This window comes from Micropterus salmoides, unplaced genomic scaffold, assembly GCF_014851395.1.
Source record: "Micropterus salmoides isolate LMB-PRFRI ecotype aquatic unplaced genomic scaffold, ASM1485139v1 Ms_hic_scaffold_12, whole genome shotgun sequence".
Taxonomy (NCBI): domain Eukaryota; kingdom Metazoa; phylum Chordata; class Actinopteri; order Centrarchiformes; family Centrarchidae; genus Micropterus; species Micropterus salmoides.
The window spans coordinates 9,466,954-9,539,042 of NW_024040263.1; the positions used below are offsets into that span (position 1 = coordinate 9,466,954).

General features: G+C 40.7%; 2 protein-coding genes and 1 pseudogene across 2 annotated transcripts; 2 read left to right on the forward strand and 1 right to left on the reverse strand.

The window, feature by feature from the left end:
* The first annotated feature begins 754 nt into the window (after positions 1–754).
* Positions 755–13,493, forward strand: LOC119898911 (caspase-6-like). The gene is made up of 9 exons (XM_038713236.1): positions 755–821; positions 1,076–1,117; positions 2,086–2,128; positions 2,243–2,392; positions 2,557–2,633; positions 2,724–2,899; positions 2,986–3,136; positions 4,370–4,628; positions 11,580–13,493. The coding sequence occupies exons 1-8, from the start codon at positions 785–787 to the stop codon at positions 4,603–4,605; spliced, it is 912 nt and encodes a 303-aa protein (XP_038569164.1). The 5' UTR covers positions 755–784; the 3' UTR covers positions 4,606–4,628; positions 11,580–13,493.
* On the forward strand, positions 8,561–13,489 carry LOC119898914 (annotated as a pseudogene).
* A 70-nt stretch (positions 13,494–13,563) lies between the features above and the next one.
* Positions 13,564–34,181, reverse strand: LOC119898910 (calcium uniporter protein, mitochondrial-like). The gene is given in 9 exon segments (XM_038713235.1): positions 13,564–13,854; positions 14,947–15,063; positions 15,786–15,989; positions 16,159–16,319; positions 16,486–16,590; positions 16,911–16,976; positions 16,979–17,077; positions 17,274–17,343; positions 33,772–34,181. Coding segments are annotated over 9 exon segments (1,008 nt in total). The 5' UTR covers positions 33,880–34,181; the 3' UTR covers positions 13,564–13,776.
* Positions 34,182–72,089: the final 37,908 nt, after the last annotated feature.

Genomic DNA, 72,089 nt, shown 5'->3' on the forward strand with positions numbered 1-72,089 from the left:
TTGTCCATGGTTGTCAACAGGTAGTTGCATTATTCTTTATGCATATCAATAAGTTATCTATTTAAATTAATCACTCTTATTTCCCTTTTATGGCTGTGCTGGGCTGCTAATTTATTTTGCTTGGCTGTTTCTCCTTTTCATTCTCCCTCAGTTGTTTTCTTATGTCTGCTGTTTATTGCTATAGTTTCGACTGGTTGTCTCCTGTTGACCCCCACCTCTTTCCTCCCAGAGCCCCCACCCTGTTCTTTTGCAGGTGTCTTCGCCTTCTGCAATTTGTGTTTTCCTCTGTTGTTTCCTGTTGTCCTTATCCCCATTCTCTTGCAGGGGCTGTCCTTTCTCTGTGGTGTCTGTTTGTGTGATGTTAGTGCCCTCCATCCCCATTTCTGCCCCCCTGTCCAGCCCACTGACAAATTAATACATAATTAAATACAGTAAATAATCAAGAAGACAAAGGAGTATATTAAAAACTCTCTTTTTAAAGCAAAATCTATCTGGCACAACATGGTATTTAGCTTCTCATACTGGTCACCAGGCTGCTGGGCGGGACAGGTAAAAAAAAACACAAACCCAGGTGTGGGAGAAATTCAGGGAGGAAGGGGAATTAGGGAGCTTGTCTCAGGCTGTGATCAGCAGAACTGCTGACCCTGTCAGGGAAAGACTCCCCAACATGGAAAGTTGTCATACTCAGCCACGTGTTTGAGGGGGAGGAGCTAAATACTTAGCTGTGTTGGATTGACAAAGCAAATTCATTTGTCAGTGGTGTCAGTTTGAGTGAAGACAACCTATGAACATGTGGACTACAGCAGAAGACAGCTGTGGAGGTAACAACTTTTTTACCTGTGTCATTTTAAACGTTGGAAAAATAAATGCAATGACTTTAAATTTCCAATGTAAATTCAGTTTCATCAGGAAAGCTGTTTATTTTTGTTTACTATGTTCTTATAAGTGCTGTCAAGCCTTTACTGTAAGTCTTCTTTCTCTTGAGTTAGTCACCAATTTAGCTTAGGCAGGTTTTTATTGTCATTAAACCATTCTCAATGTCAGGACTTAACTTCTCTTTGTCTCACCTTCCCAGGAAGTGTTGCTAAAGACAGCAGAACAACAACAGACAGGGCTGGTGAGTGCTTAACACTAAGTATACAAAGTACTATTATAACATGTTAAAATAGGAGAGGAGAAAATATTTGCTTTTACCAAATCAAAAGTGAAACAAACAGGGTAAAGTTATATGGAAATTTGCTTTTATTAGTCAAAGTACAGCCAACTCAAATAAGGTGAGATTAATTATTAACTCAAACTTCCTTGATAATTACTGTATGACATAATTTGTCCATATTGCCTGTTATCCGTTGTCACTTAGAAATTGATCATTATGGATCTATGAAGGTGCTTTTTTTGATGGAGTGATAACTCAGAGGTATTAATGGTCAAAGATGTGACAGCTAGCCAACTAAATTGTTTTGTCTTGATTCAGTATACGGTACATCATTAATTACTGTAGCCTACATTCATCACACGTTAACCTTCATGAAAGGATTTAACACCTCAGCACCTCTGTAAAAAAGAAAAAAGAAAACAAAAACGGAACATTGTAACCTCAGTGAAAGGAGTTTTTTAAATTGCAGCACTGTCTTATTTAAATGCATTCGATTTTATCTATACCTAATACACACGATAAATGTGTATTAGAACAAGACAAAACAATTTAGCTTCTAGGCTGTCCCAACTTTAAAGTGCCTTTAAAGTTCCATGCTGATCAGTTTCTCAATTACAAATAATTACAGAGACAATTATATCTCTAAACAATATAATCAAGGTAGTTTTAGTTGATGATTAATCTCACCAGATTTGAGTTGGCTGTACTTTTGCTTTAGCAATAGCAATAAATAACATAGCATCCAAAATGATTATTAAGTTGAATTTACACCTCTATTAAACTGTTTAAAATCAAACTGATCGTTATGACCTTCATTAAAATAGGATTTACTGCATGTTTGATATTGAAAAAGCTGTACCAGATTTTCAGTGCATTATTGTTTGTATTGTAGTAATTGTTGCGTGGGTTATTCGTGTTGTATTTTATAGCATGCACGGAGAATCTAACACAGAGCGATGCCTTCATCAGAAGGTAAACTGTTTCTTCTTGTTTGTGTTGTTGCATCAGCTGAAAATTCTCACTTCTCTCTAGTCCAGCACGGCACATAATATTGTCTTTCTTCCTGTGCTCTTTTTCGTTATACAGCTCTTTACCTTTGGATCCTGCAGAGGAGTACAAGATGGACAACAAACGACGAGGCCTTGCACTCATCTTTAACCAGGAGCGCTTCTTCTGGCGCCTGGGGTTACCTGAAAGAGATGGAACCAATGCTGACCGCTACAACTTGGAGAAAAGGTATCACGTCCTAGCCAGCTGCTGGAGTGGGAACCCAGTATTTCGCATGCTTAAGAACTTGTCTGTGCTTGTTCAGCAAATTGTCTGTACCTGTAGTAACATTTTATTGAAGAATTTCCTGTGTATTTCATATCATACTAAACTTATTATCACGTCTCTCTTAGACTGAATGAGCTTAACTTCGAAGTGAAGGCTTATGATAACTACAAACAGGTGGAAGTCTTAGATAAAATCAGTGAAGGTAAGCACATGTAGGATCACTTCTGGCTGTAGTACAGGCCACTTTTACTTGTTCAGTAGCAAGTTTAACAAATACCTGATGTCCCATCAGCCGCAGAGGCGGACCATTCAGACTCAGACTGCTTTTTGCTCGTCTTCCTGAGCCACGGCAAGGATGATCACGTCTACGCCTACGATGACAAGATCAGCATTCAGGATATCACATCCCTGTTCAAAGGAAACAAGTGTAGGAGCCTTGTGGGAAAGCCAAAGATCTTCATATTACAGGTAGATACAAACAAACGCCAAAGCTCAATCAAACCCATCAGAATATGGGAACGTGCAGAATTAGCTGTTTTTGTGTCCGTCACTAGGCGTGCCGCGGAGACAAACATGATGATCCAGTGACTGCCTGTGATGCCGTGGACAGTGAGTTGAAGACAAATGAGGTGGTGGTTGACGCTAGCGCCGTACACACCCTCCCTGCTGGGGCCGATTTCATCATGTGCTACTCTGTGGCTGAAGGTGAGCCGGCAGAAATAAAACATTAAACAAGATAAAATAAGTACAACAAATATCATGAAAAAGCCATGATAAAAGTGAGTTTTAAGAACAGATTCAAAAGAGGTCACTGAGTGTCTCTGTCTCAGATACTCAGGCAGGAAGGTCCACAGCTGAGGGGCCCAGACAGCAGAAATGTGATTGTTGTTCATAAAATAAATCAATTGAGTGGAGGCAGTTTTTTTCTAAAATCTTCAATAAAAATGGCAGTTTAGTGATTCAGAGTTCAGAAGGGCAGGTGGATGATGTTGAACTGACAGAAAGGTTTCACCGAAGTGGGTTAATGTTGAAGGTGGGTGAGAGGAATAACATCAGTCTCTCTGAATTCTGTGTTAATGTGCTGCCAAATAGCCACTATTTTGGTATAAAAGTAATTAAGAAATTCATCACTTCTCTCTGGGGAGGATTCAGCTGGCTGGCAAAGCGGGGAACCAATCATAGATTTTATGGTTTTAAAGAGTTTAGAAAAACACGAGTTTCTTGCTTCTTTGATTGAACACTTATAAGTGAACATCTGATCTCTAAGAGAAGCAGGTGAGACACTGTGCTTCTTTTTTAAGACTTTTTATATCTGACTGGAGCTGCAGAGAAAGAGCCATTAGCAATGCTGACAGACTCCTCTACATTGAGGACCCGGTATTCATTTATACTAAAAATGTGTTTGATGCAGTAAAAGCTTGACAGAAACGAGGAACAGAGAATTAATGTAGTGCGCTGTAGTGAATCAGTGTGGGGGGTTTGGGGTCATGAGAGAGGAGCAATGCCTTATGATCAGAGACAGCGAAATCCACCACATTCACATCTTCCGCACAGAAACCATAGGAGAGTACAAGGTCAAGTGTGTGTCCTTTGTAAAGGTCTAAATGTTTAACATGTTGGGTAAGATTAAAGTAAAAGTTTGAGAAAATCAGACGTAAACAAGGAGGAAAAAGGGCAACAAACATGGATATTAAAATCAGAGGGAATAAGAACTCGGTCATATTGTAATGACTGATAAGAGGTCTGAAAATTCCTGAATGAAACCAGAACTAACTTGGAAGAAGTAATTTTAACTGTAAAGAGATTGTTTCTGTGTGGAGTGTGAGTAGATTTTCGTCTATTATTGAATTACCGAGGGAAGCAAATTTAAAAACAATATGTCGTTTTTGCCGTTCAGTCAATAACTATCGTGCCCTGTCCCCTTTGTTGTTTGTTAAGGTTACTATTCCCACCGGGAGACCGTCAACGGCTCCTGGTATGTCCAGGATCTGTGCGAGCTGCTTAAAATGTATGGGGACTCCCTTGAATTCACAGAATTACTCACACTGGTCAACAGGAAAGTGTCGATGAGGAGTGTTGGGAACTGTCTTGACCGGAATGCCATTGGGAAGAAGCAAGTACCTTGCTTTGCTTCAATGCTCACCAAGAAGCTCTACTTCCGACCAATAAAGTAACAGTTTCAGACCTGAGTCATGAAATGAGCTGGTTTTCTTGACTGTAACATAAGTTGCATGTCTACAACCCAAACAAACTCTTTACAATTTATTGTACCTTGCTAATGATTCTGTTCACATCAGAGTTTAATACTTAATTATCTCTCTGTATCTCCTTATTAGCACCAATGATATATATGATATATATAATGATAATGAATATCTCAAATAACAGATTATCCAGGCAACACATAAACATGCTGTTTGTCTTCAAACTTTCTCCATCAAAAAAGGAGTTGACATTTGTGCTGTTCTTTGTGTTGTAGTAACTCAGCACAATAAACTAACTAAATTAACAGTCTCAGAACTTGAGCTTTATTTGCATATATGCATGTAGTGATAATCATAGATCGTAATAGAAATGAAGATAAGGATTGAGTATTAATTTGAAAAATGTGTTGCAGAATGTTACTTTTACATTGGGTTGTTATTCATCATATTTTGCATGTTATACTAATCAGTATATTATCTTTTATTAGACAGCATATATTTGCTATATGTAGTCATTATATTCATATAATCTTTGCTATATTGAAACATGGAAAGTGTGCCTGTAACTTGCTATGGTCCAGCTAAGGCCTACTGGGCATGGAGATCCCCTTCCTCCCCCACCTGTTTCTCTTTGAGAGGCACCGACCGGTTTGTAGACTATTACGTGTGAAGAGAGGTCAGCACAGAAAAAGCTAGGCGAAGGGTGATGTCATTAACACTAAAATACTGTAGAGGCGTTAGTAAATTCCAAGATCAAGAACATGATTGTACAAGGATTATAACGTTAAAGCCATTTGTGGGGAAAGGGTATAAAAGCTGGGTTGTAGCAAGTTCAGTAAGTTCTGTATTTTTTTAACCTGTTTGGTGCAAACTCATTTGTCACTGATTAAAGACAATCTGAGGAACCGAAAGTCTGACTGCCTCCATTGTTGTTTGGATCTTCAGTGCTGATTTCTTTCTATTTTTCATCCATCGTCAACCGCTCATCCTGTGTTCAGGGTCACGGGGGGCTGGAGCCAATCCCAGCTGACATGGGGCAAAAGGCGGGGTACACCCTGGACAGGTCAAAAGTCCATCGCAGGGCCACACATAGACAAACAACCACTCACACCTAAGGACAATTTAGGGTCACCAATCAACCTAGGACGCACGTCTTTGGACGGTGGGAGGAAGCTGGAGCACCCGGAGAGAACCCACACAGAAAGGCCGGGGTAACCAAGCTTTATTATTTGATCCCACAAGGGAATAGCGTTCCTGCTCAGATTATTATAGGGGAAATCACTTACAGCGGTTTTAAAGTTTCTAAAGTGTGTTCACGAAACAAACATCCTTTACTGTGCTTGAACATACCACAAATACAGGTAAATTTTAAAACATTTTGCACCGGTTTACTGTGGTTTCCTGGTTGGACGACATATTTCCTCGACAGTGGTGGACAGTAATTAAGTACATTTACTCAAGTTCTGTTAAATACAAATTTGAGGTACTTGTTTTTTACTTGAGTATTTTCTTTACATGCATCTACTTCTCCACTATATCTTAGACAGCAATAATGTACTTTTTACTTATCTGACAGCTTTAGTTAATACTTACTTTATAAATTAAGATTTATATGCACAAATCATGTGAAGCCTTAAAATATGTTTTGTTATATAATAATAATATAAAATTATCCCATATTTTATACAAGTACAGTTTGTTGTTTAAGACATTTTTCAAAGATGAAACTCATCTGTGCAGCTATTTGCTCCTGCAACAGATGAACTGGTTCACTCGCCTGTCACAAAATAGGCTTGGCCTAAACATTTTTGTTTACCCTCTCCTTCACACAAATGGCATGTGAAAGATGTTTCTCCATATTGAAGTTTATCAAGCATCGCCGGAGGAGCAGAATGTCACAGGAAAATCTGAAAGCCCTCATGCTGATGGCCACGGAAAAAAGGGACCTAATGAACCCAGATTCTGATGATGTAATTGACAAGATTGCGGAGAAAAGCAAACTCCTCCGTAGCTTGTTAACTAGGCCTAAATGATTGCAAAAATTATGGTTTTATTTATCATTTAGCTGCTGTATTATTTTGTGCTTTCACATTGAGCCTTTGTATTTGTGCTGAATGGGCCTTTAGTGGAGCATATTAGGTTGTAGCACCCATAGCTCTGCATATGTCACTGTCTGTAGCAATAGTACATGTCGTTTAGGTGTTTGTTCTGTGTTGCAAATTTATGCATTCTAGTCTATCTGTATGGTTTTATGCTTTTTATGTCAACATTTAGGTGGGGTTGTTGTTGGGTTTGAAGAAAGGGCTGGTGTGTTGGGCTGCTTTTTGATCCCGTCACTGCTTACAGGATCTTTTTTTTTTTCATCATAGTGGTGGCAAAGGGCTTCCATACACCCTATATGCCCTTATTATTTACACATGTGACCAATCATTTGGTATCAGATTGGTTACATTACATTTGGAATGATTCCTCCTAAAGTGTTTCATCTCCACTGCTGCCAGTGGCCTGTCAGCTGCTATGGAGGCAGAGGCGTGTCACATTAGATTAACATGGAAGAGGAAGTCAAATCAAATGTTTGGAGACACTTCGGATTTTTCAAGAGAGACGAGACACATGCAATTTGCAAAACATGCCGTGCCGCTATAAAGTACACAGGCAGCACAACTAATCTAAAAATTAACCTACTTGAAGGGGCAACATGGTGTGTGAGTGTGGAGATGTCTCCCTCCCCCTTTGGATTCAGTTCTAGCCAGCCACAGTGGTACTACCAGGCGCCAGCAAGACTGAAGAGCAAAGTATTGCAACTTCCTAAAATTTTTTAACTGTTAAATGTGTGAGGGGTTATGAAAGTGTAACTGGAGGCAGAGAACAGGGAAGAAGGACTGGTTTAAGGCAAGGTCCAGGCCTGGTGTTATTTTATCTTTTGTCAGATAAATATTTTAGAAGTTAAAAAGAAACTGAGTAAATGACATGCCTACAGAGTTTAAGTAGGCTACTAGAGAAACAAATAAGTGAAGTAATTTATGATGTATTTAATTTATGATTAGCCTACTACAATCCAAATTGAATGCTCTGTACCATATTAAATTGCATATCTTATGATTATTCATATGCATGGAGCCTATCGCATCGGGTTGAATAAAATCGTGTTGAATCGCAATTTGGGGTGAATCTTATCATACCACATTTGTAATTGCTTCATATGTATCTTTAATGTATCAGATCAATGGCAATCCGCCTCAGTGATAGAGATGCATTTCCATATTGACGATTCATGAGTTTATTGTTGGACAGGAGAAGAGAATGATGAATATCGCTACATGTGACAATAAAGTATCTTTACCTTTACCTGAGAGCAGAGCAGGAGAGAAGACAGGATAAGAGCAGCAGAGCAGAAAATAGTAGCCTAAAACACGCTTTTAGAAGCTGAGTAAACAGCCTCGTCAAGTCTTTCATCAAGAAAATAATTACTAAGTTACATGTCGGCAATATTTGTAATTTTATGTAACTTTAGTAAGATATTTTTTTATGAAGGCCTAGACCAAGTATATGGTCCCCCGACTAAAACGTGTGGTGAGTGTAGAGACCGCCGAGGAGACTAACACTGAGCTCCCATCCAACAGTTCAAACAGTTTTTCTATCACATATTTTAAGTTGATGTTGATAGAAAATTCCAGTGAAACAACATAAAAAGTACATATTTAGCTGTCACAACCTTCCATTCAGCACAAATACAAAGGCTGCACCAACCATAATCTCACTTTAATCGTTTAGGATTTATTGAAACCCTGTACTTGAACGTTTCATGTGGGAAACACGGAAGTTCCAGGTCTTGTCCTAGCTGTTGATATTTGTCTGACAGACGCGAGAGCCAATCGGGTTCTCTGGTTGTCACAAGCAGCCAGTAAGATTGAGGGGGGCGGGGGATCTAAATCGTGGGTCCTCAATGTTGGATTGACTAAGCAAATTCATTTTAGCGGTGTCAGTCGGAGTAAAGACAGCTCGTGAACATGTCGAATACGGAAGAAGACAGCTGTGGAGGTAACTGTTTTTAAATAAAAGTAGATATAAGTTGTGGACTCCTGCGTGTGGCATTTTAAACGTAAGAAAAATAAATGCAATGACTTCAAATTCCCGGTGTAACTTCACTGAAGCTATTTACTATTGTTTACTATATTTTACATACAAGCTGACACGTCTTTACTGCAAGTCTTCTTTCTCTTCAGTCAGTCACCAAGTTTGTTGGCTATACATTGTAAGCAAGGTTTTTAATGTCATTAAACCATTCTCAATGTCAGTACTTAATTGCTCTTTGTCTCACCTTTCCCAGGAAGTGTTGCTAAAGGCAGCAGAACAGCAACAGACAGGGCTGGTGAGTGCTTAACACTAAGTTACGTGCAATTTTTTCCTCCCTTTTTTTTAAGTTTATATACTTTTTATAAAAGTTTCTTGTGAAAATTAGAGCGGAGGAAACGTCTACTTAACGTGTACTGTTTGTGTACTTTTATCAAAATAAAAGTGAAACAAACAGGGAAAGTTGTAAAGAAATCCGGTTCTGTTGCCAGTGAAGCCAAAGTGCAATAGGTTTAATCATTATCTCAAACATATTTCCCCATATTTCCTGTCATCGTTTGTAAATTAGAAACTCATCAGCAAGAAATTTTAAAGGTGCTTTTGTGGGTGCAGTGACAACTCCGGTAATGAAACTATGACAGCCCAGCTTGCTAACTTGTCTTGTCTTGATCCAATGCACATTCCTGCATGTTTATTAGATATGCCCCGGGTATGCCTAGCTAAAACAAATGCAGCTTAATACAACAGATAAACAACTGTTTATCCAGTTTACAGCAATGAAGGTACATGAAATATTAGAAACACCTCTCATTGTACTCAATGATGATGAAAATGTTTAAAAAGAAGCTGAATATTATAACTTATATGAAAGTAGGATTTATTGCAGGACTGTAATATACTGGCAGTGTATAAACAAGAAAATGCCGCACAAGCAAAGATATATATGTATTTACTTAGATTCCTTTTTGTCAGTCAGATGATACTTTCCAAGTTGTCAAACACCCCTGAGCTGTTGCCTGTAGCACACAAAAGTCTAACCTGCATATCTGTAGGGTGTGGAGACACTTTTGGCATCTGTTCTTTTAGCAGCCGTTGCCATCTTTCTCCACCTGTCACCCAGCTATTGAAGACCACGAGGACTCTAAGCTGGTAGCACAATGGCTGCTTGACCCCATACTAGCAGCAGTGGAGCATTTTGTGCACCTGCAGTTGTACTGCTTAACAAAGAAGCATAATCCTGAAAAGCTCAATCCCCCAATGTATTTTTGCCAACTTCAAACATATATTCAGAGTATTTCTGATATTTAACAAATTAGCAAAGCCTGACTTCTCAGTGCATTACTGTTTATTAATGATATTCTCTATTGTTGCATTGTTTATTCATGTATGTGTTGTTTTTTTATAGCATGCACAGACCACCTAACAGAGACGGATGCCTACATCAGACGGTACAGAACTGTTTCTTCTTGTTCAGCTGAAAATTCTCACTTCTCTCTAGTCCAGCACGGCACATAATATTGTCTTTCTTCCTGTGCTCTTTTTCGTTATACAGCTCTTTACCTTTGGATCCTGCAGAGGAGTACAAGATGAACAACAAACGACGAGGCCTTGCACTCATCTTTAACCAGGAGCGCTTCTTCTGGCGCCTGGGGTTACCTGAAAGAAATGGAACCAATGCTGACCGCTACAACTTGGAGAAAAGGTATCACGTCCTAGCCAGCTGCTGGAGTGGGAACCCAGTATTTCGCATGCTTAAGAACTTGTCTGTGCTTGTTCAGCAAATTGTCTGTACCTGTAGTAACATCTTATTGAAGAATTTCCTGTATTTCATATCATACTAAACTTATTATCACGTCTCTTTTAGACTGAATGAGCTTAACTTCGAAGTGAAGGCTTATGATAACTACAAACAGGTGGAAGTCTTAGATAAAATCAGTGAAGGTAAGCACATGTAGGATCACTTCTGGCTGTAGTACAGGCCACTTTTACTTGTTCAGTAGCAAGTTTAACAAATACCTGATGTCCCATCAGCCGCAGAGGCGGACCATTCAGACTCAGACTGCTTTTTGCTCGTCTTCCTGAGCCACGGCGAGGATGATCACGTCTACACCTACGATGGCAAGATCAGCATTCAGGATATCACATCCCTGTTCAAAGGAAACAAGTGTAGGAGCCTTGTGGGAAAGCCAAAGATCTTCATATTACAGGTAGATGCAAACAAACGCCAAAGCTCAATCAAACCATCAGAATATGGGAACGTGCAGAATTAGCTGTTTTTGTGTCCGTCACTAGGCGTGCCGCGGAGACAAACATGATGATCCAGTGACTGCCTGTGATGCCGTGGACAGTGAGTTGAAGACAAATGAGGTGGTGGTTGACGCTAGCGCCGTACACACCCTCCCTGCTGGGGCCGATTTCATCATGTGCTACTCTGTGGCTGAAGGTGAGCCGGCAGGGGATGTTTAAAACTCTTCATCTGCCTTGAAGATGTAGCAGGAATTCTACTTGGACACTAGAGTGAATTATTTTAGAAAAAGAAGTCACTGTAAATGTCCTTTTATTTTTGCTGTTCAGTCAATAACTATCCTACCCTGTCCCCCGTGTTTGTTAAGGTTACTATTCCCACCGGGAGACCGTCAACGGTCCTGGTATGTCCAGGATCTGTGCGAGCTGCTTAAAATGTATGGGGACTCCCTTGAATTCACAGAATTACTCACGCTGGTCAACAGGAAAGTGTCGATGAGGAGTGTTGGGAACTGTCTTGACCGGAATGCCATTGGGAAGAAGCAAGTACCTTGCTTTGCTTCAATGCTCACCAAGAAGCTCTACTTCCGACCAACAAAGTAACAGTTTCAGACCTCAGTCATAAAATGAGCCGGGTGGGAAACAGGATCTCCTCTGGGAAATTTTAAAGAGATGTTTGTTTTTTCTAGTCCTCTACTGTATGTTAATCATAAACACTATTATTCACATTTGCATTTAACTATAATTAGAAACCTTAAAATTCAGTTGTTGTATATTAACAGGAACAACAACATGCTCTGAAGAATTATGAATATTCTTTTCCTTATGCTATTCAAAATTGTGGTTTCATTTATGATGCAAAGTTTCTCTTCTGGAAAAAAACAGATTTCTTGGCAGATTTATAAAAGGGTTTTAAGGTTTTTGCATTTGCATGACAGAGAACCAAGATAGGCAAAGTATCCGTGGCAGCAGATGGTAGAGGAGAAATCATATTGCTGACCAGCTGTTAGTAAACACGGTACTGTGTGATTTACTGGTTTGTCTGAATTTACAGCAAACATTATAATGCAATCTTATCCAACAGCCCTGAAGTAATTCAAAGTTAGACCAGCACAATGGCGGGTCAATATGGGCTTATTACAGCTACATGTATACACTGACATAAGGGGTGAAAAAGGTAAAAACAGTTATCTTAGAAACAGTGCCAAATATTGTCTATGTCCAGCAAGCTCAATGTTTATATCAGCACAGCAGATTACTATATCTCACAGTGGATCAGATCATTGAGCAGTGGTAAAAGGCAATTTAGTAATTTTCCCAACTCTGATAACCAAATGTGAGGGATCCCTGCAAAAGCAACCACAGCAGATGTGGTTCAGAACCTTATAAAACTTCATCTCTCAATTAAAGTGTATATACTTTACTAGAAATATAACATAAATCTTGGACCAGCAAATGTTATATTTGATAAGGCTGCCCCTTGCTGACTAAACTGATCATGAGGTGAGATGCATTAGGGATCTGTGTGGCTTTTACCACAACAAACACTTTTCTGGGGAAGACCTGAATGCTTAATTACAATCATTATTTTACTTCCCTGATGACCAATTTAGTTTCCAGTGTCAGGGTGACTTCATATCCAATACTGACTTATAAGACTATGACATTTATTTTTTGCTTCAGACAGAACACAAATCAGTGTTGTGAGTTTATCATTTATGGTCTTCTATTGGATTGCTTTATGTTTTCAAGGTGTTCCTCTTATTTTGTCCAGCTCTACGATATAGATCAGATTTTGTGCTTTCAGAAATTATTATGGACCCATATTCTTTGTTAGTTGCCTTTCGTCACATTTTTAACTTGCTTGTTTAATCAAATTTAAACTGCTGTGGTACTAGACAAATGCTGACTTTATCCTGCAGGTGACTTTTGTTTAACATTCTACAAGATTGCCTTGCAAAGGGAAGCTTTCCTCAGACTTAACATTGTTTCTGAGGAAGATGGAAATGACAGGCAAGTCAGGATTCCTTAAATACAGTCTGGCAGGTCCACAAGCCAGACAAAAACTTTCCAACTATACTGCATCTTGCGAGGCATGTGACATAACAGCATGAGAACCATGTACTTCTAATGATTTTGTTTACTTCAGGGTTTAACACTTATCTTTCTAATTACAAATTATGTAGTAATATGTCTTATAGTAGGTTTATCCAGGCACTACATAAACATGCTGTTTGTCTTCAAACTCGCTCCATCAAAAAGGGAATTCATGGTTGTGCTGCTGTTTGTTGTAGTAGTAAACTGTATTCAATTTAATAATGCGTATTTGCACTCAAAAAGGCAACAAATACCAGTGTGGGAAGAACCTCAGGCAGGAGGGGTGTTTTTAAAGCTGTACTCTGGACATAAAACACTTGTAGCTGTGTCACATGATCTATGACTCAGGAAAATCAAAAGCTACCAGCATACAATGATCCTGTATTTTTGTGGTGTTATTGTTGTGAGTTTTTGTATAAAAACTGTCTGTTGTATAAAATCTGTGTGACATTTTTGTTGCTTTTTTGCTCCCCATAGAGTGATTGTTTTATAAAACAAGACATCAGGCAGACAGGAGATTCTCCCAATGTTAGGGAAATACTTTTTACTTCAATAGTCCTCAGTGTTTATACTTTTCTGAAAGATATAATTGGCATCATTATCAAGACTAAACAAAACACAGAATGACATGGATTCCTGGTAAAAAGGCACCATTATTAAAATAAAGCAGAAAATTTGTTTTTGCTCCGGCGTGAATAAGTGCCATGAGTCACGGCTTGGCTTCATTCATGGCTTTGGTTGGATCTGTTCCAGTGGTAGCTGAAGTTGAGTTGGATCTCTCAGACGTCTCAGGTCCTCCTCCACCTGACACACAGAACAGTCACACAGTCTTATTACTAATGATTAGTTCAGTGGGATTTCCAGAAGGCATAACTGTTATAGTGTCTAATAACAATGAATGGATGAGAGTGCAATTATCTTAAATAATTTTTATCTAATTATAACTTTTTAGCCACACTGGCGGCGTGGCTTTGATGATCCTTTGGTTTAGATTAAAATATCAACAATTATTGGTTGGACTGCCATGAACTTCCTCATGGTGAATTATAATAGGTTCGTTCGAAATGACTGCGGCTAACTTTCGCAGGGGCGGGGTATAATACGGCGCCGTGAAGTCGGACACATCCAACCTGCTTCAGCTTGGTGTGAGCTGAGATCAATGAAAGCATCTGCACAGAAAAATGCCGCGAGATCAGGCAAAAGTGTGGTTCCAACTTTGTGCAGCCGGAGAAAAGCAACTGCGGCCACCGGACTCTGCGCCTACAGCCGCCTTGCTCCCGGTTTAAATGTCATGTGACATGGTGACGTTTTGCAGCGCCGGTGTTTTGACGATCTATGCTGCCTTGTCGAAAAATGCTACCGTTGCGCAAATCGACAGCAGAGTCTATCTAGTCGCTCTGCCCTATCGAAAAATGCCACCTTATGTGTTCCCTTTTCCAATCCCATAGTTATAACTCTCACAGTATTATGATTTGATTATATTATAACATTTCAGCGGTAGTGTATTCTGACTAATATCCCCTATCAAATAATGCTCCGATTCCAGAATCATTTTATATTGCACCACTACTCACTCCATGTGTCAGTCTCAGCAGAACTTTGTGTTTAGTGCTAATTAGCAGATGTCAGCATGCCATATGCTACGTTACGATAACTAACATGGATAACATGGCTGCCAAATCAGCATGTTATTATTGTCAGCAAGTGTGTTATTTGATTTAAATGGTGGATAGTGGTACACTGGAATTTCAGAAATTCTATCTTTCATTTTTGATCTTACACTTTAAGAATGTTAATAGTTCAATTATAGCAGGTGTGCAGTTTACTTGTTAGTGAGGTAGATTGTGACTAGTGCTATGGATTTGGCTAATGTAAAAAGTGAATCAAACAACCAACCTGATTCAGTTCATCCTTCAGTTCGTTGTATTTATTCACGTCAAATTTCTTCCTGCTGGCCCCTTTATAGAAGTAATTCAGGAACTGTCTGTCTTTAACTTCTGGGTATACATAATCCTGAGGGAAAGAATAAAGTAGGATTGTTATTAATGTGGGGAGGAAAAAACATATCTGCATGATTTTGTACAACTGAGCTTCATGTTTAATTAACCATATGTTAAAAAAAATTGTATGTCGTCTTAGGAAATGTGCTAATTTGCTTTTTTGCAGAGAGTTAGATGAGAAGACTGATATCACTGTTGTACCTCTGTTAAATATTAAACCAGCGCTAGCTAGCAGTTAGCTTAGCATAAAGACTGGGGAATGGGGAAACCGTTATCCTGGCTTTGTCTGTATGTAACATTATCCACCTATCAACACCTAATTAACACATACTATCTAGTTTAATCCATACAATGACCGAAGAAATGACAATTTATGGTTTTATGGTCTGTGGTTATGTGCCTAAGTACCTCTTGGCCTGGCGCAGTGACTTCCTGGAGTCTTGTTGTGAAGTCACTGCAGCCGGCCAATGAATAGGTCCAGCACTAAATCTCATATAAAAACTACAATTTGTTTGGTAGACAGATTTTATTACGTTCAGACAGAGCCAGTCTAAACTAACTGCTGCTGCCTTTAGTTTTCCTATTTAATGGACAGACATGCATTGTATTGAGCTTCTCATCTAACTCTAAAGCGAATAAACACATTTCCCAAAATGTCAAGCTATTCCTTTACATTAAAATCAGTTAAAGTCCACAACAAAAGTGACATTTTTGTTTTATGTCCCTGAGACTTGCCTGTTTGGTAAGGACATAATAGCTGAAGGCTCCAATGCTGGTGGCGTATGTGATGAAGTAAGTGACGGGCTCCATGACGTCCCATGAATAGACCCACCAGGTGAGCCAGGCCAGAGCGCCACCCTGGACAGATAACAGGGCCATGCCGGTCCAGAGAACCCTGGAGGTATGGAACGCCGCTCTATGAGTCAGCTGTGCCTTTATCTGTTAGGCAGTAATAAAAATGAGAGATGGGTTACCAGCCAATTTGTAGAAACCTGTCCAACCAAACAGGAAAGATATGTCACTTTCAACACAGTGCTAAAAATAGACTCAAGGGGCTGGAACGAGGGAGAGGTTTAATGGCATACAGATGTTGAAACGCATCCACTACCTTCTCCAGGGGTGACAGCTCCTGTTTGAGGTTGTCCAGTCTCTTCAGCAGCTGCCTCTCTTTAAGCAGGTGGTGTTGAGGCAGGTGGAGCGCTGTGTGCAGCAGATGCACAACATGCTTCATGTCCTCTAGCTCCACGGCACGTTCACTGGATGTACACACTGCAACAGAGGGTACGACAAAAAAATGGACGGGGAGGAGAAGAAGAGATGAAATGTACGATAAGTCATGCCTGGAGACAATAGCTATTTATCAGCAGGCCTAAGTTGTAATTGTGAAGCAGACAAAATGAGGACCATTTATGCCCAAAGACAAGTGTGTTTGTACCATTTTCAGGAGAGCAGACGTTATAAACTGCACCATTGATGACGAGCTGGAAATCCTTGCCCAGTAGAGCGTCTATCAGTGTGTTGTTGGCTACACGCTCTCCATCTGTCAGAAGAGGACAAATGTCCAACTCAGTATTCTCAGCAGTCATTTAACTTCATTCAGAGCTGACTGACTTTTTCAAGCATTTAGGGCGGGTGTTTAATCCAATTTAATAACAGTGGAAAAACGGGTTAATGACTTGTGCCATAATATCCTGGAGGCTACGAGCCAAACTACTGTAGCCTACATAAACAAAAAACTACTCTTGCTTTCACTCCTACCAACCTGTCAATCCAGGTTGCAACAAAAATGGTTAAACCCCACTGACTAAACCTCAAGAATGTCATCGGTCTGGTTTGTGTCGCTAACACGTCGCGTCCTACCCGCGGACAGAACGGAGGCAGTGGCCCCAGGGTCCTCTCTCTGCAGATCTGTGATCAGGTCACCACACTCATCAGCATGGGTCGGAGGAAGAACAGACACTTCTCCTTCCTGGACGGCAATGGGACCTCCAGAGCCAAACGGCCATATTTGTACTTCAAAGACACATCTGCAACACATTGGAGGGGAAAATCTGCCATCAGAAGGGTTGAGCTTGCATTTGTTGTATGCTATATATCTTGAGCACAGATCATCAAGTCATCCTGTGCCATTAAATTATCAGGAGAGATTGTAAAGTCACAAACGAGGCAGCTATGCAACATACTGCAATTTATTATCATGTGGATGTAGTAACTGTATATTACCACTGGAGGGAGGGAGTGTACTGTAGAAAAGAGTGTGACAACTTCCATGTAGAGGCAGCCTCTGTTGAACCTGAAAGAAAGAGAGAGCATTACCAGTTTATTCTCTTTGTTCTTTGGACTCAAAAGGTGCATCCCTTCCTTGGTAAACTGCCACATCAGCTGACACTGGAGTGTAAACATCCTCCTCATCCTGAAAAGAAGGACCTGAAATAAAGATCTGCTCAACAGCAGCCTGACAACAACCACAACAATTGAGTTTTCTGTGAATTTGGCTTTGCTCTGAGAGTGCTTTTACGCTAATATGATTTTCTTCTCTGACAATCGCTGGCTTTTGAACTGCTTTTCTAAATTGTGTGTAATCTGACCGGCTGATAGGACAGATTGTTCGGATTCCAGCTCCTTTTTGCTGATGCATGACTTTTCATTAAGTTAATTAAATCTTAGGCTGCAGCCTTTAATGCTTAATGAAGTGCCAGTGTGTCTTTCAATAAACAAGTACCATCACAGCAGAAGGTTTTAGTCCCTCCCACACTCCTGACAATACAGAGGGAATCCATAGGAAACAGCTCAATGTCCTAGCCAGCTGGAGTACTTCTCTGTCCTGTACTTTACATTCTGTGGGCGAAGTCCTTTTAGTTTACATGCAAACTTATATTTCTACTCAATATTTAAAGCCTTTAGGACGTGCCACAAAGCAGCAATTTTAGCATGAAGCCACAAACTTTACTGTGGACAGTTATCTCAAAATCTCCATGCGATTAAAAATATCAAAACCAAACCAACACAGACGTATTAAAAGGAATCGTAACAACAACATTAATAACTATTATATGTTCATAATAATAATGGATTCATGATATTATGTCCTCCTCCTACTAGGACTATTTCTTACTAAAAGCTCAACACTTCACAACAACAACAACAGAATCCCATCGATAGTATTTCCATTTGGCTGAGAGTCCGACGGGCCCCAAAAAATATATCTTTCTCCAACTGCCATCTAGGGATGTGGCCCCCACTCTGTCCCACCCTTTTGTCCTCCAGTATGTTCAATCAATATCACAAGAGGACACCCACACTCCACTGGATAGGAGATCACTCTTTAACAGGAAAAACATTCATATACATGCAGTAACTGTAGAGTAAATGTCCACATGACCAGAGACTTTTGTATGTGGTAACATGAACCATGTTACTGGACTACAGTGGCTAAAACAAGAGGCTGAAACAGAAAGAAACATTATAAAGCAGCTCGAAAAAGCTTATTATCTGGAGGTTACATACACATTTGTACTACAAGTGTTTGTTAGCTTGCTGATGAAGTGGTATGCCACAATGTGATGGAAAAACTGATTTTATAAATACTCTATGTCCCAAAAAGAGCCAAACAAAGTGATCCCAATGAGACAAGATTTAGCTGTTCAGCTTGTGTGCAATCTCCAGATGTTATTATACAGTTGAAAGCTGTCACAGAGCTTTACCACCTACGCATCTGCATACCAGCTCTCCATGGACAATGGGAAAAAGTATTTTTAGGGAATATATTCTTTAATACCAGTGAAACGTGCCATCCAAATGGATCTAGTCACACAAGCATGGCGACATCCAAAACCATAAAAGTTAACTTGAAAGAAGCATAGGGTTAACAAGGGCTAATGAAATTTCTCTGTTTTTGAAGGTAACGTGGATGAAATCCTCCATCCCTATGTATGTATAATTTTATATTTTGATATAGCAAATCTTCTGGAAAATCAAATAAGAAACTGTTTATGAAGTGTTCATGGCTAATAGAGCAATTTAAATTTTAAATAAAAAAAACAACAAAAAAACATACCATATACTTATTGATTTGCAACATTCGCTACAATGGCCTTACTCAGTGTATCCCAAATTGGTGGTCAGGTGGTCTCAAATCTGAGAGGTCACAGGATGATTAAACACATTTTTTCATTTTCTTATCGCATATTAGGCTATACACAACATTATGTAATTGTATCTTAAAATAACAGCTTAAAAATCCTTTTGATGGGACACTGACTTGTAACAGGGAGAATGGTGTCACTGCCACTCCGGCCCGGAGCACCGGGTACTGCACAGTTAGTACAGGACTCTTCAGCAAGCTAGTTATAAGAAGAAGCTAGCTCGGTATTCTTCTCAGTACGGATTTCATGGCAGAGGCTGCGAAGAGACCGAAGAAGACAATGTTGGAGGATACGAGGAAGAGAAAAAAAGCGAGTGTGACTGAGCAAGAAATTAATCGTTGTCATAAGCTAAAAGAGCTGATGCAAGGCAGATGCTGATCTGGCCTTCTTGCTGTTGGAGTAGTAAGTAATAACTTATTTAGCTGGCTTGCTATGTCTTGTGTTGTTGCGCTTGGTTGATGTTTGGCCACTGACCACTGTTGTAGGTGAAACCTACGCACATTTTGAACAAAAACAGCAGGGAGATGTCACATTGGCGCCTGTGAAGGCACTGCAGTAGTATTTATTAATTAAGAACGTGTTGCGTGTTCAAATTGCATCAAACACAACACTGCGCTACCTTTGGTCTACAGCAACACACCCGCCACGTTTGAAGTCAATTGGATGAATAGTTACTGACATAATCGAAATACACACACACACACACACACACACACACGTGCGCGCACACACACAGTCCCGTCTTTATTAGAGATATGTAATGATAATGAATGCATGTGTATAGCTGTCCTTATTTACAAATGCAACAGGGGCGCCAAACATATAATGTTCCTTTAAGGCCTCTAAAAATCTTTTAAATGTAAGAATCTGAGAATGAAAAATCTCTCTTTGGTTGAACAGCTCACAACTCATGTTCACACTCAGTATCCACACTAACGTGTAACAAAGGGTTACAAGTAGATATTGCTTTGTTTTAAGGGGCCACCAGCCAAAAAAGGTTGGGAACATCGGCCTAATAAAACCAGAGAAATTAAAGGGATAGTTGCCACAATATAACTAGTATAGATAAATCCCTGACGTCTACAAATTTGTAATATCTCACGGTGATCACAATACTCAGTACAGCTATGCATAACCATGCTGTCCCTGAAACCTGAAAGAGTCTAGTTATTCTGTGACTCCTCATAGCTAACCTCAGACAGCAAACACATTACCAGTATGTTAAACAGCCTGAAACCACATTTCATAAACCACCCCTCTTGCCGCAGCCATAGCGCTTCATTAAACTGAGTGGTGCAGGTGCTGACTGCCAAAACATACAGCAGGTGCATGTCAATAAAATGCCTATAACCATGTCAGTCAACACTTCATGTCAACATATTTTAAACAGGGGAGTGAGTTTGTGCTCACATCGCACATTTGTGCCCTGCTAATGTGAAAACAGCAAATCTGGATGTAAGTATCAAGGGCAAGGGTGGACCATTTGTCTCTTAGCAGAATGGTAACGCCTGCGTATGTGTGTGTGAGAGATCATTGACCAGAGTCAATTCCGCAGCTGACTGACTCCAGGCAGTTTAAATGGTATGTGCACACACATTCCCCTCCCATTCTAAATCAACTGAACGCATCTACTGTGGCTGAAAATGGATCTTGGTGAGCTATGTGATGAAAAATAGCCCATTTCCAAAGCCATGCTCCTCACCCTGTATTGTTACAGTCTGTGGCCTCACCTACATGTGGCAGTACAAATGCTCTCACACAGCAGACAATAACTTAAACAACAATTGGCAACAATATGTTATATATTTATAGTAAACAATCTATATACATTTAAGTTGAAGAGTATTATGAGACAAATGACCCCTAACGTTGAGTTTTTGTAATGGAGTATTAAAAAAAAACAGCGAACGAGCCCCACGGCTTCATTACACTCAGTGACAGACACATAATGAGCGACTCCAATAATGCTTTTTATGTGCCTTGTGGGGATAATCTGACTTCTGCTGTTAATGCCTAGAACACCATTGGCAAACAATACAGCGACAGAAATATGATTACATAGAAGTAATTTATCCCGAGGGAAATTGTTGTGCAGCAGCAGCAGTAAAGTAAAAAAGACCATAAATATAAAGAATTCAAATAATCATAAACAAATATCCAAAATCCACAAAATCTTAAATATACACAATGGCAAAAATATAAACAAGGTCAAGGCTAAGGGTCATAAGTTGCTCATATATCAAGTTGCTTCTTGGTTGCATATACAGCCAGGTCACAAATTAAATGAGTGAAGAAACCTAACGAATGCACGTTTCCACACGGGTGCACAGCATGGTACAATAAAGCAAATATCATCCAATCAAGATGGCAAGAGGAAAGGTGGTAAAAAGGGGGTTCATTGTTGGTGTACAGATGGCAGGAGCATCGTCACAAAGACTGCTCAGCTGGCTCGTGTTTCAACAGCGACTGAAGTGTCATCTGCATTTAGATATATGGGAAAGGCAAAGTAAATAGGGTAATTTGATGAACGTGATGCCCGTGCATTAGTGCGATCTATAAGGAAAAACAGAGTGTCAATGCAGGATGTGCTCAGACTGTCAGCAAGTCCGTCAAACATTATTGAGATGAATAGAGAGGAGGTCATACAGTAGGGTTACAGTGCATAAACACATATAACCATGCACATTTGAGAGTTTTAGTTAGGGCTGGAAAAGAAAACAATTATCGCAATATAATTTTTTTCAATAACAATATAACAAATGTTCAATAAATATTCAATAAATGTTTGATTTTATTCACTTGAATCATACACGAATTAAGACTTAATTTTTCTTATTAAGATGTTTATTCTATGGAGTAAAAAGGAATGAAAATAGGTTTTACTTAATTTTACTTAAAGATATTTGTTGACAAAGATTTTATCATAAATATTTTGAATGTTCTATCTCAGATTTGTGATGTGATCCACTGTTTGGCATCAAGTGTTGACCATAAAGAAAAGTTTAAACCACAATTAACCATCAGGTTTCTTCAACTTTTACTCAGGAGCAAAAATCGGTTGAAAAAAAACTTGAAAGAAAAAAACTATTTGATACTTATTGTAGTAATCATCGATATCGAAAGATATGAAACTTTTTATCGTGATAACATTTTTGGCCATATCGTCCAGCCCTAGTTTTAGTGGTGCAAAGACAATATGAACTGGTCTTCAGAGATGTGGAAAAAAGTAATGTAGTCAGATGAGTCATCCATCACCACATTCTCAACAAGTGGACGAACGCATGTGTGGCGTACACCAAGAGAACGGTGCAGCAGTGGCTTTGTTATGCTGTGGTGGGTATTTTGCTAGCATGGTTTGGGTTCACTTGTCCCCTTAGAGGTAAGGGTCACTGCAAATCAATACAAAATTGTTCTGAGTCATCACCTTTCTCCTATGATGAAACCTTTCTATGCTGATGGGAGTGGTCTCTTTCAGGACAATGCCCCCATCCATAGGGCATGAGCGGTCACTGAATGGTTTCAGTATGAAAATGATGTAAACATGTGTTGCAGCGCTCTCTAACACCATCATCAAAACACCAAAGGAGGAAATATCTTTTGGAAGAATGGTGTCCATCCCTCCAATTGAGTTCTAGAGACTTGTAGAATCAATGCCAATGCACACTGAAGCTGTTCTGGCAGCATATGGTGCCCCAACACCTTACCAATTTTACACTTTATGTAGGCTTTTCCTTTGTCACCTGTCCGTATGTGTGCGAGAAGTGGCATATGTATGCACAATATCAGATCTCTAAGTACAAAGTGTATATGGTTAATTCAAAATATTAAATAACTATGTCCATGATATTGCACATAATGTCCCATTATTGTACAAAATAAAAAAAAATAAAGGGAACACTTGTCATGTAACTCCAATTCAATCACACTCCTGTGAAATCAAACTGTCCACTTAGGAAGCAACACTGATTGACAATCAATTTCAGATGCTGTTGTGCAAATGGAATAGACAACAGGTGGAAATTATAGGCAATTAGCAAGACACCCCCAATAAAGGAGTGGTTCTGCAGGTGGTGACCACAGAACACTTCTCAGTTCCTATGCTTCCTGGCTGATGTTTTGGTCACTTTTGAATGCTGGCGGTGCTTTCACTCTAGTGGTAGCATGAGACGGAGTCTACAACCCACACAAGTGGCTCAGGTAGTGCAGCTCATCCAGGATGGCACATCAATGCGAGCTGTGGCAAGAAGGTTTGCTGTGTCTGTCAGCGTAGTGTCCAGAGCATGGAGGCGCTACCAGGAGACAGGCCAGTACATCAGGAGACGTGGAGGAGGCCGTAGGACGGCAACAACCCAGCAGCAGGACCGCTACCTCCGCCTTTGTGCAAGGAGGAGCAGGAGGAGTACTGCCAGAGCCCTGCAAAATGACCTCCAGCAGGCCACAAATGTGCATGTGTCTGCTCAAACGGTCAGAAACAGACTCCATGAGGGTGGTATGAGCCCGACGTCCGCAGGTGGGGGTTGTGCTTACAGCCCAACACTGTGCAGGACGTTTGGCATTTGCCAGAGAACACCAAGATTGGCACTGGCGCCCTGTGCTCTTCACAGATGAAAGCAGGTTCACACTGAGCACATGTGACAGACGTGACAGTCTGGAGACGCCGTGGAGAACGTTCTGCTGCCTGCAACATCCTCCAGCATGACCTGTTTGGCGGTGGGTCAGTAATGGTGTGGGGTGGCATTTCTTTGGGGGGCCGCAGAGCCCTCCATGTGCTCGCCAGAGGTAGCCTGACTGCCATTAGGTACCGAAATGAGATCCTCAGACCCCTTGTGAGACCATATGCTGGTGCGGTGCTAGACCTCATGTGGCTGGAGTGTGTCAGCAGTTCCTGCAAGAGGAAGACATTGGTGCTATGGACTGGCCCGCCCGTTCCCCAGACCTGAATCCAATTGAGCACATCTGGGACATCATGTCTCGTTCCATCCACCAACGCCACGTTGCACCACAGACTGTCCAGGAGTCGGCGGATGCTTTAGTCCAGGTCTGGGAGGAGATCCCTCAGGAGACCATCCGCCACCTCATCAGGAGCATGCCCAGGCGTTGTAGGGAGGTCATGCAGGCACGTGGAGGCCACAAACACTACTGAGCCTCATTTTGACTTGTTTTAAGGACATTACATCAAAGTTGGATCGGCCTGTAGTGTGGTTTTCCACTTTGATTTTGAGTGTGACTCCAAATCCAGACCTCCATGGGTTGATAAATTTGATTTCCATTGATAATTTTTGTGCGATTTTGTTGTCAGCACATTTAATTATGTAAAGAAAGGAGTATTTAATGAGATTATTTCATTCATTCAGATCCAGGATGTGTTATTTTAGTGTTCCTTTTATTTTTTTGAGCAGTGTATATTACCAAGAGTGTCTACAGCCATGCTATGCTATGCCATGCAAGATAATGTTTAAAGTGTTAACCATTTTTGCACGTTAGCATGCTAACAATTGCTAAATTGCATTAAACACAATGTACAGCTAAACAGACCGGTTTTGCAGGTATTTCTTCATAAACCAAAGTACTAGACAAATTTAAATGTTTACCTACTGATGGCACTAGTAAAATGTTCTACGAATCTCCAAACCACCAAACTTGTGTCAATTTCTCCTCTTGACACACTGAACGTCTGTTCCTAATTTCATGGCAATCCATCCAATAGTTGTTGAGATTTTTCACTCAAAATCAAAAATGTCAAACTCATGGTGGTGCTAGAGGAAAAGTTAGGGGACCACATACATTGTAAGGCTTAATTCTCTGTGGGCCAACAGAGTCTGTACAGAAATTCATGGCCATCCGTCCAGTATTTATTGAAACATTTCAGTCTGGACTAAGGTGCTGGACTGACCAAAAGCCCTGCTGCTATTGTGGCTAGAAATAGCATAGAGATACACGGGCCTTTATACATGAAGGCTAATGTCATCATTGGCTTCTCAATTGTACATTTGTCTGCTTATCAGAAACAAAACACTTCCCAGTTACACAACTAATCAATATTTAGAGTGCAGGTAGTCACAGTTTATCCATTGTCCTTCACACATTTCGGGAGTCAAATTGGAGCTGCAGGGAAAAATGCTGCACACCTGCTCCTCATTACCAAATCATTTTCTCCAACTGTTCTTCCTCTAAACAATCAACTCATGGTATATTTACCCTTTGAGCTATGCATTTCTTATTTATGCTGCGCCAACAGGGTGAAGACGGGTAATGAAAACCATGCAATATGGTGAGAAACTGCCATGTCCCTCCTCTGCAGTGAAGCAGGCTAGGCTCGAGCAATGAACAGGGCTATCACGGTGACAAGCAGCATCATTTTCCCTGCAGTCTCCCAGCAGGCCGCTCCATTATGAATCCTGTCACAAGTGAGTTATGGCCTGTTGCATCTAGACCTCCTAAAGGTATCTCCTCCCACCCTCATCAAGGGTTTGATACCACTAAACAAAGGGATAGTGACTTCTCCGCATACACACTCACATGTGTGTATGATCACATTCATAATGTGATGACTTGCAGGCATGACTTAAAGCAGGAAAAAAAGGAAACTGTGAGTGATAAACGGCCTAAAAAAAGAAGGCTACTAAGACTAGAAATTGAATTACTCCCTGTTGCCATTACGACTAAGAACACCCAGCACCGTACCATGAAAATGATTTGCATTAAAGCATTTTTCTTCAGTTATTGAGTTAATGATCCAGTCAGGTTAGAAGAACGAAGAGGAAATACAGTGGGATGAAGATGAAGCTGCAATACAATGGCATGTAGGCCAAGGTAGTGGAAAGACAAGGTTTATGTTTGTATAGTTCTGTCTGGTAACAGTAAAAATCAAAGTAAAAAATAATAATGCACTGAGAGATTAAAAACATGGAAACCATGGATATTACTTCAAATCAAAAGCCACATTTAAAGCATGCTGCAAATGTGACGATGGCCTTTAGTCAAGCAGGTCCAACAAGCAGAGCCTTGACAGCTTTCCAAATAGTTGTTCTGCCTTGAGAAGACGGTAACTGTCCATACTTATAAGAGTAGAACTTTTGTTCTCACAGGTCAGCCCAAATGGCTAGGCTATATTTATTTTATGACACACTAAGATACTCCAAACTTAAACCAGCAAACAACTCTTTACCCTACAGCAGGGGTTGGCATCGGGCCAAAGTTTTTTCAAGTCATTAGACGGTGGGCCAGAACATCATGAATTTATCATTTCTAATCCTTAATTTACTCTGTGCCTGTTAAGCTCAGCCAGTACACAGGACTCCTGTTTGTAGGGTTGAGTGTTCAATCCCCACTTCCTGCAGCTATTATTTTTCTCTCTTTCCCACAAATTGATTATGCAGAGATCATTTTACATGTGTGTTTTAGTGTGTGCCTCCCGGTGATTGGTCCACATCAACCTATGGACGCTTATTTTCATTTCCTCAGTATCTCCAGACAGAGGAAATTCCTGTGTTTCTCATTCAGGGGATTCCGATCTCACGTTCTCTGACAGCTTTTTCTGAGGTGTGTCAAGCAAGCCAGAGACTCTTAATTGAGAGCTTTTACTTTAGAATCTCCTTCAGAACTTTTCAAAGACGTTCTCGCACTTTTATTTTGTAGGCACAATCACTTAAGAGGAAGTGATTATGTGAGTAACTTTTGCTGACATGATCTGTTTCAGCACCTGCTGCTATAACGTTTGATTTTTTTGCCGCTATCAAAGTAATCTGGCCACAGGCCAGATATTATTGCTGGCAGGCCAGCTTTGGCCTGCGGGCCGCCTATTGCCGACCACTGCCCTACAGGCTGGCATAACACAATGGAGGAGTTAAATATTGAAACGAAGGGGACAAAAAGGAGGGTGCTGATTTAGAAATTTGTGTGGTGTTTGCAAAGGTACGGAACAGCCAGATAGGGCAAATTCAAAAAGAAGCAATAACAACTCTTTCAAAGGTTAGGATTGATACATTTAGACTTGAAGGATTCAAAGACACCTTATTGATCTCAGCATGTGTTGTTGACAAGACAAACCCTTATTTATGTATCTATTTTAACCATAAGGATCATACACTGAATGTTATTCTCTAAGCGCATTTCTACAAGGAATCAATAATGACTTGGCTCAAAAAAAAATTGTAAGTCTAAGCTTTATAGCCTGTGCCAGGCAAAAGATATTCAAAATGTTTTCTGTGTGAGTGTTGCAAAATATATCACTGTCATTTTGAGGTTTTGAGAAAGAATGAATGAATGAATGAATTTTACACTTGGTATTAACTTGTGTTATGTATCTAGATACAAGAAGAGTTACACCAAAAAAGGCCAGAGGCATATTTTCAAGCTTTCAGTTTTACTTTAAAACCCGTTACCAGGAGCAGGTAGATGTTTCAGGAATCAACAACTAATAAATACTATATGTGCCAGCTGATTTCTGAGTTGCATCAGTTAAGCTGATGATGTCACAGGCCTCAACAGTTCGTAAGACAGAACATCAACGAATATAAAACATCCAATGTCAACATGGTCTCCCTTAAACATCAGTGAATCTCTTAATAGTTAGTTAAGTTACATTATCCATTTAATGATACCTAATCAGAGGCCATTGCATTTGTTTCTTGTACTAATATGGTTCTTGTTATCTCAATATGCAAATTAGGTAGATGGGGCTGGTTGAGTCATTAACAAACACTAAGTGTCCCAGGTCAAGGGAAGAAATGCTGCTCTACTGACCCTACTTATTTTTCATTTGCAGAAGAAGCGCTTGTTTCTAGCTTTTTGCCAGTCCTGCTTGAACCAGGAGACACACAGATAGCTCCACCTTGCATCCCTTAGTCAGATTAGATATCCAGAGAGTATGTTTTTTTTAAATCATTACTGGACAGTTGATTGTAGAGAAGCAGACAGGAAACTAGGGGGAAGGAAGGGGTGCGACATGATTTTGTTACATGTGACATCCCAACATTTACATTTACTTATTTGGCAGACGCTAATCCAAAGCAACTTATATTTGAGGAACAACATACAGGCTCAATACTGCATCAAAAGAGCATCAATAAAATACCCACAAGTGACAATAGATACAGTACTAGTAAGAGCAGCAATAAATACTACTAAGAGCTATTAGCGCGTACAGCATCAATGGGGTACATACTTAGGGAAAGAAGTAAAGCTGATGATACTTTGCAACTCTCTATGCAAGCATTAGGGAATATGATTTGGGAAGCCACGGGTAGCCAGTGGAGGTCGCTGAGTAATGGAGTGAGTGATATGAGTCCTTTTGGGTTGATCAAAACCAGATGCGCTGCTGTGTTCTGAACTATTTGTAGGGGTTTCATTGCACAAGCTGGAAGACCTACTAGGAGGGCATTGCAATAGTCGAGGCAAGAGATAACCATGGCCTGTACCAGAAGCTGGGTGGCATACTGAGTAAGGTAGGGCCTGATTTTTCTTATGTTGTAGTAGGGCTGCACAATTAATCGATTATTGATCGCGATTACGATTTTAGCATCCCACAATTAAATGAACATAATCGACGGCGACATTGCCGTTTAGAATGCATGCTCTGCTGCATATCAAATCAAGTGCTTCCTAAACTTACAGCCAAGGGGCATATTTTGGCTGTGCGTGCACATCCTGCTGCTACAATCCAGAGTAGACAGCAAAGTCCACAAGTCCATATGTGTCCGCTGCCCCACAGCTGCCAGAGCTAGTCGCGGCCCTTCTAGTCAATGTTTGGGAATCCATCAGACGCAGCGCGTCCTTGAAGCGTGCCAGATGCAGCTCTTGCCTCCAATCCGTGAAGAATACAGAAGTCTATTTTTGATGGAAGCCACGTCAAGCTGCAGGGAACAGATCGAACTGGGCCGGAAGTCAGACACAGAGCGGCATACAGAATCTGGTAAATTTTCAAAATAAAACATCCTGTGCAAATTCCGATCATAAATCAACAAAAACACAGTTAAAACAGACAAAAAATTTATCTACATTGCCTTAATCTAGTGTTTCCCCTATATGAATTCACCAGTGGCACACTGCCGCTGCTGAACGCATATCATGACCGCCGCTACTAAAATTTCCCACGATAATTAAACTATGCGCTACAAATATTTTTACTCGCACACTGTTCGAGCATGGCAACACTAAATGCTTGGCTAGCTTCCTCTCATCGTTCTATATAAAACATCTGCGTGACAGATGCTGTTAACAGCGTAACTCCTGTAAGGAATGAGGGTTTGATTGTCTGAGCGGCAGAAAGTCACGGTGAACGCAAGCGGGGGGAAATATTCTGGCAGTAAATGTAGGGTGTCTGTTACAGTGCGTTAGCTTTTCAAGACCAAGAAAAGTCTGTTGTTTCCCCACCTGCTGGAAAAGTGAAGCCGATTAACGCTAAGTTAGCTATCATCCTCCCTCCCCTTCAGACTGCGCAGATGAGCAGGGAAGCTCAGGCTGCGTCTTTTGGCTGCTATGTAACATTAGCTCAATAGAAAGTAACAGGTACCTGTATTTTATTACTGCCTACTTGTCCAATGTTGAGAACATCAGTTACAATCTGAGAGTAAACTGGTGTAGTCTGCAGCTCTGTCCTGTACAGACTGGTTCAATTATTTTTCAGATGAGTCTGAAAAACCGGTTGTTAAGAAAAGAAAGGACGGAAGTGACTGGAGGAGCCGAGGTTAGTAAAGCAAATTAGTGATGCAAACTAGTCCGTTTAAGCTAATGAGGAGATGCTTCTTTTTGGATTTTAATGTGCAAATAAAATGCACCTCATGTGATGTGAAATTACATATTTGTCATTCGAAAATGTAAGATTTTCTTGGGGGAGGACCCCCAAACCCTCCTCCACCGTGACAATGACCACCAGCACCAAAACATTCAGCTAAAGCTCACATTAAATTGGGGAAACACTGAAGTTTTAAACTATTCTCATGTGCATCGCATGCTCATGGACACAAGAGCAATACTGCTGAGACATACTGTGTTGGGGTTTTATATTCAAACAAAAATTTTGCTTCACCTCCGCTGCTATAACTCCATACTAGGGGAAACGCTGTAATCATAGCAAAAGCACAAAAATCAAGCACTGATTACCAAATCAACAAAATCTAAACATGTCAGCAAAATCATGCAAATGAATGCGTTGCAAATCAATGCTTTGATTCTGAAATGCTCCCTATGGCACATGCAGCCTGCAGACAACCAAACAAAATCGGGTCGTCGAGAGCCGTTGCTGGTAAGCAGAGTAGAAGCTATAGGTAGAAGCACTAACTAACTAACTAAGACAATAACAACAAGCCAGCAATGTGCTCAGCTGAGATGCTTCCAGAGGAAGATAAAGCTGTGCAGAGGATGGGAGAAAACCATGGCGCAGCAGCAGCTGGACTAAGTCGACTTTCCGGGTAAAAATGTTATTCATATTTTGCTTCGAGGAGATGATGCATTTTAAGACCAGTCTTATTTTGATGCAAAGATTTGTACATTAGCAGAAATGCAGCATAACACAGATGTGAAAGCAGTTGCCTGTTTATTTAAATTTTAAAGTCCAATAAAAATACCATATAACCATAATTGTGCAGCCCTATGTGGTATAGAGCAAAGTATTCTGAACCATCTGTAGGGGTTTCACCGCACAAGCTGGAAAACTTGCCAGAAACAAAAGTCTGAAAGACTCCCTATGGGTGATGACCACGTGCTTCCTCCAGAATTTCAGCCCTATTCAATTTCTGTGGATGCTGCCCGCCTCTGTGCCTGGTATGGCTACCCTTGACACTGAGAAACAGGCAGCCATGCTTGCTGGAATGAAACCGCTTCAATCTTAAAGTATAGTGCCAGTCCACACGATGAAAGCTGCAAGACAGCAGATGGAGCCACCTGTCAGACAAAACATGTCAACCGTTTCAGTGACGAGGTGATGCTTGTTTCAGGGTTTACGGTTTCTGTGGAATAGCAGACATTTGTCTCTATTTCAGGCACAAATGTTCAGCACACTGAAAGTACAAACCATAAATGTGACAGAATGACCAGAACAACAAAATGAGTTTTGTTCCTGTATGCTGTTGAAACCCTGCTTGTGTATCATTTGTTTTCACAATTGTGTTGTACGCTTAAAAAGGAACAGAGTTAGGCCTATATATTGGGAAATACTAAGCACAAAAACTGGGAGCAACTTTCTCATTTACACTTGCGATGGAGCAACGCTCATAGTTTACAGCCTGTTTAACTTCCTGAACCTTTCAACACTGAATGCAGAAAGATGAAACTGATATCAATCTTCAATCACATCTAAATCTAGAAAAAAAACTGCAAACAAATATATTTCCCAAAATGTCATACTGTTGCTTTTATGTGTTACTGTACATACAGGCAATGAACAATGACAGGCGGCTGCAGAACACAGTCAGTCAAATTCTCCTGCTCAGCTTTCCTGATATGCTTAATAGTACTTTAAGCTCCAATCTTATTATTTTCAGTTTAACTGCAGAGCATTGCGGTACTGACTATATAAAAGAAAGAAACGCCATCGCTTACGGACATAAAAGCCAAACTCCCTGAAGCTTCTCTCATAAAAGTGAAAGTGTCTACCTTGATAATATCTTCCCGGTAGCAAACTTTTCCTGAGGGCAGTAGAAAAGTAAACAGCAGCTGTTAGAAAACTGGGGTTTTATCTCCTGTGGACTCAGTGGATGATGGTTCATTTGACTCTTTTTATAAAGGAAATGTCACATAAAAATGACACTTTCCCTGGCCAAAGGGGAGCATATCTCAGTGCACGCTGTTGGGGAGTGCACACTGTCGAGGAGCTCGAGACTTAATTCATGGAAAATGGAAATCCCTTTTCATTTTTTTTATCCACGGCCTCTGGAGTGATCACTGTCAATTTCACTGGTTAATACTGCTCCCTAGATTATCTCAATACAATTTATGTTTGTTAGAAACAGCCTCATATAAAACTGACCCCATATTCCTAAAACTGGTTTTGTATGCAGCAGTGTTCTCTGCCTTGTCAGCAGCTCTCTTGTTGCAGACGCTGTACCCGCCTATTCTAAACAAGCCGTGGTGCAGCCACTCCTTAAAAAAAAAACTCTTCACCTGAGAGTTTTATCACATGTTTTTGGGAAGGAAAGCCATCGAGAGTACACTTGCACAGTAGAGTTCAACCCTGTAATTGCAGGGACCCTTGCTGCATGTATTCAAGCAGGCTAAACACGCTGCTTCTGGTGTATTTTCTAAGCTTCAAAGAGAGCAATAGGACAACATGGAAAGAGTAACCATAACCATATTTTAGTAATAATGTGACTTGTTTGGAACATACTGAGCATGCCAATGTGTAAGATGAGTTCTTAATGGGGTTTGCAGTAGGAACACTTTTCTTACAGTGTGTCATTTGAACAGTGGAAGGCTGCAGCTCCGATTTTATATATGATTCTGTCTAAAAATAGAACTAATCTTAGTCATTCTTGCATGCAGGAGTGACTCATGACAGCTTGCCCATCTAGCAAACATAATGGGTTCTTCCTCAATCCCACAAACTGTACATCAGTATTCACTCAGTATGGAGACTATCGTGGCATTTAGCAACATTGAGGTATGCTCACTACTTACTTAGCTGACCTCTGCCATTTCATTTGGGTAATAAAATGGATTTTAAAAATAGTTAATTTAAACTGGCCCAATCAAGAGCTTATAAATCAAACTGAGTCGAGCTATGTAACAAACACATCTTGGTGATGCTCCGATGCAATGTGGAGTTTAACTTTATGCAGCATCACCCACCTGCACGATACAACTGTATGCACTCCATGATTTGTGCAGACAGAGATATTCCCTGCATCTCTGACTATGGCTCGGACTTGCTGATCAGTGATGAATTATGTATACAGACAAGCACCTGATGGTGCACAATACTGACATATGATAGAATAAGATATTGATCTTTGTGCTGGACACACTGTAAGGTAGGCTGCACAGTATAGCAATTTTAGATGGCTCTTGGAATTGTGTAAGGCAAGGTAAGTCTCAACTTAAAGTTTAAAAGTATATTTAGAAGCCTAATCATGGCCTCTTTCTCCAAATGGGTGCCTGAACAGCGTCCTCAGAGGAGTAACTGAATGAGCACTGCTTCATACACACTGTGCAAGGCTCAGGTCATGTACAAATGTTTAGACTATTTAAATCCCTGTAGAGCTAGGTAATGTACTTAAATAATGTATTTGTTGAAATGTAAATTGAGAATGAAAATTAACTTACAGGACGCAGAAAAATAGAGCAGATAGTGAAAGACAGACAGACGGGGGCAAAAAGACCGATGCCTGTCACAGTCATAAAAACGTTCATTAGTAGTTGAACAAGTAGTTGGAAATAGACATTCATTTTTGAACAGTGCCCTCAAATGAGTGAAGTTAGATATTCAAATGGTTGAACGTTACCAAAGTAACTTACCCTGGGTTGTGCTCAAAAAGCAGGAAACCAGTTTATCAGCCACATCACGGCAGAATTAGTTGTTCGGGGGTGTAACTTAGCAAACCTACGACGAATTCAGTTAATTAGCTAAAGGATTCATTTACCTGGTGCAGAAATGGAACCGGACGAGCAGTTTTGAGACCACCGTGAAGGAGCTGAATACTTCCCAAAAGTCCCCCCGTAACTTTGCCGACCATCCGAACCGAAGCCATTGTCAGCCGTTAACCGTGTTAGCTGTGCTGTTGGGGCATACCGGGTAGAGCCACTTCCACAATATGTGCTTCGGAGCCCGGTTTACCAGTTGAAAACAGGGTGTTGTCTATGCAAGCAACAACAGACGAGAGGACAGCTACGGGACACTTGGAGGCACGACAAAGCCTGAGCTGCGTACCTTCTGACAACCGTACCAGACTCCCCTTCCTTTTTTCGCCTTTTTTCTCTCGTTGGTCTGTGATGCATGAATTAGCCAGCAGGGAGGCTGGAGCAGCTGAACGTTACGTGCCGTCCCAGCCCAAGTGAACGTTACGTAGCTGACACTGTCTCCAAAGCGCCACACACCCTGACCATGGCAGTGAATGTTTAGCCAAAGGCAGAGCCGGCCCTACACCTTTGGGGGGCCCAAATCAAAATTTATTTTGAGGCCCCTCTGACTGACCTGCGTTCTCATTACATATGGCACAGAAGCAACATCTCTTGTTTTTAAGTAAACCACTGCCTTTTATTCAATCAAAGTAAAGACTTTTGAATATTATGTTACACTACAATTACTTTTACTTACCTGTTTTAACCTGTTTTTATTGTCTATTTAACTGTGACAATGTCTTATTTCCCTGTTACCGTTATGTTTTATGTAAAGCACATTGAAATCCCTTGTTGTTGAAATGTGCTATGAAGATAAATTTGCCTTGCCAATTGTTTAGCACCAAAACACCAAATTAATTTTATGTGTGTAAATCTACTTGGCTGTTGACTGTGATAGAAAAAAACAATGCCTAGACTATACATTTTACAATGTTTGATTTGACAGGGAAATATTACACCACCAGTGCTACTAAGCTGAATGGCAGTGCAAGACCCAGTAGACACTGATGAAGTGCTGAATAAAAAGTCTGATGAAGTGATTATCACTGACCAAAGATACATCTTTAATAACAGCCAAACAAGAGTTTAAGAGACAAAAACTACAAAACAGTAGACATCATAATTTTTTAAAATATGAATTAAAGTTATGAATGATCTAAACATTTAATAATAGTGAAGAATTTGATTGTCTAAGTGTTTTCAACCTCTCTGGGTAGCGACTGTAACTATTACAAGTGCCCCAGGAACAGCGTTTGACCATATTTTAGAAAAATATAGCCAAAAAAAGCTAGAAAATTATTCTTTTTACATTAAAGTCAATGGAGCGCATCCATGAAAGTGTCGGACCTCAGTTAGAGCGAGTCCTATACTGTGATTGGCCAGCTGAGTATTCGGGGCTTGGCTTAGCGAAGGGTCAATTGATCCAGCTGACTGCCCATCAGTCCTTAAATTACACCTTGGTCTGGTGAGCAGCATGTCAGGTAGACAAAGACTTCACATTTCCAAAAAGACACTTAGACAATCAAATTCTTCACTATTATTAAATGTTTAGATCATTGTATGTATAGTCTAGGTATTGTTTTCTTCTTTTTTCTGGAGCGCATCTATGAAAGTGTCGGACCTCAGTTAGAGTGAGTCTCATACTGCGCTGTGATTGGCCAGTTGTGTATTCGGGGCGTGGCTTAGCGAAGGGTCAATTGGAGGAGAAGAAATTTGAGAGCCAGGTGTGGTGGTAAGCATATGATACTGCTCTCCACTTCAATAGGCACAGTAAGACCTATGGGGAAGATTAACACAGAAAATAATTAATGTTAGTAAGTTGACATGTTCATACGTTGGGTGTTTCTAGCAGTGAATAGCCTAATTGTTCATTTATTGTTGATTTAGGCCTTATCTTACCAGCATTGTCAGCTTCTTGGATGATACCAAAGATGAAGGTGGAGGTAGAGGTTAATGGACCTGCTATGAAATACTTAATTAATTAAGGTTGCTTATTGGCTCATCCGACTCTGGCCAAGGTGTGCTAATCGGTGTAACTTGTTTTTGAAAAGTGCTCTACAAATAAGGATTATTATTATTATTATTATTATAACAGCAGCTGGTGTGTTGTGTTTATTTGGCTGGGATCCCTTTCAACTCGCTTATTAGCATGTGCATAAGTACTTAACTATAAAGTACAAATACTCACGCACTAGACAGGTTGTTTAAGAAAATGAGGCTTGGGGTTGTCCAGACTCAAAAGCCCTTGACCTGTTGTGCCAATTAGCCTTTAATCTAGGAAGGTTTGCTATCTTGAAACATGAAACAAGAAAAGATAAATGTGTGAGCACTGAGCTATAGTGTCTAACCTTTTTATATACAGTCTATGTGTTTAACAAAGAAACAAAAATGTGTTAGAATATGTATTAACTATTGTAATACAGTTTCCAGCCATCAGTGGAAGCACTGAGCAGCCCTCCAATGAGCGGGGGAAGATGCGTTTGAGATGACTACGGCTGACTTTCGCTGACTTGATAGTAGTAGACGTACCTTTACCTCCATCACAGTAAGTTGCATCACTTGAATTTTTACAAACATTTGCTAAAAAGTTTACGTGTCTTTCGTTGTGTTTGCACTTTTCAGTATTCGTTAAATAAGCAACTTTATTGGAATGTAACCAACTGGTGCTTCATAAGCATTGTTAGGTAAATTACTTGTAAAATGTAACAAGTTACCAAGTAGTAATTGAAAAAATAATTACATTGTTCCACAAACTAGGGCAAGCTATTCAGAACCAAAACTACAATCATGGCCCCACTGTAGCCTACTCTTCTTTGGAGCCTTCATATAAGACAATTAAATAAAATCTCTCTGTGGGATCCAAACCTGAGAAGGTTTTTAACGATCTCACTGGGACTGAGAAAACAAAGATTTTATTCAAAAATATGTAAAACTTACTGTTAAAAAAAAAGCATTTTAAAATTACTTAATTAAAATGCATAGGTTATACTTAGGTTTGTTGACATAGAGCGTCTGAGCCTTTCATCATCACATTTAATCAGTCTGATTGATGACTTGAGTTTTTACCCAAACCAAACCCTGATTCATGAGTATGGACTTAGTTCTTTGCCTCTTAAGTAATCAATGAACGCTGTGCAGTGTGGTCATTAAAGGAGTGATTTGCTCGGGGCTGTCATTCCAAAGATTGACCAGTCGTCATTTGGTGGACAAAATGCCAGTCTGATAAATCCCATTTAAAAACACTAAATCTTGTGACTGCAATTTGCTTATTAATATATAAACATTTTAGATAAGCTGAGTTCTGCATAACTGAGTTCAAAAGATGATGTGATATCTGATTGCCTTTTTACCTTCTGACCTTTAAGCCCAACAAAACTATAAAACTGCTAAGGGCCCTAAAAGAGCACATTTCCTAGACTCTGATGAGATGTAGCACAATGAACAGACGCATACTGGGACATTACTTTTCATAAAATATATCTTCTATTACTAAACCATATTCGATACAAAGGAGGTATTATCCATAAAAGCAATTTGACAGAATTCCTTTCTTATGCCATACCCTACAGACCAGTGCAGTGAATCCTGTAAGACTGGTGAAAGTCATCAATACTCCCTGAGAGAAGATGGAGAGGGATGACAGAATGGCTGGATGCAATCAATATGCTTTTGGCAGTGAGGTTAGGTTTTATTCCCTTTGTAAGCTATCCAATTTTTTTTTTTAAATTTAAATCATTTGTCAATGATTTTACAGAAAAACTGCAGGAAAAAAAATGCCTCATTGTTGTAGACAATAAAGTAGTGTCAAACAGTGTACTATCAGTATTGTATCATGATGTGCAAGCTTTATTTGATAGAGACACTAATGAAATTGCAGACAAAATGATCTGCCCAGTTACTCTTTTTTTCTGGTCAGCATTTATCCATTATCTGCTGCGAGATTTATCTTTTCATATTGGTGACAAGCTGACTGAGTAAGACTGCATTCAGCTCTCGTGCTGAATGAAGTTCTTTATGGGAAATGTGCCAAGTTTCCTTTTCTAATGAGTTGGCTGGTAGACTTCAGGTCATAGAGATAAGCTGCAGCTTAATAACAAAATCTGCTTGCGTAGAGATTTGTCTGCAAGTTAATTATTGAATAGTAAGGTGATACATTCAGTAATTCTATATTTTTGATAATGAAATTTAAATTTATCACCAAACCTGATGACTGAAACATAAGCTACTATAAGCCGTAAAAAAAATGTTTCAAAGAAGCTCCTTGCTGCTATGGAAAACAATAGTATGTCTGAATAGTTTCATTCTGGTTTTCATCAGTATCACAGGACAGACAGCCCTTCTCAGAGTCACTAATGACCTTTTTAATGAATGCAGATGCTGCCTTTAACACAATTGCTCCCCTTGGGTTATGTGATCAATTGTTATGTGGATGACACACAGTTGTACCTTCCTGTTAAACCCACTAACCTCAGTATGCTGTGTACTCTACAGGACTGCCTGTTTGATATAAAAACCTGGATGTCGATATATTTTCTTCAGCTCAGTTCTAATAAAACAGAAATCCTTGTTATTGGGCCTCAATATATCACAAAACAAATACTGCCATCTACTGGTGACCTGTCACAACATAGTAAGCCTGTTGCAAGAAATCTTGGTATCCTGTTTGACAGCAATTTATTTTTTAAGCAACATATCACTAAGTTTGTCCAAATTATGTTTTTGATCAACTCATAAATATTGCAAAAATTAGATTGTAACTTTTAGAGATTCAGAAACTGTGGAACATGATTTTATCTCCTCGTGCCTTGATTATTGCAACAGCCTCTTCTAAAAAGCAACAACTTTGACAGGACAGCTTTGAACCAGAACCAAGAGGTATGATCACATCACATCACACCTGTTTAAGCCTCTTTCAGTCCCTGATTGATTTAAAGATATTATTGATTACTTGTAAGGCTCAAGATTATAATATGAACCTTTTAATCCCTTTGCATAGTTTGAGATCTTCCAGGCAGGGGTCATCTTTTTCTTCCAGAGTCCAGGCTGAACTCAAGGGGACAGAGATTTTGTTTTCAGGGCCCTGAAACTCTGGAGCGACCTGCCAGAGGAAATTAGGCTGCCTATGTGAGTCTCTTCTTATAAGTCTTTTCTTTATTGAAAAGCATATCCTTATTTTATCTGAGATGCCTCTTTATTTTAGTGTTTTTCTATTTTCTTGTTATTATTTCTTAATTTTATTTTGCCCCTCATGTATTTTATCATTCACTGTGATATTCCATTTCATCTTTCTCTCTGCGTCTCTGTGAAGTGCTTTGTACTTTGTTCTAATAAGTATGGAACTGTTGTAACTTTCACAAGGTTTTTACAGTATATTAGTTGTTCCACTGGTCTGTATTGCAGGTTGCAGGTTTACAGCGTTACAGCACTAATATTGACTTGGAGAACCTGCTCAGCTACAGTACGTGGTTGTTAGGATTGCCAGACAAAACAGCATACTCAAACAAGCAGCTTGAAAGGTGAGTTAGGACGTTTTTTTACATCATCTTTTGGGCTGGTCCATCTTGCTCAACAGACAAAGGCTGCCACCTTGTGCATTTGGATTATCGCTACAAAACCGCAATGCACAATGAATACCATCACAGAAATAAACCGTCTCTACAGCTACTATAGAAGTACTGAGCTCATACAAATAAAAAGCAGCATTAGCTACTGTATTGCAAAAATCTAAATAAGGGTACCTTGTGGAGGTCTTGCTGTTTAAATGAATGGAAAGGATTTAAGAGTGTCCTCTTGTACAGTACGCTGTACAAGGATTGCATTTTGTGGACATTTAGCACCATCTTGTGGTATCAAATATTCAGAAGCTCTGAATATGTTCAAAGCCAGTAACCGACAGAAAATGACATAAGTCAAATTAAACCTGAATTTTTAATACCTGCAGACTGAATATCAAAGGCATGTGGAAAATTATAGATGAACCATAGCAAGTCAAATCCATTTGAGTTAATTAGACAGGAAGACACACATAAGGAAACATCCAGAGAACTAGTGTATAACTGATTTTTCTTTCACTCAGAGGATACCGTACTGAGTGGGTCAGTGTGTACAAAGTTTCTTTGTAACATTACAGGATAGTCGTCATCCACTTTCTTTACAGATTGTTTATAGTCAGTGTAACTCTTAGATAGGTTTGTTTCACTACTAGGAGTTTACTGCTGTGCATTGTGAAGCACAAATGTTGTTGCTATAGTTAACTTTAGTTTAATGTATTGTGTCTATAAAACTGCTGATTATTTAGATCACATTGACATGAAAGATTTTTGTTCCTGTTGATAAGTGTAAAAAAGCCACATAAAATTCCTTTTTTATTCAGTGTTGTAAATCAATAAAACATGAAAACTTTTAAGGGTGCTTTTTATAGCCTACTTTTTATAGGCACTGTACCTTGAACTGCTTGAGCTGCTGCAACATTGAGGTGTCTTGATGCATGATTTTAGTTGATACCTGCTAATCACAAACAAGTTTTTCTGTGTCCATGTTACAATATATGGTTAATATCTACGCTGGTAATGTAGCTGGAGTGTGTGTCTGTCTGTGTGTGTTGGCTGAGCAGAGGCAGTAGGAAATGGAGGGCTGTCAGAGTCAGAGGGACGGGCTGTTGTTTGAAGTGTTGGGGAGCGCATAGCCGAGGTAATTGTGTCTGACGGGCGGCGGTAATGATGAGGCGCAGATCAGATCAGCTGCAGATCCCCTGCCTCCACCCCCCCGCTGCTTGCCTTCACTTTTCCCTTCTCTCTTAATTGACCGGGCTGCGTCTCCCCCGAGCCCCTTTGTTATTATTTATTAATAATTCATTGCTAAATAATTCACACCCTTGGACCCGCAGTGTTAATTGAGCTGGGTAGGGTGGCAGTGCCGGTGGGTGTGTGTAGGGGGGTAGAGAGGGAGAGGGGGGGTGGAGAGGGAGGGTGGGGTGGGGGCTTAAAAAAGTAGGGAGGAAATGGCAAGTAGGTCTTCCTCAACTTGTAGGAAAACAAAAAAGGGGACATGATTCGTTTTGTTGACCATAGGGATGGGGCTTTGGGGCAACTGGACATTACAGTTGCACATGTGGTTGTCTGTGGGTGTTCATCATGATAGGAAGTAAGGGCTTAAAGGGCTTGCATCTTAATTCTCACATAGCTGACTAATAACATTAAGGTTCTCACTTGTTGCCTGTTTTGCACATGTTGAATAAAGAAAGGTTTAGTATTTAACTGACACTGCATTTAAGCGAGAAATTTTACTGGAAAGTACAGCTGAAACAAGTATGTGATTTATTAATCTTTTCAATCGGCAGAAAAAATACAGTTAAGATAATTAATAGTTTCATGTCATTTATCATGGTAAAAATACCTCACATTTGCTGATTCCAGCTTCTCAGATGTGATGAGTTGCTTCTTTTCTCTGATTTATTGTTGGGTTTATCGACTGTTGGATGGACAAAACTAAATAATTGGGAAAATAATATGTTGGGTTATCAATAAAGAAAATAAAAGCTAATTGCAGCACTATTTTAAAGCACAGAAACTGCAGTACAGAAATGTCAAATATATGTTTGAGGTAATGTAGTAGCAATACAGTTGATCAATATATTGACCACTACATTATATCATCTCATTTTTTAAACTCGGCAGCTGTCAAATGTCCAGTGTCCGTGGGGCTATGATATAGAGATGATAATGCTTACATGTAAAACTGTCATACAAGTATCATTCACAGTTATAAAATCAATGCACAACAAAGGACATTTTCATCACAAACTTAAGATTATAATGAATTTATAGTTATAGGACTAGCATCTGGTGGTGAGAGTAATGTTGAGTAAGTGTTTTTTCAGCAGCAGAGCCGTCCAGTAGAGGTCAGCATCAGATCACCAGATTCTCTGCCACATACAGTGGAGCTGCTTCATGTGTTTGCAGAGCTGCAGTTAATTTAGAAACGCATGCTTTGTTTATGTTAAATTATTCATGCAACCTTTTATTAACACCCTAAACAAATACAAATTGCACAGCATAGAGGGAATCATAGCAGTCATACTGTGCCAAGGAATGTTTTCTTAAGAAAATGCCTGCTCGCTGATTTGTAAACCTGCTTACTGTATATTATTACTGAGTATCCCACATCCTCGCCAAAACCCACTGGCCGGCTCGTTCGTTTTCTGCTTACTAACTAGTTTGCAAGTGATTAGAATACATAAAATATGAAAAGGTTAGACTTGAGACTTTTTTGTTGCCTCTGGCTGAATAGCTCATCACACTGAATCCAATGTTTAAAATTTAAGATAAATCTAAAATTGAAAATGCTGACTATTTTATAACAAGTTACAAAATCATTCTGTGTCTTTTTTTTTGCTCCTTGCCTCTCCCACTCAGTCTTCCTCAGACACAAACACTGGCACTGTGTCGAGTCGCTTGGGCAGTGCTTGTCTTCAGAGTATTACTTAGTTGCTAAATCTCTTTTAAGCAGAGCAATATATCAAAAAAAGAAAGATATCAAAGCAACTGTGAACCCAGTCTTTTAAAAGTTTAGCTTTTTTTGTTGGGGGAAATTTCTGGGTTGGGGGAAAAAAACAAGTTTGTGAAAAAAAAAATCTCCCCAGTTTGTGCTACTTTAGGGAATAGTTCATCTGAAGCTGTCGACAAGGTCCATACAAGTCTCCTGCTACCATGGAGCATACAGACTGTCTTTCATGCTGCGGTGGTTTGGGACCAGAGAGGAACGGCCAGCAGAGAGGAATCTGTCTAGCCGGGCTCAGTGTATACGCTGCATGTATTTTTGTAGACATCGCTGCACACTTCACTTAATCTAAGAGTACATCAAAGCATCTTCTGCTGCTCTTCTTCAGCTAAATCCTTCTCTGGTCCTTATTACCAAAGTGCTCATAAATGCCTTTGGGGAGTTGAGAAGAGGAAAAAACACAAACAAAAAACAAACATGTTTGCTTTTATCTTTCAAATAACTATTTATGATAGTACAAATGAGCATTCTGAGAGGGGATCACATTGTAGCATAGTGGGTGAAGATGTAAAGATTCATGCTGACTGAAAAGAACAAAAGGAAGACAATGTACAGCAGAATAAACTGTTTCCGTGACGTTTTGCCAGAATGTCATCATTGTTGGTAGACGAAAAAGTGGCCTGCCAATCTCAAATATGATGCCTTTTGATTTAGCAAATGGTTAAAAAAAAAAAGAGCCAGTGAAACATGCGATTAACAAATGGCTTGCACCAGTCTGTTTTTGATTTATTTTTGACTCTGATGTGAGCATGGAAGTAAAGGGACTGGTTGTATTCTCCAGTGGACCGCGGGGCCGGGGAGTAAACAGGCTCTCAGCGGTGCAGGAGTCTTTCCATCAGGATAGAGTGTGTAACCCCATGGAGATCCTAGAGAGTTCTGAAGCCAGAGATGGTGAATAATAGAACAAAGTGAGGATGAGTCTTCTGAGGTTCCACTGCTCTTCAACATCCCTCCATTGCAGGGAGAAGGGGTGTGTGTGAGCGTGTGAGAGGGAAAAATGGGGAGAGCACTGACAGTTGCAACTTCTCCGTCCATCCTCACTTAACTATGAAAAAAAGTTACCTGACGTTTTTTTTTCTCTCTTAGCAAGTAAAACATGCCACTACATCACCTAAACTTTGCTCAGTAAACAGCAGCAATTGTGAGCTAGCAAAGTGACAGCTACACATAAAGACAAAGTCTGCATTCATATGACAGCAACCAAACCTAATCCCACGGGACTGTGGGCCCCCCTTCTCCTTTTTTTTCTCTTTTTGCTTATGAAAAATTCACCACAGCCACCCCTCTATGTCTCTCTTCTGTGCGTCTCCAACACAGAGAACTGACACGCGGTAAACGGAGAAATATTCAAAGGCAGGCCGGTGCTGCCTGTCTCCCACAGGGGTCTCCTTTTTACCCCCTCACCACTGCTGAGATATCAAAACTGTTTGGACGTCACACAGGCCGATTGAAGTTCGGTGCCTGCTCTGGAGCGGTCCCTTGCCCAACGATGGCAAGCTTCATTAGTGCTGTCAGTCAGGCCCTGGCGACGGGGCAGCGCCGCAGGGCACCCTCAGGGCCCAATCAATGTTGGGGTCCCCAGGAAAGGGCCATCAAACGACCCTGTAAGACGATGCTGTAACCCTGCATTGTCGAGCTTCACGCTCATCCCCCATTGATCACATGATTAATAGCACAGCTCCACAGCCCTATGTTTTTGAACTCTGATGCAAAGCTGTGTTCTTGTTTTTTTAATCACTGACTTACCATTGGCCTGGGTATGGAAATGTGCACCCTGGAAGTCTGTGTAGGAACAGTCTTATTGAAACTCTAATGATGAAGGGGAATGAATCTCCTCTCACAAACAGCACTAGAGTAACAGCAGTGGGAAACAGAAGCTAGTTGTTATTTTTTGCATCATTTCAGCCTAGCTTTTCCCAGTGTGTTGTAGTTACAATGAGTCAGTCACATGATGCAATGAAAATAAATGAGCCAGTGGGTGCTTCTCTGTCCAACAATCTCAAATCCTGGAACAATGAGATATCCACGAAATCACGGTACACAATTCAAATACAGGAGCAAACAAAACCCAAACAAAACAAAGCAACCATCTTTGAAGAGCGAAAAACCCAGACTGCCTAAGTTCCTTTCAACAATATACAGAGTGCAATATTCTCAGTACCAGTATGTTATTCAGAGCGTTCCTCCAAATATTTGGAGAGAAGGAGGGGAGATGAAACGGGGATAGAACAATGGGACTTTGGCTGTGTTATGGCGTTCGTGCACCTCGCCCCGCCAGCCCTTTGTAGTGTGTGTTGTGCAGTGTCCGCGTCCCCAGTCGGTCCCCCGCTTGTTCTGAGTCCAGGTGGGGTCTCAATCCCCCCGCTTGCTCCCCCTCCCCGCTATCTGCCTATCTTGCACACACCTGCTCCATCAACACGCACACACCAGAAACACCAGGTTTCCAGGCAGCCAAACACACAGTAAAGAGTCAGTAAGGGCTGCTTTGCTGCTGAATTATAATCATTTAATATGACAAAGCATTTTCAAAATTAGCTTTAAAACATCCCTTTTGGATAAGGATTGACAACTTTAATCTAAATCTTAAACTATAAAATAATGTTTATAACACTGTAAAATATTCTGTTTAATCTGTTTGGTTCAATTCAGTGACATATGAGAAGGTAGTTGGAACAAGTCTCTTTACAAAAAATATTAAATAAAAATTTGATTATGTGAAAAATGGAGCTGTATTTAATATATACGCACATATTATATATACATATTAATTTAATCATATATTATTGATTACAAACAAGATCACTGCTGTCAAGTGCTGTGGATAGATGAAGAAGGATAAAGGCTGTTGCTAATTTATTCCGGCTCTCTTCTAATGGAAATGGATAAACTATTCTCTCTGGACTGGAGCAGTGAACAACTCCTGAAAGTTGGCGCAGAAAGTTTCCCTCATTTCAAATGCATTTCATATGTAAAACGTTGCCCTTAAAATGCCCAAAAGCAACGCATTCAAAAGTGGTAAGATATCAGTTTAATTTTATCTCACACTCGCATCAAATCCATGAGATGAACCCTTCATTGCCATTCCTCCTCCTCTCCCCTCCCAGTGTGCAGTACCCCAAACGGACCACTCGGTGATGCTGTAGTGTGCGCCGCACGGAAATTAAGTTGTTGAGTGTGGAACAAAGAAAACAAAGTAATGATTTCTCAGTCAGATATTTGGCTTTGGGTACAGAGTGTTGCTTGTGTTTTCAGTAAAAGGTGATCATTAGCATGTAACAGGGACTGTAGATACCTTTTTAAATCCTGCAATCAAAGGCAAATAACAACAAAAACAAGGTCTGACCTATATTCATTCTGCAGCAGCATCCCAAAGGAAAGACAGGTAGGCTAACCAGGCATCATGCACCCTCCTAGCAAATAAAACTCCTTACAGGATGGGAAGAGTGCATATGACTAAAACAAATGCGATGATAACCTTTCTACTTTTAAAAATACAGATTAACACAAAGACTCACCATCCAACACATTATCAATAAATTCAATATTGAAATCTGTCTCCCTCCCTCTCTCCCTCTCCTTATGTGGGAGTTGAGGGGGTGTCTATGGTCAACGTGTAAAGGCTGTGTCTGGTGGAGGTAATCCACGGTGATCTGCCCTAATCTGTCACAGATACGCCGCTGAAGCGCAGGGAAGCTGTTAGAGGAGAGCGGGTGGGGGGGATGAGAGTCAGAAGGGGGAGAAAACTGGATTATGGCAGTACGTCTGCATTAACTCACTGGCCTTATCTCTTAAATGCTCTGCAAAAACAGCTTTGGCTTGTACACAGGGAGTGGTGCGGTGTACAAGCTTGGGTGTGAGTGTGTTTGTGTGTTTGTGTGTGTGTGTGTGTGTACGCAGGCGTGCGCGTGTGTCATGTGAGCTGAGCTAATTTCATGCCAGCCATACAGGCCTGAGAAATAAGTGTCCTTATTATAGAGAGGTGCACGCCCAGTGCCACCTTGTGCTGGTTCACATCCCAGCCTCCCTGAAAGCTTGACAGCCATTCCCAGGTGACTCAGTTTCCATTTCTCCCTCTTTGATTGGTTGCAGCGACCGATTTGCTTCTGGGAATACGGTTTCTCGATTGCCAGACATAGATATCGAATCTCTCTTTGTCCCCGTATCTGAGAATTATGTGCTATTGACATCATTTTTTCCTGTTGGAACCACATTCAATTATGGTTTATGCAGTTATTGTGGAAAAATAACTAATTGTCGGTTGTCGGAGTCACGCCCCGGTTTGGAGCTTGATTTATCCAACAGCACAGGAACACACATACATACACACACATCCTTTGCAGCCATAAATGCATACACACACACACACACACACACACACACTGTGTCACACACCCACAAGACAATCTCAAAACGTGTTCACAAACAACTGATATGTTGATTGATACAGTCGGTGCAACTCTCCCCAACACAAACAGTCAGACAGCCAGAAGCACGCACAGTCCTGCGCTCGTGCAGTCCCTCATCTCCAGTCATGGGAGGGTCACCCCTTGCCCTGAGAGAGAGAGAGACTGTGTGGATGCTCTCATGTTTATGTTTGGGAGATTAGCAATGATGAAAGAATGCCTTTTCAAGTCTGGGCTAGTGGGGCCTCTGTTCAATGCCCCACCCATTCAACGCACATGCAAACACACGCACTCCCTCTCACTCACACACACACACACACTTGTGCATGTGTGCATACATACATTCGTGTGTGTAATTCCGTCATCAATTGCCGCACATTGCACTCCATATGTTCACCACATCCAAAAAATTTGCAAGATTGCAGAAACACTGCCTCCAAATCCATGCCTGACATTGATTCAGTTGTCTCTCGGGGCCAGGATCTTAGCCGTACTGTACGTGGAAGCTGCGCCGACACTTCACCCTCATCTATCCTCTTCCCTCTCATCTTCCCTTCATCATCGAACCCCAATGAAAGAGCCTCATTGTTCTACTCTGCCTGTATGTGGTCTCTCACTGTTCTCTCTCTGATTTTCCTCCCCTCAGTCTCTCTTGCAGCCATTTGCTTGGCCCCCTTTAATGTTTCTTCATCTCATCTATTTGTGGTGGCGTGGATTATAATGTGACTTATTAATTTTTTGGGGGGTTTCCATGTCCATGCCAGGAGACAAACCCAGCACTCCCGATCCTCCTTGTCATTATCCCTCCCCGCTAAACCAAGCAGAAGAAGTTAGGATGGTTAAAGCTGTCTCTCCCTATCCGCTGTGGACTGGATTAGGGAATCCCTCAGTTTGAGGGGACAACATGCTCAGACAATTTGTTTCCCATTAGCTATAATATGGAGCAAGGTTTTCCAAACAAAACACGATTACCACTGAAGCACTCACCGCATCTAGGCCTCTCCCAGAGAAATGATCTAAAGACTATTTGGTCACAGTCTCATGATCCTATTCACTCCTGAACGATTCCATTGTCTGAACTGCATCAATCACAGGTTTGTTTGACCAGGTATTACAGGCTCTATTGTGTAGGTTTTCTCCTTTATGCAAAGTTGATTCTGTTTTCTTTGGCTCGTTGACAAGGCCCCACATGACAGTTTCACTCACTGCAGAGATTCATGCTTGGGGAACAGCTCATACCAGAGTTCATGCTTGTCTTTAAACTGACTAAACACTTTGATATTCCCCAGTTTTATTACCAGGCGTGGTGACTGTATCCAGCTAACTCCTTTGTTGTGTCGGCAAATAAACCATTCATTCATCAAATGGTTGGACCCACAGATGTAATTGAAGTTTTTAGTGCAATCACTGATTCTGGGGGGGCCCTGGTTGTTGAGAGGCAAACTCCCTCAGGTATTACCTACCAAACAGTGGAAAGCACCTTTTCAGGTGAAGTCATGAAAGAGCAGTTCTGCGGTGTGTGCGGAGTGAGGAAAGGGAAAACTGAGGCGTGCTGTTAGAACATACAGGGAACTGCTTAATTAAGCGTAGATCCAGATGATAGTCATTATCTCCTGATTGGCTTGATAATGTGTTAGCACCAGGAGCCAACGTCCTGTTCATGACACAGAGAGCGAGGGAGAATTAAAGCAAAAGACAGACAGACAGACATATCAAGGAGGTATGAAAGGGATAAGAAGATGAAAAGCTGTTGTAAAAGCCACCTTAGCAAGGAGTAAACCTGGAGGCACTGGCCTGGCTGCCTGTGTGCAACGTGATATGGCCTCTGTGACAGCTGCTGACACTGCTTGATGTGTAGACTCAGAGGTTGTGGAACCACCAAACTATGGGAGTGTGGATAGCTGTGTGTGTGTATGCGTGGTGGTGGTGTGGGATCGGGGTTGGCATGCTTATGCAAAAATGCCACAAGGCAAATGATACGCCACCCTCCATTTTTAGAATTGTTACTTACAGATTAAATTGCATTCCAACGTGCCCTTCACTCCAAGAATGAGACGTCTTGTGTGTTGTGCCTGCTGTCGATCATTGTCGCGGCTCTCGCAGTTAGCGACACACAGGAATGTGATGTCACGGAGAGCTGACCTTTATCAGCATGCCCTTAATGCAGATCGTTAACACTAACACTCCAGGCAGCCTGCTGGCAGCTGCCTGCCTTCTCTGCTGCACAAGAACAGTCCTCCATTATTTGTCTTAGGCATAAAATAAGGGCACAATCAACAATGTCCCCATGAAACCTGTTTGAGCAGTGAAACAAACATCCTGGATGTATTACACAGTCCCAATATAAAGTCTATAGAGTGATCAAAGTTACTTATGTGGATCAAGTCCATATGCAGGACAGGATATGTGATTGGACAGTGAGGCAGTTTGTTGATGTACTGTAGATGTACAGTATTTGTTGTACATGAGGAGCAGATGGCACTACTGTTGACCCCTCCGTGTGTCTTCCTGTCCCCTAGCTGAACCACAGCATGAGGGGGCCCTTATCTGGTCAAACTGGGCGGTGGGGAGGGGAAGGCTTTGAAGGCACGCTTGTGTGGCGATGCAATCAGGCAGACTGCTGTAGGGTCGCACCCCCCCCCCCCCCCCAAACCCCTCCTATCTGATACCTCTTATTGCCCTTCTTCTGCTGTTCAAAACCATGGAGAGATGCTTATGGAGGACTCTGAGGCTCCCTGGGTATTGTTTGAGCCACAGAGGCTCCTGGACAGGCCTTGGGAATTATGCGGGCAGTATCACGTAGAGTCCTTCCCATTCCCCAATCACATGCAGCATCAAGTGATAAAACACTTACAGAAACCCGAGGGATTTGGTGCAAATTTTCCACCCTGGACAGAAAAATAAATAGAGATTATCTATAGAGACAATATGATCCCAGTGGTCCCGCTTACTCTAGCCTCTGCATGGAGGACACAGATAAAGCATCTCAGATATCGACTGAAAAAAATCAAGACTTCTGAGATGGATAACGTACAGTAAATGTTGTTGGATGTGCTCTATAGGTCGTAGACTAAACTAATAACGTATAAATGTTTCAGCCTGGGTCAAAAAATCTGTGTCAAGTGATTTCACTGATGTATTTACACATTATTGTTGTTTGTTTTGGCTGGTAAAATTGGAACACAGTCTGCTCTCAGCTGTCAGTCAGGTTTCATTGAAACGCTGGTTGTAAGATGTCACTTGGGCCAAAGAAAGCTACTGCTTCCAGTTCACATGTGGTCGGCCGCATGTAAAGACATTTGCATGTTAGCAAAAATGTATGCCAGCTCTCCCAGATTTTTCCAATTATTTCTCGTGATATAAAAGACATAATTTCATCTAGCTAACCACTTTGATGCTTTCATCTTTCGCTAATATGTTCCACACTAGCATTGTAACAACACTCTACCACTCACAGATATTGATTTGGATTAGGCTCTGTCACGTTCAGGGATTGCGTAAATGAGCCCCCCCCCCCCACCCCTTTATTCTCCCCTCACTCATTTTCGTTCCCGCTCTCACTGTCACATCTCCATGCTGCCTCCTCTCATGCCCCTTGATGTGACTGCTTTAATTTGGAGCTTAATGGAATCTGTGGCACTGCTGTGCCTATCAGTGGCAGGATCACAGATCCCAGGGTTCATTGCGGCATGCCTCCATTCTGGTGAGTGGGTGTCAAGATAGCTGTGTAACAATGGAGGAGGGCCTGTAGCCCTAGGAGACAAACTGCATTTCCAATGCAGATCCCAGAGTATCGGAAGCCCCTGTCAGGTTATTGCCAGTGTTTCACAGGAGGGAATCCCATCTGTAGCTCCATGTTACAAACAATTGTTGACTTAACAAAGACAAAACAAAGCATAAAGCCATTTTATTGATATTACATGATCTATTAGATTATTATGTATGTAAGACCAGGGTAGAGAAATGAGCAATACAAATTTAAAACTAGAACTTGTAGGTAATACATAGAAATAATAATAACAGTGATAATGGCAACATTAACATCGGTTGTCACATTAATAGCAGCAATAATAATAATAATAAATGATAATAATAATAATAATTAGGTGGCGCTGGTGTTTAAGATGCTGACCATAACGGTTGCAGTCTGACCTAGTACCCCATCTTTTTCTCCCCACATTTGCCCGAACAAACCTTTTGACTAAAGATAATCACTACTGGACCATCACACATATATAAAATATAAAAATATATGAATATGTTGTACAAGTACAAGTTTGAACAACATTCAAGGCAACATTTAGAAGTCTCAACTTACCACTTCTGTCAGTCTGGACAGTCACTTCCAGTCGGCCTGCATCTGTTTGAACAAATAGCAGCAGTTCCTCTATGGGATATGCTTTGGCTGTAATTTCTGAAATATGTATGTTTTATAACCAAACCTTTTGGCTTATACAGCTACATGTGTGTCCTCAGATGGTGAAAAGATTATGTTGATTTATCCCTGTGTGGCACATTTCATATTCTCCCGCCCTGTAGTAGACCAAAACAGGTTTTTTAATCGCTCCTAAAGTTCACAAGTATTTGCCTCCTTACTGAGGATCATAGATGATCTTTAATTATTACCAACTGTCTCCTTTGTAGATTTCTTTTCATATTAGCTATCCATATTCAAGTCTAACTCATAATTAAGTCCATCAGGTTGAAAGTCTGGACTGCCCAGAGCCCAGCAGTGCGACTGAACCAAGAAGAGATGTCAGGGATTTCACACACAGCAGTCCAGACTACAGCTTTCAGTCCATGGGGGTTATAAATCAAAGCAGGTGGTTTCCTCCTCAAAAACCTCTCCACAGGATAGAGTGCTTGGGGGCAGCAGGTTATGAGTGAGCGCTGATAAAAGTATGGCCATAAATCAATTCTTCATCCTTATCAAAGGCATATTTCAATCACTGTATGTACCGTTTAACTAGCATGCTAGTAAAAAAAAAAATAGACCGAAAGAGAAGGAACTTCCATCTGTGTGTGGAAAGAAGACAGGAACTGGGATCTGAGGCCTGACGAGAATACGCCTTCAGCTATGCATTTGTTCAGTACTCAAAGACACAGGCAGTCATGTTCAGACAGTATGCTAGCAGGGGGAAATCCCCCAATACAGGGGCCTTTATCTCTCCTCACATAGTCAGCTTAATGAACTCTGCTGCATGTAATGGCACATACAGGAGCTGTGTTGGAGGTGCTTTGCCTCTGTCTTTCATCCATGTTTGTATTTGATGTGTGCCTGCTAGATCATTATATTGCAGGGAGAGTTGTTTATGGCTTTGAGGTCCTGCCATTTGGTAGTGGGTGTGTTTCTCTCTTCCTTTATGTAGTAGAATCTGCATCACACAGTAGATTTGAAATGAAGTTGAGGTTAGCTGTAATCAGTAGATATATATGAGGCCTGCGGCCAGTGATAATAAATATTTGTTTTACATCAAGAGAACTTTTCGACACACCAGGAATGGATGCTGTGTAGGGAACCTGTTTTTAAACAATGAGACATTAAAACTCTAATCTCTGAGATGTTGCTGTCTCATTTTTGGGTGCAAATGCAGCGTGCTTAACTTGTGGTGTGTATTTTATTTTTGTTGTGCACAGAAATTAGATCTTGCCAGACATTTGGGAGATTTTCATGCAGGCACATTTCATCTTTTCCACGAGCTTTGGTCAAGAAATTAAATAATTTTTTAACAATCAAAGCAATTAATTCTCTGAAACAGCCTCCATTCCTGTGGGGTTCAGATTAAAACATTCTACTGAAGCTGATTTGAAAAAAAAAAAAAAGTATTATTACTAGCTCCTGCATTTATTTGATGTCTGACAACTCCTCATACAAAGACATATATTACACTTGACAATGCAGTTCAAAGTAAAATATGTATTTTTTTCTCGCTTACTGTGGTTTGAATACTCCTCATGCAGATCAAAGCAGAAAAGTTAAATCTTAACTTTGGTCAAACTCAAATTCCAATACACCCGCAGGCACGTAAACAAGATTTGCTTTGTTTGTGTAATGTACCTTATACTACATCAACTTAAAAATCAGCTGCTCTGGACAAACCGCTGTTGCTATAGTGAGCTTTCACTTCCTGTCATCCCTCTCATGTTTCTCTGAATGAACTGAGTGATATTTAAGAGCCATGAAGATAAAGGCACATGGGCAAATTGCTAATACCATAAAGCAGTTTACTGGCTGGTGGAGCATGCTCTCTTGGGGCTTTGATGTACCGACATATAAACCTTCATGGCTATTGGTAGACACACTACCTCAGTCAACCCACGCTTCAGGACTCCAAGATGAACTGTTTGCACTCTTGCTCGTAAATCGATGTGTGTAACGAACCTAACAATGAACCTGCTTTAGCAGAGCTGTCTGAGCTGTCTGTTCCATTCAAATTTGACAGATGAGGAGGTTGTGGAGCTGCAGACCTGGCTCTCATGGCCCTACCTGTGCAGGAGAAGCCTCTCCCTCTGATGTCTGTCTGTAAATTGACTTGCCTTTTCAGGCTTTGACCCTGATGTCTGATGTAAGACCCAGACACCCACACATCAAAGGGAACTGGGGTGGTGGGGTGGGAGAATGGATTTCTATTTTGGAAGACATATTGACTTTAGGCACTAAAGTGATGAGGCACCCAGCATTTCGTATCTTTGTGATATTACAGAATCTAAAAAATATATATTTTTTTTCTTTAAATCAAACTATCATAATCTCAATAAATCATAATCATGGGGTAGGTGAAGCGTTTTTGGTGTTAAAAGCATGAATTGGATCTGTTTTGCATCATTTGGCACTTACTCCTGGATGAACCTAAGATCAAGCCTAATAATAGGATTATGTTGTCTTTATATGTTCAGTTGTTTGTGATCTGGATTAGTTTACATGCCATGTTCACTATATTAATTATGGGTTATTTTCATTATGGTGTAATCTTGTTGTTTTAAAAAAATAAATCCACAAATTACTTTTTTTTTTTTATCCAAAAATAATGCACAATGTCCTTCACAATTTCCCAGAGCCAAAGATGACGTCATCAGATTGCCTATTTTGTCTGACCAATAGTCCAAAACCCAAGCATAACTAATTCACAATGAAATAAATTTAAACAAAATTATATTTAATTACTAATGTCTTTAATTAATTCATTTTAAGTATTATTATTGGATTATGATTACTGAAGAATTAATATGTAAACAGAATTGTAATGTAGCTGGTCGATGTGGAGCTAAATGTTGGGGCAGTTAAATCTAAAACAATAAGCCAATAAAATGCTTTGTAAAATCTTAATCTGCAAAGTATCTTCTAACTTTTGCTGTCAGATAAATGCAGAGTAAAAAGTACAACGTTTCCCTCTGAAATGCAGTACCCCGATTTTCATATAGTACTTTTAGTACTTGAGTATTTCATTGCTTTTATTGCATTCGAGAAGTTAAAATCAGCACATTTTGCATTTTTGCTTGATAAAAGAAAAATTCTGTCAATTGATTAATTAATAAATAAATTAATGAAAATAGCAACATCACACCATCATACACAACAACACGATAGGTGTATAAAGGAGTAAAGTGTCTTCATCAGGAATACCAAAACCAGTCTCCTGCAGCACTGAATCTATAAATGAATTCAGAAGGATGTTACACCTCAAACTTCATCCTTAAAGGGGCCATGTGTAGATATGGAGGTTTCAGATTGCAACAACTACCTTCCTAAGCGTGTGTTTGTGTGTTACGGTTACCCTCAAAGGGCCAGTTGCAACTGTAAGACTGTATAAATGTAACTACTCTTTAACATATTGTTAAATAACTGTCTCTTTTTTGAGTATGTATTCAAGTTAAGGACATTTATCAGATGTAAAAATATAGTCTTAGTAAGAAAAAAAGTAAGAAAATTTCTCTGTAATTATAACATAAATAAATGAATTTATCAGATTTAAAAACCCTCATTGCTCCATCAATCAAAGATCAAACATTTCAAGTAAATAACAAAGACAAATATCATCAAACATAAGCTTTTACAGTAACGTTTCACTTTTTCACAGTCCAGAGGTGCAGAACCATGGTAAAACAAATGACTGTGAGCTGCTAATGACATGAGGGACAAATGTGGCATTTGATAAAACAAATAGTCCAGCTGCACACAGCCTTGCAGAGGGCATACATCCAACTAATGAGAGATAGTTTGATTACTTGGGAAAATGCAGACGTATAGGCTACTGTAGCCTAAGCCTAGTTCACACTACACGATTTTTAGCCCGATTTGCCGCTCGGTGACCGTCGGGCTGTGATTTGGGAGTCAGCGGTTGATCTGCAGTTGCCAGTCAGTGTGTGTGAACTACTCAACAACGCATCAAAACGGCTCCCCGACACATTTCTGACACATCACCAACATCTGCCAGATATCTAGCACGTCAAATATCTGGAAGAGTCGGCAGCTACTTTTTCACCGCAAACACTTCTTACTCCCCTCCAGCTCTCTCTGTAGCTCAGACAATCCCATCACCCGGATTCTTTGTTTTTATAAATGCTGTCTTTATAATAACAAACAACAGCTGTTTTGTCTGTAGGTTCGCGTCATTTCACATTTCACGTGTGTTTTCTTGACAAAACGTGGTTTGGAGACCAGCGTCGGGTGACACAGCCGCTGTCAGCTTGTGTAGTCTGTGACCCCCTGTCACTGATCAGTCACGTAGTGTGAACGCCACAACGACTTCAAGACTCCTGTCACAAGACGGCAAGTTGTGTTGTGTGAACGGAAAACTACCGTAGTGGGTGTGGAAACATCGCAATCTAGTGGCGGGATGCCTTCACTTCTCATGTCACAAAATCGACATACATTGTGGGAGATGTGGTTTATGCCAGCATAGACTTTTAGGACAATCACGAATTTTTAAGGCTTTCGCAGGCCTTGAATTTGACAAATGTGGCACAGAGGGTGTTACAAGCAACAGAGAAAGGTCACAACCCATTCACATAAATATAGGCAATTAAAAAAAGGGTTCATTTCATTTAAAAAATGACATACAGCCCATTTAATTGGAGGGATTTGGAGTTTGAGAGGCTGAACTGAGAGTGGAGGAGTACTGAGCAGGTCTGCCCTCCTCCTCAGTAACAACAAATGGGACCCAGCTGTTGTCACTAGAGACGGGGTCCACCTGCTGCTTATCCTGCAGGCCCATTCTGCTGCAGCGTAAACATACCTGCACGGCTTTGGGCCAAGGCCGTCCAGGTATGTCCGAGTCCCAAAGCCTTTGGGAGACATCAGGGAGAAAGCTGAACACAAACAGGACGCAGAACCAGTTCTTAAGGCCTAGAGGTGCTAATTTTACTGATTGCTTATAGGTCAGAACACGGATTGACTTTGCTGGATTCCAGTAAAGACTCTGGTGAGAGGAGTTGTGGTGAGTCACACACACTGCCAGGAAAGACAGCCCCAAGTAGTTTACTTCTTTTTAATATGCAGTCAGCCAGCGCTTGTTTTTTTTACGGTTATGATATATATGTCAACAGTCAACAGATGACAATTAATTAACGTGCAATGGCTTTACCAAAAACAACAATTGTCTTAGCAGTAAAGACATTTTCTTTTTCTTTTGTCTGAATGTGTGATGAATCACCTGGAGCAGTTTATACAGTAATTAAAAAAAGAGTGCAGCCACCACACACACACACACTAACACACACTCACACAGAGCTAGACTCTAGAGTTAAACCTCCCGATGACGAGACTTTACGCACACAAACATGAGCACCACATCTAATGGCACTACCAAAGCTCCCGATGATCTTTGTTGTGAAAAGTTAGCTGAGACTCTAGAGCCATCTTCAAGGTTCAGTCAGCCGCTGCGCTCAGAGAGGAGTTTGCGGGATGGAAAAGCATTTAAGCTGGATTCACAGTGGGGATCTCCACAAAGCACGCTCAGAAGACAGCAAAACCAAGTATTATACAGCTTTCTTTGAAGAGTGGGAAATACCAGTTGTTATGTTTCCCCAAAAATAAGCAGCACAGCACATTGTGGGTTTGTACCTTCAATTTTTCTCCTTGTACAAATAAAACTAAACATGGGGGGAACGCAAACACACACAGCCATGCATGAGCACACAGGAAAACTCTTTTAGATTCAGGGGCATGCTGTATACATGAAAAAGCCTCAGTGATTTACAGTACTTGTACACACATACACACACTACACACACATGGCCAACCACTTCCTAACCCTTTACCACTAACTAGAGTGCAGCAGTCTGAGAGTTATGTCCCTCCTCTGGCTTCTCTTCTCGTAATCGTCGGCTGGCTGCAGCCTCAGCCACGCCGCTGCCTTGCTCAGGAGCCTCCAGGAAAACACACCAGCAAGCCACCTGTGAGGTTGGCTGGCTGGCCCTTTGCCAGTACAGAAAACTGATATGAAAGATAGTACCTGTGCAGGCGTCACACTCTAGCACAAACCATACACACCAATGCTTGCACTCACACACACACCCACTCACACACACACACACTCACACACACACACAAAAAGAAGGATAATTCCCTTGGCCACATGAAAGCGGGAGGCGGTGGGCAGAACGCCAGACAGCACTACCTGGAGACAAAGGAGCAGCACCTCTGGGGGGGGGTTGATGTTCATCTGGGATTCAACATGCTGATGGATCCTGCCTGTGAGGGGGAGAGGCAGACTTGGCTTGTGTGTTTGTGTGTGTGTGTGTACGCAGATGAATATATTTGAGCCTGCAAGCGATGTGTGCTCCCAGCATGCTGCAGCTCCGCAGTCTGCAATTAATCTCTTCGACATCAGGCCTTACCCCAGGGGGGGCAGATTTCTCTCTGCTGCTACTGATCTCTGCCGCACAGCAGACCCTGGGGCATGTGGGCGGTCTGAGAGCTCACCCAGTCTACTCAGGCAGGAGGGGATCCACCTGAGACATGAGCAATAGCACAGCTCACCTGGCTTGGCAGAGTAGATAGTGTGATGTAAGATTAGTCGTCTGCTCATTAAGTGTACTTTAAGTAATATTGTGTTTACTTTCCTCGTCATTCTCTTCCTCTCATAAGGCTGTTTGTCATTATAATGCTCTAGCTTTTAACTGACCTACTTGGTCAAATTTGTGAACTACCAACGCATTGTTGTCATGTGAAAACTCCAAAGCATGACTTCTTTTTTTAGGATCTAAGTCAAACAGCGTGAATTTTGCTTTGATGACAATGCGTTTTGACATTATCTGATGGATTTTAAAAAGGCTTTCACAAGCCCCTCCAGAGTTTGACGGCATCTCAACTCTCGGCTTTTTCTTCAAATGATCTGACAATGTGAGAATCACCAGGATTGGAGGCCCGAATTTCATAAACATCAGCAATGAAAGACAAATACACGAGCACGAATATGAATATAGTTGTACGTATTTGTAATGTATGTTACCTAGTATATTTTAAACATCAAACACACGTTCATATTTAACAAATCTTCAGAATCTTATAATTATTTGGTTAAAAGTAGAAGGTTGGAATGAGATTGGAATGGGAAGTTGCAGTTGCATTTAATCAATATGCAAAAGTCTGTTAATATTAGTTCGCAAAAGAGACAAAATACCATTGTGTTACATGCTCTCGTTTATGGCTGCAACTAATGATTATTTTCATTATTTACTCATTCCAAGTTTTTAATTTATTACTTGTTTGGTCTATGTGATAACAAAAAATAGTGTAAGATGTCCATCACAAGCTCCAAGCCAGAGCTGGCGTCTTCAAAGTGCTTGTTTTATCTAGAGCTGCTACAGTTTGTCAATTAATCAGTTTGACAGAAAATTAACCAGCAACTATTTTGATAGTCAACTAATTGTTTAAGTAAGTTTTCAAACAAAAATATCAAAACAATTAATTCCAGGTTTTCATATGTGAGAATTTGTTGCTTTTCTTAGCGTCTTAAATAAATATCATTGGGTTATGGACTGTTGACCGGACAATGAAGACGATGAAGAAATTTGATATGATCACTTTGGGCTTTAGGATACTTTGATGGGCATAATTCACTGCTTTCTAATGTTCTACAGATCAAACAATGAATTGATTTTCCCAAGAAAATATTTGCTAAAACTGTCACTGTATCCTGACAGGTAGTAGCCTACATGAGAGATAATCTGTAAAATAAATCAAGTTCCTCTGAGAAAGACGCAGAAGGTTTAGAATTGTATGTTCAATTGTACATTGCATTATTTTGCTTTCAATTTATTTATCTACTAATCTTTTCAGTTGATTGTTTCTATTGTATGATACAGCTGGTAGCTAGACACCTGGAAGATCATGGTCACTAATATCTCATAATTCCACCAGCTAAAAATCACGTGATCAGATCTTATCGCTTTGGTTCAAGGTGTTATGGATGGACCTTTGCTGACTTACATAGTGTAGACAAGAACAGAAAAACAAAAGTTGATGCTCTGGAAGAGAGTGCACTTTTCTGCCTTCCAAGACTCTTGGTTCTGTTGCACATACGGCACAGCTCACTGATGCACCGGACTTCTGTTGGTGCCAGATAATCCCGTGTTTATGTTTGCATGTGTGTACTGAAACATGCACGGTGTCACTCCGCATCAGTACAAAGGACCTGTGATGCGAGGATTACAACATAGAAGCCACGCGGCGCTTTTGGTTTCATGCGGTGGGACGATGGTTGGCTGCCATGCACCACCAGCCTCTGTACTGTCCTAATGATGCTGTCTGAGCACTGAAGGGTGGGGATGTAGAGGGAGGGAGGGGGGGGGGATGTTACTTATCTCCACTGCTCCGCAGCATTTCTCTTAATTAAAACTCCTATCTGTGTCTTTGAAGTTCATAATGAGTCAGTTTGGTTACGAGGAGGAACAGGGAGAAAATAAGGCCAGGGCTGATATTTATGCTGTTATTTCTCCACCTCTGATTCCTCCTGGTGTTCGACACAGTATTGAATGTCATGTTACTTCGTGTTATGCGAGGGAACGAATATTATTGCGTTGTTGTATCTTATTTAGTTACTAACATGAAAACAGAGGAGTGACGATGTAAGAAATGAAGCTGATAAAAAGGAGCTAGTGCTGCTCATTTTTCATTATAGGATGTGAATGGGTTTAATCTTATCACTGACTGCTCCTCACAGCTTGTGCTGATCTCTCTCTCTCTCTCTCTCTCTCTCTCTCTCTCTCTGACTACACACTCCTGCTTTCACAGGCCTTTCAGATTACAGTCAAATATTACAGCCCGTGACCAATCTCCAATTAACCAAATGTTGTAGGGGTATAGTATCACCCTTGGCTCCTTTCATGCTCCTTTAACGCCTTTTCAAGGGGCTTGAATATTTTTCACTTCTGTACTATGAAATATCATTCTGTTAAAGCCTCCATACTCTTCCGCACGGCACCAATGGAAGCTTAACCTAAATAAATCAGTCTTCCTGTAATGTATTCTAAATCAGCTTGGAATTAATTGAACCTCAAAATTGTGTTCCAATCAAGTAAATTACCACAGCATCCCAGTTTTGAAAGGCTGACCAAGGAATTTTAGTGTCTCTCTAATTTTCTTCACAAACTACCAGGCATAATCGGGCATTAAATGAGCTGATCTTTTGACAACATAGTCTACACGCGTTCTGCTGGTTTACACACGTCGCCTTTGTGTGCGTTTTTTGACTGGCTTTGGCAGTGGTGTGTCACTGTGATGTTTTGTTTTTTTATCCGCCCTTTCTCCTGTTTATGCCTCCGTGTCCATACGCTGTTAGTGTTTAAGAGCAGATAGGAAAATAATTAGAGGCTAAAACTGAACATTATGGGTAGAATAAACGGTTCACGTCGATGAACAGATTGAAGTCTCTCTGGTTGGGAGATTGTAAATGTTTTTACAGTGTGCACTGTGATTTGTTGACCTGCATGAGTCTTCATTTGCACGCAAACACAAAGCATTTTCCTCTTTTGGCAGTCTGACTTTTCCTTGAGTGTTTTTCTTTACGTTTTTCTTTCTCAGATGAGCTGAAAACTTTCTTTATTCCTTCACTTCTCTCTTAAACTCTCAAATTGCTCAAAGCTGGCATCTTCTATGGTTTCTTCCAAGCAAAGGGCCTTCATGTCCAGATACACTGGATGTGAAGCTCCAGATAGCTGGTTATTTATTTCTCCTTCTTTTTCTTGAGTCAAGAGAACTTCAAAAGAGCGCCCAGATTGTGTGAAGCAAGTTTGATCTCACCAGGGACAAGTAGCAGCCGAGAATGATGTAGAGTTTGGAGAAGGCTCAATATGAGAGACAGAAAAAGACTTACTACATAGTGTATGTCATATATGGCACAATTGTGTATTTGTGTTTTGAAATGGGTTTAAATTAAATTTATAGTACATCTGAATTGACCTTTTGAAGTAAGTGTTTTTGTTTTTTGAGTCACTATGTCAACAGCGACAAACAGTCGCCTGTAGTCAGACATGAGACTGACACGGATGTGCACTGTTTTCCTCTGTAAGGACTGAATTCAAAATGATGTCTGTGGGAACGGAGCCTGTGAGTGTTCTGGTTTTCTGGCAATAGGTTTCCTGTTTGAACTACCATAAAATACAGTTCTTGGTGATGTGGCTTTTAATTGCTAATCCAATTGTTTTCCATGACATGAATTTCCACAGCTTCAAAGGCAGATTTGATCAGTTGCAACTTGCAACCAGTAGAGTTTCATGATTGAGTTCTTGAACTGATATTTCTGCGTTATGGTGCTGTAAATCTTCAATAGGCTGTGACACAGCATGTGTAGAGTGTCTTAATCACTCCTAATGAAGTTCTGAGTGAAAGTGAAAGGACTCAAGAAATTAAACACACACTTTACAAAGTTTTTAAAAGTGCTATGTGTATGCTAACACTGATTATTTTATTTATTTATTTTTGACCACTTGGGGGAAGCAGGACAAGCTGTAAACACAACACTGACATATTATCACCTTATTAAGTTGTTCTGGTGAACGTGCGACAAAGCAATCCCCTATTTACACATTTCACAGACACAGAGCATAATTAGCATTCATTTGGAGTCATGTTTCTGGCCACTCGATCAATATAAGTCTAATGTTCACTCTCCTTTTAACTCTGTTTTTGGTCTTCACTAACGCCTGAGGGAACTATCTGTCTCTCTAGGTGCTGAACACTTCACTGTGTTCACCAGCTAGTCTGTAACGTTTGGTGCTGAGCAGGCAACCTACACTGACTTCTTAGTGCTCTGTCACTGAGAACACCTGCCTGCGTCTGCTGATAACAGCGCTATTGTATGAGAGCGGCAGGAGTGGACCCAAATCTTAGAGGGTAACCCTTTATTTTAAGGGTCCTTTCCTAAAAAGGAAATGACATGCGACAATGATTTCTTTCTCCTCTCTGTATTTGGTGCTAATTACAGGGGAAAAATGTGTCCCATTGGTAGTCAATCAGCAATTCCAATTAATTGTAGCATAACAAACTAACTTTAGTCTTTAGTCAGCAGGTTACAGTTAAATAAATACTGAGAATTACATTTCCAATAATACATTAATATTTACTTGGATTTGAATAGTTAGCTTGTGTTTCAAAGAAATTCCTCTGAAATAACACAGTAACTACTTAAAAACGCTTCACGACCACTAGCATTTCTTTGTTCCTCTTTAAAATGTGTTCGGTCTCTGAACATTGTCTTTCTTATAATAAGTAGAACTTACATATGAAATTATTAAGAATTGCACTGACCCGTGAAAGAAAACATTACTTAGTGAAGTTGCTGACCTTAATAACCACAACAATGAGCCAAAAGACGATAAAATGATCTGTAAAGCTGAGGGACACAGCAGAGTTTGGTTGACAGAGATGAAAATATTAATTAGCAGCTGTGACGCTTTATTATAATCAAGTTCAAGCTCAAAATAAAAAGGGAAATATAGATGCTCAGAAGAAGCAAAGTTGATGTGTTTATCGTTGATATCTCAAAGGCCAGGGCTCCAGCTGATACCCGATTTTTCTGTACCTCTATTACTGACACACACAGCCGAGGGCCTGGAAATTGGCTTTCTGTGTCCAGAGGCAGAATTCACGGGAGCATCTTGAGAAAGTGCATCTGCAAGGACACAGACGTCCTCTTTAGGTCTAAACCTTTGATCCTTAAAAGACCCCCACCTTCCTTTTACCCCTTAGGTACAGGCATCAGTGTAATTGAAGATCATTACCAACCCACAATGCAACCCTCTCAGCGACCGTCTCCATAATGGAAATGAATTGTGCGGCGCGGAGCAGCACACAACAGCAGAAAATGGAAGCCAAGAGGTAGAAGGAGCGAGGGATGTATTCCAAATTGAAATGAAGTGGAAATATCCTGTCCGTGGTGCCATTGGTTAGCCAAGGAGCCGAAACGAGCAAGATTACTGGCTTACATTTGTAGCTCCTCAGTGTTTTTGTTTTGTTTCGCTGAAGTGGGGTGGTATTGGGGGGGTTGTGTGTGCACTTCAAAAGAATTTGCAACAAACCTAATTCATCTGAAGCGTAGGATGAGCTGGTAAGAAAGATGAAAGATGAAAGTGAGTTGGCATGGAAACAGAAAGCACATCAGTGCTCGCTGGCACACAAAAGGGCTGCCTGTGTTGCATGTTGCATTTCTGCGGGAAAGGATCCAGAGAGGCTTCAAGTGCTATCATGACCTTACACACAAAATTAGCCAATTATGACTAACTAGGGTGCTCAATTTCCACTTTTTTATGAGACCGTGCTTATCATGTTTTTCTCTATTTTTACATAGGCCTATAATCTGGAGCATAGAATCAACATTTTTGTTACACACCTTCGAGTATATTCCCTCCACACTTGTTATGTTGGAGTGCTGATTTCCAAAACACCTACAAAGCTCATTTCATCTCCTTTTCCCACTTTCTTTCAACTAGCTGTTCCCAGCTCTGTTGTCAAAACTTTTCATCTTCCCGTAGTCGCAGGTGAAGTATTAATTGGAAAGCAGTGAGAGCCCATATATCTTTTTTTCATTTGATCTCTGGTAGGGGAATTCCACAGGTCGCAACTGCGCAGACCTCCAGTGCTGCTGCTGCAGCTGCTGCTGTAACTGCACACACCCGTGCAAGAACCCAGGCGCACAAACGCATGCATGCTCGGCACATAACAACACAAAAACACAAGAAAAGGCCTCAGCACATAAAGAACTCAGAGAGAAAGTTTTTCTGCAAACTACAGCAGCATTCACAGAACAAACGCTGTCCAAGAAAGACAAAAAAAAAGAGAGACAACATTAAAGCAGACAATCATTTCCAGAAAAGCAAACAATATACAACACTGTTGCCCCAAAACATTCGTGGTCAGAACATTTGAAACAAAGAGGCCCTCTAAACAGGTAAACCGCCAGGACACAGTGTTTACCACTTCATGTTCTCTCTCTGCAGAGGAGTTTGATCTTTTTCTCCTGTATATCCCGCAGTGTCACAAACACAATGCGGTGTCTCAAAGCTTCAAAGGCCCATCGGTGACAGGTTCGGGGGGAAAAGATCAAATATTCATTTCTAAGACACAGAATTGAAATTTAAATGAAATACAGTGAAAATAGAAAAAAATAACTTGTGTCACTTGTGACGGCGTTTGCTCTTGGGAGGAAAAACCTTTGGGCTCTCCTTTATGTCGTGTTTTATTTTCAGAACGTTGTTAAGTCTGGTGAAAAGTTCTGGGTTTTTTTCTTAAATTTGCCTGCCCAAAGAGTTTCATCCTTAAAATGAGTTCTTTGTTTGACAGTTGGAGAAACAGACAGACAGACTGAGGGTCCAATTTGAATTATTACTTCCATCTAAAAACCTTTTTCAGCCCTTCATGAAACCTCGGGGTTTCTCGCTCCACACTGTAGCCAACTTTGTGTGTGAAAGATCGCAGGCTTGTTTTGCCCTTGATTTAAACTTTTCAGTTGGTTGCTTGTTATGGCACCAAATGTTCTCATCATATGAACTGGCAAACCTCTCTCTCGGCTCACTTTTTGCTCGCTGCATACCATCAACAAAATATCCCTCTGGGCCTCCATGGCACGCCCGGCAACGAGCTAATTGAATTAAACTGCATTAATATGACATACTGTATGTCCTTCCAACCAAAGAAGAACATCACTCTCTTATGCCCTCATGTTTATGATTATATGAGATATTGATTCCAGCACTTAAAAGAGATGCGTTTTATCATATCGTCTAAACAGCTCTCTCATGGTTGCTTGTTTACAGCAAATATCGTAAACACAGATAGCAAACACATGCATGCAAAATTCCCACAGCAATTTGAATACCAATCCTCAGCAAACACCCTTTTTTACTCTTGCGATGCACTTGCGGAGGGAGCAACTTAATCTCTCTCCTCTTAGAGGCAAGCCGGGTTGTCAACTGGAGTACGGGCAGGCCGCGAAACCGATTGCTAGTTGAGTGTTTCATCAATATAACAACGATAACAACGAGGCTGACCTCGTGAAGCCTCCAAATCCAAACTTCACAGAGGGAGGAGGAGCTCCCTGTTAAGGGTGTGAAGAGGTGGAGGGCTTTAGTGGATTATTGTGATCCCTGCCTGGCTGGCACACGCATGGGAGCGTCTGCGCTGAAAGTCAGGATATAAGGAGGATCCATCACCGCCGCCATTGTTTTCCCAGTGTCACTTGTCTTGTGCATTTAAATGTGAGCACGATTGGTCAAAGGCATGCTGAGGATCTCAATGAACGCACCGAATTACCCACAACAGTACATAAACAAACATCACACCAAACACCAGAACGGCCAGGATAAAATAACCTCCTCTTTTTCTCATGCCATCTCCCTTGTTCTCCTCTTCCCCATACTGCACTATATCATTCCTTCATCTGCCCCTCACGTTTTATGTATGTGTGGATGCATCTGAAATGTGAGAGATCGCTCCAGCAGAGGGGAAAGCGGAAGAGAGACCAGCCGGCACATGTTGAAAGGCATGGCTGCTCTTTAATGTGGCTCCAGCTCGGGAGTCCCGGGCCTAATGAGGTGCTGTGGAGCTCTGCTGCTCCATATCCCATCGCCTACACACCAGCAGCCCACATACTGCCATGGCTGCACCATTCAGGATCATTAAGGAGATGCTCCCAAATTCCTCTAGGGACCCTGAAAGAAGAGAATAAAACAGCCTTCGAGGTTGGCACACAGGAGTTCAGTTGAGAACTACTCTTCAGTTGCCAGCCGCCACACACACACACACACACACACACACACACATTCTGTCATAGCAGGTTTATCCTTGACCAACACTCAGCAGCAACTCTTGCATCTGTCTAAAGAAGCAGAGGTGCAACTGTGGCATCATTCACCTCACAAAAGTTTAATATAAAGAACAGCATAAACAGGTCCCAGTAAAATTGGATCAATTCTGCTTGATGATCGCAATTTTTCCTGATTCTTCGCCTGTTATTTGAGTAAGAAAAGAAACCAAAATATGTTGAGTGCCACCTTAAATTTCAGATTGCACAAACATATATAGCCAATTATTATTAATGACCAGATACAATGTGATTATTTTGCTATAAGGGTAAAAGAAAGGAAACACTAATGTTCTCTACCCACAATGCACAAATTGAATGTTCACATTCACGTTTTTACATGTTTTACTTGAGTTAAACATGCTAACATTACCTGATTCTAGAGCATTATGAATGATGAAAAGTATTCTAATATTTTTACCTTTTTTTAGCCCAAAGTATGCCAGAAAACAACAGTCCTAAACCAAGAGAAATTCATTTTACATAAAATAGATATGCAAGTGGAACTGGAGAATCTTAAATGGCTTAAACAATGAAAAGATTGTCAAAATAGTTGCAATGATCAATGATCATAATATGTCAATCAAGTAATCAATCTGCAAATTAATGGGTTTAGCTATAATACCATGCTGCCGGAAATGCTTATGTCATGCGAGATGGAAAATGTCATCACGCATGCAATTTTTTTCCAAGTGTTTCTGTATTACTACTGTCTTTTATCTTGCCCAGCTACACTGCTGAGTACATCAGGATTTCACCTATTTAAACTTTTTTTTTGTCATAGTCATAAAACACTCATCAAACCCAGATGATTAGGTGAGGATCACACACATAATGATCAGTCATTACCCTGCCAAATCTTCTCTTCTCTTCATTGACATAAACCGGTCTAATCTCATGAGGTTTGAGCAGTCCACTGTTTAGTTTAGAAAATCCTCCTAAATGAAGAAGAGTGAGAGTCTGTACTTCCATTTCTGAATCTTTACTAGAACAGTTGGGCTAATACACACAACAACGTTACATATGTTATGTAGTCTTTTATAAAACACTAGACTTACCATTACTTAAGGTATAAGTGACAATATTGTATTTTACTCTTAACTAAACAGTTTCCCCTGAACTATTTTTATATCTCACCTAAAGTGAAAAAATGAAATGCTTGGCAAAACTGTGCAGCTATGTCTGAAGAGAGTCATTGTGGACCAAGTTAGTCAGGGATGCGTCTTACTGTCTGAAATTCTACCCCTGCATTATTATATGTTGTAAATCTCACTTACTAATAAAACTGCTGCATTTCAGCCTCACCTGACTGTCAGTTTGGCTCTCATTTGCTGTTGGCAGTTTGCACTCCAGGATTAGATTTCAGATGACAGAACCTGTCTAGATGCTGGGTCATAAATATCAAATGTGTTTGTCAAACACGATCTCACAAAGGGTTGAGAGAAAAAAAATCACAGATTGTAAACATCATATTGTTGATTGATTGTGTAAAATAAAGTAAATGATGTTTGCACCATTTTGATGTGTTAAGAATCTTGCATTGCATAACTTTACAGTATCTTGAACAATAGCAGTCCCAACATCAAAGTGTGGCAAGGGGAAAAAGTACAAATTCCTGGGTAGGAAATATTGGTGTACTTATTTTTCAAGAGTGTGCCTTTATGTGTATGTCTGTATATGCATGTGATGCTGCTGCTGCTGCTGTGTGACAGTGGTATACGGCCCAACGAACAGGATGAATAATCCCCAACACCATCAAAGGATCCTCAACTAGGGAGCTCAGGCCATGACAGCGGCACATACAGCGAGCCTCCTAGCCTGTCTCATACCCCCCGGGGACAGCAGGGGCCGAGGAGAAAGGGGAGAGAAATAGAGAAATGGGGAAAATGATGGCAGAAGAGAAGGGAAAGGAGTCAAGAGGGGAAATTGGAAAGTGAGAGAAAAGTGGAGAGAGGCAAGAGAGTTAGTGCTTGAGGGAAAGAGATAATGTCAGCTGCAGTATGTTCAAGAGTACTTAAAAAGTGTTCCTTTGGTTGATGGAGACAAAGTATAGTAGATAGTCTTCTGTCCCTGCCTAGAGGAGTCTGGACTAACATGCAGTGTTGACTCGTCACTCTGCTCGGTCTAAAGCATGACTAGTTAAATCATGCCTAAAGTTCAAAGTAGTTTTATTTTTCTTAGGAAATGCTTTGGAGTGAGCTCTGCCAAAACAAAGAATTCACCAAGCACAATTTTACAGAGGCCACAATGTCCTGAAACATGCTTTTCTTTAAATTATTAGCACAAATAATTAACTTCTGCAGACAAGTTATCTTATGCACAAAGGATATTGGTACATAACTTGTGTGCACATTGCACATACATGATAAGAACTCCAACAAATCCGAGCTTCCTACTTCTACCAGTCAATATTGCTAAGAAACAATATTAGCACAGGATTATAGGTGAAACCTTCATGCAATCTGAAATTCAGATCAGCACTACACATGCAGACTCTAAAGCTGTCAATTTCATTATAAGCACAGGACGGTCCATCAGAAGTAGTGACACTAAGCTGGGCTGACATGTGAAGTCAAGGTGATTCTATTTTTATAGGGCAAAACCACAAATTTCACTCAAATGGATTTACAATCGGAACAACATACAGCTTGGGCACAACACACAAGACCCTTTGCCCTTTGACCCTTGATTGAAAGGACAAACTCAATAAAAAACTAACAGGAAAAAATGGAGAAATGGAGAACCAACACTGGAGGGAACCCTCTTTCAGAATCAACAGACATGCAAATGCACTAAGGCCTCATTCAGACTGCAGGCCAAAGGGACACAAATCTGTTTTTTTGTAAACAGTCCAAGTCATATGGAATCTGATCTCTCTAGTTTAGATTTGGGATACTTTAATAAGTAGTCGAAATCAGACCTCAGTCTTGACAGTCAAATTGGAGTTCATGACACTCTGACGTCACTCTGGGGCGACAGTCGTCACAATTCTGCGTCATGTGCATGCCACTTGTCTGGACAGAAACAGTAGAGAGAGAGCGTTGTAGGGCTTATACTGTTCATACAATGTACAGTGCCAGAAACTGGAAGGCAGTTTAGCTAACAGTGTAATAAATTCAGTGAAAAGGACACAAAGTTGTGAACATTTGTCATAAATTGAGAGAAATACAGGAGATTGGGAGAATTTTGACCCTGGGAGATAAATTCGAGAGGGGAAGGGAAAATGGGAGTTTCCTGTGAATACCGGCAGGGTTGGCAAATACTTCTGTACGACAGTGCGCTGTGTGTGACATTGTATTATTCTTATGTGCATGCAGGTCACTTTCAGGCCATGGCCGGTTCAAACTGGAGTCTGATATGGGCCACATTTTAAAAAAATGATGTGAGCAGTCAATGAAGAAAATCAAATCTGGGCAATAAATCGTAATTGAGCATTAAATCCTGCAGTGTGAATGTAGCCTTAGTGTTTTATGTACAGAGTAGACAGGTTAAGTTGATCATCTGATCCTTTTACCGTACATGCCAGCTCTATGGCCAGTCACAGGGAGCAAAACAGTAATTTCCTCTGACCTAGGGTGATGATAGGCTGCATGTCATGGTCTAACAGTCTGATATAAACTGTGCAAACAACAAGGAATGGACTACTAAAGAGCAATACATTTCCATGGTGTCCACTGTACATGTTTTTTCATCATCCTTTTTCTCTGACAATTATCCCCTCTCTTCTTTACGACTTCTTCTTCTCTGTAAGCTCACCTCCTCTCCTCTCTACTTCTCTCATTTCCTCTCCTCTTGGCATCAGTACATTACTGGCCTGTCTGACAGAGAAATACAGTAGATCACAGCTGGCTTGATGCCCACAGATAGAGCGTCTCCCCAGCGTCCTCACACCACTGCCTCAGATCCCTGGCCAATTCTTCTGCCCCGCCTTGTAGGTCAACCTTGGCTGCTCTCTACACCCTCACACTCCGTCTCCCGAGCCTATGCCCAACCCACCACCCCTGGCACAGACACTCCTGCCTTTCCCTGCCAGCATTTTACACAAATCAAAGAGGATACAATGCAGTGTTTTTGTTAAGAGATGGACATGTAATTAACCTTGGGCCATGGGTGTTTGTACTCCGTGACAAGACTCGTGGCGAGGTACGGAAGGCAGTTTAGTTAACAGTCAGGAATGTTAGCAGTGTGTAAGGGGGGTTAAATTAATATAAAAGCCATCCATTACTCTTCACGGCTCCCAGGCTGCCCACTCAGCCTTGGCTTCTGGATGGATCACAGCAATGTAAGCTGCGGACAGCATGTATACACTTGGAACAATTGAGACGATTGGCAGAAAATGAATCCGCAACTATTTAGATAATTGATTAATTATTAATCGTCAAGTAATTTTTCAAGCCATACATTCCCTAGTTCCAGTTTCTCAATTGTGAGATGTGCTCTATTTCTCTCTATCATATTGTAGAAAACTGAATTTCCTTGTGTTTTGGGCTGTTGATTGGACAAAATAAGAAATTTGAGACAGTCCTCCTAAAAAAAAAAAAAACAACGCCCCAAAACATTGCTTATGTTCAAAGCCCTCTACCAGGTATAGGAATTATGACTTTTGTCCGTCTGCAGCAAAATTGGAAGTTGTTTGACTCTGTTATAGAGACACAAAGTCCACAGAAGGAGGAGGTCAAAAGATCAAGACAACATCGGACCCAGGACACCATGGTATATTTCCTGTTTCCAGCCGACAGTCAGTGTGTGTTTGATCGTTCCCTACCTTAACCAAGGGGTTATTATTGTAACAATGATGATGAAGGTACCCTAACTTTAACTTTAAGCAGTCATTTTAACCCAAACCAGGATGTGTGTCGTGCAGGGCATGGACAAATTGTGTGGTTTCATTAGGAGGACATGTTGATATTTTGAAGGACATGTTCACTATTTATCTGACGTTTCATAGACACAACAGAAAGTAATTGGCTGACTAATCAATAATGAAAATAATGGTTCGTTATTTATACTGTATTTAGGAATAAAAACACATTACGACACCTCACAGACCACACCCATGGTTCCCCTTTACCTGTACTTACTGAGAGGCCTGTGAATCATCTGCAAGGTGTTACAGTTAATCGTAGATTTGCACAGTCATACGGATCAAACACTGCTCCAATATAAAGATAGTTCTCGTCACATGACCCTCTTAGCCGCCCCTCCCACTGTCTGCCAGTTCTGTGACATTGTTCATCAGCAATTACATAAAGCCCTTACTGCTGCTGCCGATGTTAGACAGCATCTATTCACATGCAGATGTTACTAAATCCTCTTCTTGTTTTTTTGCGGATGGCTCATTTTGTTTTGCCCCCCCCTTCCACAGCTCCCTCTCTTCTGTGTCTTCTTATTTGCGCTTACTGCCAAAAAAAACCCTATTCACATGGTTAACCCAAATGTGGATGGTACAGAAATGTTAATTGGCTCCATGGTCCATATAATCAACACCTGCACACTCCGGGAGACTGTACAGATGACGACTGATAAATATTTTATTGTTGGCGTGAAGCTGTAAATACATCATCCCCCCATCCGCCTCCCATAAAAAAGAATCACCTGAACAATAGGTCTGATATTTTTCTCTTCGCTGATCTATTTCGCCTTCTTTCTCCCCTCTCACTCTCTGCAATCCCAGTCTTTAAAAGGAGGTTAACAGATGTCCTTTCAGTGGGGGCTCCTTTTCTTCATGTGCTCAATCCATTGCTCGCCATTTTTTTCCCTTTCATCACCCTCACAATAAGTCAGGAATCACGGCGACATTACGCAACATGCTGTAACACTATTACCTCATTGTCACATTTTAGCATCGTCGTCAAGGCGGGTATAGTGTCTTCCAACACCGTAATCCAACAAATTCAAATGTCCCCACGCGCAAGAGAGACACGCTGTGACTTCCTTCCTCTGCCAGACAACCAAGTCACACTGTGGCTGGTTGGCCATCTGTAATTATTTCATGCCCCTTGGTTCTGCATGTGCAGGATGACACGGTATAGTGTTGGAGAAGAATGAGGGTGATTGACAGCCAGCCCCCATCCCATA

Bases quoted from the DNA above. Each gene is read 5' to 3' on its own strand.
- LOC119898911 (XM_038713236.1), top strand. From the start codon at position 785: ATGAACATGTGGACTACAGCAGAAGACAGCTGTGGAG. The intron at 2,129-2,242 runs GTAAACTGTTTC...TTCGTTATACAG, and splicing joins AGCGATGCCTTCATCAGAAG to CTCTTTACCTTTGGATCCTG. The intron at 3,137-4,369 runs GTGAGCCGGCAG...TTGTTTGTTAAG, and splicing joins GTGCTACTCTGTGGCTGAAG to GTTACTATTCCCACCGGGAG.